The sequence below is a fragment of the Lissotriton vulgaris genome, chromosome 7 (assembly GCF_964263255.1).
Source record: "Lissotriton vulgaris chromosome 7, aLisVul1.2, whole genome shotgun sequence".
NCBI classification, from domain to species: Eukaryota; Metazoa; Chordata; class Amphibia; order Caudata; family Salamandridae; genus Lissotriton; species Lissotriton vulgaris.
Window position 1 is genome coordinate 1,150,415,061 of NC_141695.1, and position 72,089 is coordinate 1,150,487,149.

Below are 72,089 nucleotides of genomic sequence, written 5' to 3' on the forward strand. Positions count from 1 at the left end.
GCATATCAGAGCAAAAAAGTGGGGGTGACCATAGGAAGCAGACCCTACTCTCCTACAGGCGGTGCAGGACCGCTGCACCCCTTTTAGCACTGAAGTAGGCCCGCCATCCTAATTGGGTCTTACACTTTTTAAAAAGGATTAAAATATCAATGAAAGCACATTTTAAGAAAGGGCCAGCCCAGAAACAAATTGCCATTGCCAGGCTCAACAAAATAAAAGTTTAAAAGGACGCTATTATGAAGAGCAGGAAAAGAAGGATAGAGCAAGTAGGGAGAATGTAAGCGCTATCGAACAGCAAGAGCAAAGGGGAGGAGCAACAGAGAAACTGAGTGGGTAGGGACAGGGCACAAGTCCTAAAAAACTAAGTGGGGGGACGCTGACGTCACAACGGAAAGGGACGTCATGAAAGTTGGCTTGCACCATCAGACTACTTGGCTCCCCTCACTCACCCCTTAGATGTCATTTTATTCTGATTCTTTTAGAGTAAGAAACAGGTGTTTACTCCTGCTTTACATGCTGTGCGTTTTAAAAGTAGTGCCATTTTTTCTTTTTTGCTCCAGTTATCGAGCTCCCAGTAAAATAAGTGGGGGGACGCCATCCACTCGCGTGGTACCCCGACTCAAGCCCTGGGTAGGGAAGGTGGTTAGAGAAAGAACGCAAAAATTGGGCTTGGAGAAGTGTGGGAAGCAAATGACAAGAGTGCGTGGGGGGCTGGGCAAAATGGTGAGCGCTGGGGTGGAGATTTGAGGCGGAAATGTAACAAACCATGGAGGAAGAAAACACATGCACTCCTAACCCATGGTGTGCTGTCAGATAACGACAAAATTCGTTTTCTGAATCCTAGCTGTGGAAGGATACAAGTCATCCATTCAAAAAGATGGTAAAGTAGATATGCTTCAAGTGAGGGACAAATACATGAAAATGAAGAAATTGCATCTAATGAGAAGTATGAATTTAAGATCGGCAAGAACGCAGCCTATGTTAAGCATTGGTCTGGCCGAAAGTCCACTGTAAGTATTGATACTGTCCACAGTAAGCTGAAATCTGCCAGCATGCAAGATCACAAAATGTTAACAATTCCCATGCTATCCCTTTCATGGAACAAAGAAGTGTGTGGTCTTGGTGATAATAGGTAGACTTGGGCACTGTGAATTCTTCTGCAAAAACGAAAATTGGTTTCAACAATGAAGCACATTTCACTTCAATGGCCACAAAAGGGGAGTGTAGTGCTTTAGCCCTGCTTTAAGCCTGCCAAAAAATATCACAGTTGTGTTTCCTGCTTCCTGTCCCATTGTGTTAGTCGCATTTAATTCCGGTGCCGATTTCCTGCTCCTGATGCGTGCGAACAGCTGCTGCTTTAATTTAGAAGTTATCGCCATGGATAACAGAGATGCCCTCCCACATCAAGGGCTGCCTCACAGACGGGTAGTGAGTGGTTGGTGCTCTGAGAGCACAAAGGAGTGTGTGTCTGTGACTGCGGAGGTAACATAAGGATATATGTATTTACTTCAAGAGTGGTATACATTGTAACAAACACTGCGAATCGAATACTGGCAGAATAGCAGAAGTCTTTCTAGCACATGTATGTGGGGATCTATGAAAATATGTTGTACAACACCAGTGAGCTCTGATTTTAATATTGATTGAAAAATAGAAACAAAACACTACATTTTGGCAAAATCAAGGAACACTTCTGACAACTTTTAACCATCTGCAGAGTTAGAGTCTTCCTCATTTTAAGTTAAAAAGAGACCAATGGCGGTGGCGTAAAATCCCACCGCATGAAATGGACGTCAACTAGGGTACCAGGGGTTAGTGAATGTTACTCCTACCTTGCACTTTGGTACCCCATGCACTGTTAGTGATAGCCCTGGTCTCAAGGATCATGAAGGATGTAAAATAAAACAAGACTGCAAGAGTCCAGTTTGCGTCTGTAGCTGAAAGTTCTTGCCCTTCTGAAACCCCGAAGAAGGAAATAGGAGGATGCTCAGGACATAAAAGTGGGACCAGGGGGTCTGCACTGTGATGTCATCACTGATCAAAGGGCTTAATGAAACGTCTACTGTCCCTGGCTCTTTTGTGAATGAGCGTCGAGGCCCTCTGGCGGCTGCTCATTTCTTGAGCTATGTGTCTCTAGAGCAGTTGGGGATGGCAGATTCATAAGGCACTCAGCATCATCGTTGGTGGCCTTGTTGGCAAGGTCAGGAGAGAGGTCAAACCTTTATGGCCATTAATTTTTCACCCATTTGTTGACCTCTAGAGAGGTTTGAAGTACTCTAGAAGAGAATCTTAGGAGGGCACAGATAAATGTGCTAGGGCCACTAACAAAGGATATATGCACACACAAATACAACATAACATACCTATTATTATGAGAACCGCCATTGACTGTAATGAAGTGTGTAATTACTATTCAAACTCCACGTGTGCTTCGATAGTGGGGTAGGTTATAAAGTGGACCAAAGCAAATCTAACTGTGCTTTTAGTTTTTGTATACACTTGCTCAAAAGTACTGAAACACACTTCGGAGAAAGGTCCTAACAATGCACCGATGCTCACAAAGATGGTGTTTGGTTCAGACAAGGTTAACCCAAGCTATGAGGACCGAGCGGTCCCCGCAGCATAGGTTATGCACACTCCCACATATGTGTATGTGTGTACATGTGCATATCTAAATATATGTATGCGTGTGTGTGTGTATGCATACACAAACATGCACATAAACAACTTATCAAGGAACTTCACCAAAAAGCATGACAGAAGAATAGGGACAGAATTTTATTCTGTGGAATTGTGAGTCAAGAGAGCAAAAACAAGCAAAATTCAAAATAATAAAAAATATTCACTAACATTTAATAAAAATATAAACAAGTTAGATACAAGGAGGAAAATATTTACAATGCAATGCTTGCCCTTACAATTCTAATTGCAACCAAATAAACCTTAAATAATACATATAAAACTTAGCGTTAATACTCCATTCAAACAAACATTTAAAAAAACACAAGCCTGAAAGAAAATCAAATGTATTATCCCCACTCCCACCTGAGCAAAAGAAGGGAATGTGTCGGACTTTCTATGGGTCATATTTACTATTCTCAGTCCAACCTGAGCAGCAGTAGGGATGGTGTTAAACATTGGAGGGGTCAGATCTGCTATTCCCACTTCAAACCAAGCAACAGTAGGGAAAGCATTTACTAATGTAAAAAAGTATATCAATAAAAAGTTTTTAAAACATATAAATGATTGTGCAAAACATACAAATATAAATACATTAAATCTGTAACCGAATTAACAAAACTATATGACTGCAATAAAATATATTCAAGCACATAATTCAATTTCAATTTCAAAGATCTTTATTTGGTTATTCGAGCAAACAATCATAAAAGCACAATTCAATAGACAGAATTTTAAAAATAGATTAATACAGTCTAAAAATCACTTCCAGAATTAAAAGTAACAATTCACATAATTCATTAAATCAATAAAAGTTTCACCAAATTAATAATTAATAAATTTTTTTTTTTATTAATACAAATATATTCATAAAAACTTTGAACCCCTACTTCCATACAAACAAAGCACACCAAAAAAATAATAAGAAATATAAACAGAAATTCATAATTTGCGAGGTCGTCAGTGATATCACTGACCATGTCATGAGCGATGTAATATGTGAGGTCATAAGCAGTGCATTGCAGGGGAGTAAGTTACAGTTATAGCTCAGGTAACTATAACTGCTGAATTTCACTGGTTTTGTACAAGTGAAATCTGAGCCTAACTATAACGTCCGTGCAACCTTTGTTTTTTTCAGTGAATTTCTAAGCTTTTTTTAAATCAGTAATCGTTTTGCAGAGTGGTGAAGAAATGGGGTGGCCCTCCGATCAGTTCTCAGGAATCCTGCTGTGTGGGACTTACTGGAGGAAAGAGAAGAGCTTGTTGGCCCCAAAGGACCCTCTGGAGCCAAGGGGATGACATCCTCCAACCAACACTGTGCCAGGAGGCAGGTTTGTAGAGTGGTGGAGAAAGGGGGTGTGGCCTCTGAAGTCCTTATATCAATTGTGTGCTGTGGGAGTTACTGGAGTTAATGGGAGGGCTTGTTGGCCCCCAATGACCCTCAACATCCAAGGGCACTTCATCCCCCAATCAGCAGTGTGCCAGGTGGCTCATTTGTAGAGTTGTGGAGGAAGGGGCGTTTATTTCGAAGACCACTCAGCATTCCCGTTATGTGTGACTCACAAGAGGTAATAGGAGGGCTTGTTGGTCTCCAAGGACCCTCTGAAGCCAAGGGGACTTCATCCCCCAACCAGCAATGTTCCAGGAGGCCCGTTTACAGAGTGGTGGAGAAAGGGGGCGGTCCACCGGCGACTTGCCAATCCCGCATTTTTTTCAATTTTTAAAGAAATTTATTATGGGAGGGGGGCTGCGTGGTCCCCCTTCCCTTGACAAAGTTGGCCTCTAGAGACCCATCCCCCGGGGTCAGGCCTTTTTTTAATGGGGGAGGAGGCATCCTCGTCCCCCCCCCCAGCTGCTTTTGACCCTGAGAGCCCAACCCCAGGGGTTAGGCCTTTTCCTTTTCTTATAAATAAATAATGGGAGGGGACCACCAGACCCTTTCCTGGGCCAATTTCAGCTCCAAGGACCACCATTGCCAGGGGCCGGCCTCTAGTGTTGGGGCACACTCCTTTCTTGATTTTGCACCGGGAAGGTTGTGGCCCTGGGGCTACCTGTGTGTTATGGCCCGCACTCAAATTAAAGCCCAGGGAGGTGGCGGTCCCTGGGTCTGCGGGAGGTCTATGATGCCCCCCATTTTTTTCAAATTAAAGCCCGGTTATGTGGCAGTCCTCAGCGCTGGTGGGCCAAGTAGCTCACCATTATTAAATAAATAAGCCCCGGGGAGGTGGTTGTCCACGGGGTATAATAAGCCCCAGGAGGGGATGCTTGTGTGCCACCCCTTCTTTATTTATACAATACCCTAGAGACCTGGAGCACATTAACGTGTGAAAGATTAATAATGAAGCGCAGGAGCCCAAACTTTATTTTTTTTTCCTTGTGATTTGAGGATCCTGCACGACTCCCGCCTATTTTTTTTTTATTCTTTCTTGGCCCTGGTAGCTGGGTCCCTGTGGGACCACCCCAAGAGGCCTAGGGGATCAGGGTATTTCTACTGTGCCCTATTTTCTTTTTTTTTTGCCTGCCAACATTTCCCGGTTTGCTGGCAACCAATCAGATCTCAGCGTGAGATCGGGAGTGGTCACGGATCCTGCGCATACCCAGATATATAACTGGAAATTTCTTTAAAGTTCTCCATAGCTACTGAATAGATTTACACCAAATCACAAAAGGTACTTCCCTTAACCAACATCGACCTTCCTGCCCAATTTGGTGTAAATCCTTTCAGCAGTTCGAGCTGTAGCTGTGGAAATTAACATGGGGATCAAGTATTTTGCCCCCCCTCCCTTTTCTCGGCCACCGCTGGAAGGATCACCACAAATCTTTCAAGGCAGCAGGTGAATTGGGCATCAAATTAGTTTTGAACAATTCATGAGGATTTGTCAAACAACGCCATAGTTTTTGTCAAAACAAAAAATGCTCATCCTATGGAAGCTACATCCTAACTATAAATACCTACTGGCAACCACCAGCAGGTAATATGCAAATATATATATATTCACTGAAAAAAACACAGGTTAGAGGAACGTTATAGTTAGGCTGTCATTTCACTTGTACAAAACCAGAGGAATTCAGCTGTTATAGTTAGCTGAGCTAACTATAACTTGCGCCCCCACAATGCACTGCAGTTGATGTCACATTTTACATCACTCATGACATGGTCAGTGACATCTCTGATGAAATCACTGATGACACAGATTTTGTTTAAGGGAGGGATGCCCCGGGCAGCCCAGGGCCCGGGTATTCCTTTTAAAAAAGGTTTTTAAAGGAGGGGGCTAAGCGACCCCCCTCCCGGATCATTTTCGGCCTCGGAGATCCCATCCCCTGGGGCATGCCCAGATGGTCAGGGACGGCAGGGGGAGCCTGAAGGCCCCCTTTGCTTTTTACCCACAGGAAGCTGCTGACATGCAAACTGCAATGTTACAGGGGTGGGCACCCTGGGAAATTACAGGAGCCGGCCCTAGGGGATGGCGGTTCCCAGGGTTATTTAAGGCTCCAGGAGGGGGGCCCACCTCCACTGTCATCAGTGATGTCATTTGAGATGTCATCAGTGATGTCATCAGTGATGTCACTGACCATGTCATGAATGATGTAATATGTGACATCATCACCAGTGGATTGCTGGCGCGCAAGTTACAGTTAGTACAACTAACTATAAATGAGGAATTTCAATGGTTTTGTATGAGTGAAATGTCCAGCTAACTATAAAACCCCTGAAACCTATGGTTTTTTCAATGAATTTCTAAGGTTTTTTAAATGATAATTCCTAACTATAACCTGCCTGAAACCTAAGGTTTTTTCAGTGAATTTCAAAGGTTTTTAAAATGATAACTCTAAATTATAATGTTTATTAACAATATCTGTTTTTCTCTATCTTTTTTAATTATCATCCCAATCTCAACCTAGAAAAAACTGCAAATATCACCACTTTTCAATGTATTCCTTCCACCAACAAATTCGCCACAAACCGCTAAAAAAATAGGCGATAGCTCCACTTACCAGTAATAAATTAACATCAACATTTAACTGGTGTAAAGAGGTCGACTATCTGCTGCGTAAATTACACCCAACTCACACTCATATTTAAAGATGAATATGTGATAGAGGTACTAATCAGGCACCTCCGACACCCAACAAAATCACAACACCCAGTGCCACCACCACCACAAACACCCCCCCGGATCCCTCCCCCCTACTACCTCAGAGGTAGTGCAAAACAGGACAACGGACCTTCCCAAGATACCATATACTCTCAAATGCACAATAGCTGAATGTTTAGAGATGTGGCAACCAACTATGTATAAGGGAGTAAATTCGCACATCAACAATAATTTACAGAATCTCAAGTGTACCAGTGATATGCTATACACAACTCACTATAGAAACAAAAAACTTTTCCATGTGAGCATATGTAGTTGAGCTTATATAGTATTGATACCTGTAGTATACTGCACAGTGGACGCAACCATATTATTTGAGACTCTGGGGAATATCTCGGTCATGTAGCTGTGTTGTTCCCCCCTTGAAGCAGAGCGGAGTGGGCTGGTCCAACATACGCAACTCCAGCGTAAGAGTATAAATAATTAGCCTACGCTTTGAGCCTGGTTCACTTCTGCAAAGAGAAAAGTCTCTGCCACAGCGAAGGTCCTCACCCTGCCACATGGCTGCCGCCATTGCCACGTGCTTCCTCGATAAAGGCCCATTATGAACTCAGCGCCACAGCACCGCAGACTTATGTCTGTATCGACTACTACCTTCGATCTACACTACGGATAGCAGGGGTCACAACTTGAATTCAGCTTTGGATCTACACTACACACAGCATTGAAGTTATCCTTGATTTATGTAAGGCAGAGACAATTCTACTCTATGTCCTCAGACTTTGTTAAAATGAGTAATAAAAATTCTTCGCCGATATCTGTGCTAACTACTGCCTTCGATCTACAGTGCGGTCAGTAGAGTTTACAACTTGATACCAGTGGCGCATCAGCACTACAGACAACATTGAATTCAGTCTGGATTTATTTAAGGCAGAGACAATTGTACTGTGTCCTCAGATTTGGTTAAAGTATGTGACAAAAAAGCATTCCTCGATGTCTGTGTCAGCTACTGCCTTTGATCTACACTGCAGACAGCAGGGTTCACAACTTGAATTCAGCTTTCCATCTACACTACGGACAGCATTGAATCAAGCCTTGTTTTATTTAAGGTAGAGACAATTGTACTCTATGTCTTCCGATTTTGTAAAAGGATGTGACAAAAAGCATTTGTCTATAACTGTGCTGACTACTGTCTTCGATATACACTGCAGACCGAGGGTTCACAAATTGAATTCAGCTTTGCATCTACACTACGGACAGCATTGAAGATAGCCTTCATTTATGTAAGGCAGAGACAGTTTTGTTAAATGAAGCGACAAAAAACATTTCTCAATGTCTGTACTGAGTACTGCCTTCAAATGTACACTGCGATCAACAGAGTTCACCACTTGATACCAGTTCATGCAGTCCCCTATGCAACAGGCAATGTATGGAGTACATTACAGATAATGCAGTGCAGCCTAAGATCTACACTGCGGACAGCAGGGTTCACAACTTGAATTCAGCTTTGCATCTACACTACGGACAGTAGGAAACTCAGCCTTGATTTAGTTAAGGCAGAGACCATTGTACTGTATGTATTTACATTTTGTTAAAATAAGTGACAATAATCATTCGTCGATAACTGTGGTGACCACTGCTTTCCATTTACAGTGCAGACAGCAGGGTTCACAACTTCAATTCAGCTTTGAATCTATACTATAGCCGTATTGACTCAGATGTCTTATTTACAGAAAAACATATCATAGTTTTTGGAGATCTACTGTAACTTAGTCCTGTAAAAGGACAAAAAGTATTTATAAGAAAACTTGATTTTATTAACATTGTTGCTTCAAGTGCCACTAACTCTGAGTACCACTTATCATTGCTGGTTGCACACACTCAAAATTACCAATACTGTGCAGCTCTACTCAACGCCACGTGGTCGTGGGCTCTTGCTAACTGCTGCCTCCTGCCTACACTGCGGTCATCAGAACTCACAATTAAATAGACTATTGATTCATTATTTGCAGAGTACAATACCAAACTAAGTATAACACCTATCAAACCTATACAATATCCCTTTAGTATGCTTCCCTCAAAAACCTCTTTTATATCAGTTATAGAGTTAGTTGAATAATAAAATTCACGCTGCAAGTGCAAAGGCACACTTAATGGCAATCAACACAGCTGACAGCACAGATCACAATTTGAACCTCACTTTTTCTTCATTGGAAACCTGAATTTCTTTTTTGGAGACAAAAACAGCTCAACCACTGGAAGAATCTTCTGATTCTGATCATTTTGTTGCAAAAGAATTGATAACCATCGATGGTGCTTTTTTTGTCCACCTCAAAGTACATGAAGTCCTGTATGCAACAGTCAATTTATTAAGGCAAAATTCAGTAGTCAAAAAACATTACCCCCAGTGCGGCCTGCCCAGACCACGCATCATTGCAGGTTGCGTACACGCTCAGTCCTAAAGGTACTACTAACTCAGTGCACCATATTTCATCGCCACGTGGCCGTATTCAGGCAGAATTCAACTGACTTTTCATTCATTATTTACAGAGTGCAGTACCAAACAAAGTAAAACGTCTATCAAAATCTATACAATATCCCTTTAGTAGCCTTCCTTCAACATCTACTTTTATATCAGTCCAAGGTTTAGTTGAAAAACAAAATTCACGCTGCAAGTGCAAAGACACACTCAATGGTAGTCTACACTGCGGACACCACAGGTCCCAACTTGAACTATAATGTCCCTGAAACATACATATTTCGACAATATTATTTCATATATGTTTCATCTTTTATTTCAATCGTGATTACAAATGATGCAGTCCAGTAGGCAACACGCTGAGCACCATACGTACCACTAACTCAGTGCACCATAAATAATCGCCATGTGGCCTTATTAAGGCAAAATTCTGTTGCCAAAAGACATTCTTACTAGTGCGCTCTGCCTGAACCATGCATCGTCACAGGCTCCACACAAACCGACCCTACCTTATTGCACCGCAACTCATGAAACCCTTATGATAGAATCTTCTGTGTATAATTTCACATATGGTGCTCCTACCTTTGTACAGCAGAAGTCATAAACCGTTTATAATTGAATATCTGTGTATGATATCATGATTACTATTCCACTTGTTACCAATAACGTAAGAAAATGGAGTTGAGCACACGTGCCTGTACCCACTTAAACTATCTATCTGTGTCTGTGTAGTTATTATGTTTGTAAAATGCTGCTCCTGCACCCTACCACATTATATTGAGCCGTAAACAGCGTATGCAACCATCTTACCTCTGCCAATAACAAAAACTTCGATTATATATAACTTTCTCTCGCTCATTCTACAAATACGAACGTACAAAATGGATCATTACAATAATGCAAAGAGACTGTATAGTCAATTTATAAATGTGTACTATTTATTTATTTTTTTTTAGCATATTTATATAGCGCGAAGTCGACCTAAAATTATATCAACAATTTACATGACCACCGTATTTACAGTACATTTTCAGGCACGTGTTGATTACGTCATTACTCTACAATAACAGGATGTGGACGTGACTCCGAGCCTCGAGCACTGATTTCCAGCACCAAGTTTGACAGTATACCTGAATGACCACATAGCATATATATTATCTGTCCTTCATGTTCTAAAAACTGCAACCTAAACCTCTCACAGCCCTGTACTACTATAGCTACAACACTCCACTGAATGTACAACAAACATTCATATTCTCAAAAATACGTCATGTCCACCATCTTTTATGTGTGCATCTATGGATGAATACAGGGTCAGTGATACCCCGTACCTTTCATGTTAGCCATATTGTGAGACTTTACAGAGATAAAGACATATTTGCGTGTAAGACCCAGGTGACGGCAGCACTACAACATGGACACCCAAATCAGTAGATTTTTCATATAACTCACGACGGAACCACGCCCATAGCTCCAGAGTAATCGTTAACAGCTTCGCGCAGCACTGGCATACGTCAGTCCAGCCCACTCCACTTACGCTTCCAGAAAAACACAACAACGCTACATGGCCCAGATTTCCATTGTAGTGAATTCTTACTTCCAGGTCTAGTTGTCAGAACGGCACACACACACTCCCTCAAGGCTGGTACACACCCTCATCACACCCATCCAGCACATGCGTCACTACACATGTGACCCTACCAATAAAAAAGACGGGTACATGTGCTCTACGCCATTTTAGAGTTGCTCCCATCGCAAGCGCTGTGATGGCCCGTCCTAGTGGTTCGAACGCCTCATGTAGGCCGGAACCACCGAACAGGGGGGCCCACTACCACATGCGTGGCCTCTTTGGTCACTGAGTTAGTTGTACCTCAAGGACTGAGGGGGTGAGGAACCTGCGATGAAGATAGGTGCACGAGTATGTCCTTTGCCATAGTGATATCAAGACTCAGCACCAAATCTGAGACTTCATGGTGGCACAGCAGGACTGCATGATGTAGAATGTACCCTGTCCGCGAAAAGGTGAGTAGTGAGGCCTGGGTGCGGAGTGGAGGGAGTAGATTGGGTGCAGCAGACTGGATACAAAAAGGCAACGCAGTGATTTAGGCGTACGCAGTCGTATATACCGTATCTTATTGCATTTGTATTTTTTTTCCAATAGCAGGAAAGTTTTTATAATTGGTCAAATGTCCTTCGTTTGTGATGATCGAAACCACGTGTATCACTGCACACCACTTGCTTTCACAACTGGATAATAAACATTACTACTATAGTAAATGTACAAAAATCAAAGCCGATTAAACAAGTTGGAACTGTACAAATAGTTGTTTTTTAAATGCGGGAGGGAAGATGTGTGAAAGGGCGATGTAATTCTACTACTCATTAGGATAGTAACAATTACCAATCATAACATCTTTCTTTTACTATCTGTTAGATGTAAAGCTTCAGATTGCATTATGTCCCAGCACGTGGTGAAAGACACACCGCTGACAGAAAGGTGAGCTGCGAATATTCTTTTCAGTCACTCTTTCACTTCCTCTCTCCTTTGATAAAAAAATTATGCACAATGTTAACTTCCTTTTTATCTTACAGGTTGTGTTTCACAAATTGGCGTCCACCCCCAAAACCTCCAAAGCTCAACGTTTGAGGATTCTGCAATGATGCATGGCCATCGTAACAACATCTGAGAAGGCTGCATCGACACATGGTGCACCCTCTTTGAATGACGCTAATGGCACAAGGTGAGCAAAGAAGCTTGTTTCCGAAGCAACAAAAACTCACCTGTGGGCAGCGAGAGTGGGTAGTGTGCAGCAGCTTCACTGCTTAGGAATGTACAATTACCTTCGAGCAGTGAGAATAGATAGGTTGCAACAGTCTGAGGGGCAGATGTACAATCCCCTTGCACCACTTTTGCGTCACTTTTAACATGGGATAAGTGACGCAAAAGTGGTGCAAGGAGCTTGTAAATCTGCCCCTGAGTGTGCAAGAAAAGGCATTCACCTCCGGACTCTGGGAGTCAATGGGGTGCATCAGTCTGAGTAAGCAGTAATGAGAACTCACCGCTATGCAATGGGAATGCATAGGGTATAGTACTTTGGAAGAAAAACAGCGCACAGACACCTCCTTGCAGTGGAAGTTGATGAAATACAGTAGTCTGAGTGTGCAAATACATAAAGCAGGATTATACTTGTGCAGTTGCATGTACTCTGCTATTACTAACTCTATACTATCTTTCAGTTCACTAAACTTGAGGGTGCACTATGAACCGGCAAGCGCTTGGACACACAACGGAGGCAAAAAGGTGAGCTACGAAGATGTTCTCCATTATTAGCACTACCTCTCCTGCTCCATCTATTACTTTCTCTCTCTCACACTTTTAATGTTGTTTTTCTCTCTTTCTCTCTCTCACTCTGTCTCACATTGTTTCTCTCTCTCTTTTAAAGTTATGGACGCTGTTGTCCACTCTGCCGATAAAAAAATCAAGGCTGAATTTAATACAGTCTGCAGTGTAGAACCAAAGCAGAGTTCAAGTTGTGAACTCTGTTCACCACAGTATTTACACAAGGTAAGCAGAGCGACCTAGATGTACAATGCCTCTGATTAAATGCGTTTGAAATAAAGAATATTGTCTTATATAATGACGTGATCTCTCACCTAATTCTGTCTCATCTCTGAATCATTTTAAAGACCTGTTGGTCCATACTGTAAATCTGACGCAGTAGGCACTTCTGTATAGACACCTCTTCAACGCGGGCCTATAAGAGAGGTGGAATGTTTCCGGCACACTGCAGACGTGCAAATTAACAAATATTGCCAAGTGTTACCTTAATTTGTGATCTTTGACCTCCTTCAGTCACATCAATCTAATTTTAAACACTTATTTTCATTTTTGTTTTGCAGGTTACCTACCCTCCTTCTATTGGAGTCCATTTCACGTTGTATTTATTACATTTTTAAGTTAAAGTTATTTTTCTAGTTATTTATTATATTGTTATCTTAAAGTTAGGTTACTAGGTATTTATTGTTGTTTTAATAAAAGTTAATTTTAAAAAGTATATACGTCTTCTTTTTCTGACAACATTTCACAATTATTTAGTGTGATAATCATATGCTTAGAAAACATTAAACAGTAAAAAGTACAAATGATGTTTAAAACTAGAAGTATAATACTGAGGCAAATTCTTTACTAGCTCCTTACCAGAGTCTGTAGCTGCGAATAACGGTTACTATGGAAAATGTTAAAAACCCCAGCACTGTAACTGTTTGGATTAGTAACATTGTGTGGGGAACTTGTAACCTGTGTGCTCACTTAAGTGTTCCATGAACTGTTACTATGGTAACAGGCAGTAAGCAGTTTGGGTTTTGGGTTGAAGGGTACTGGCTGTACAGAAACCGTTATATTTACGCAGGATCCTCTACATGACAGAAAGGAAAGCAAAGTAAGACAGAACACTGTGTAGCAGATTTACAAGCCCCTTGCTCCACTTTCGCTGTACTTTTCCCATGTTAAAAGTGATGCAATAGTGGCGCAAGGAACTTGTAAATCTGCCCCTATGCACATTATGAGCAAAAGAAGTACACAGCTCTTCTTCTTTTTTATTGATCACAATTTGACAGTGTTGGTTTACAATTCACAATGCACTTCACTAAATACTTTGTGCCTATTTAAATGGGAGACGGGATTGTCGGCATTACAAAACTTGGGGGAATATTTACAAGGACAGCGTTAAAATTGTGGCCGCTTTAATGGAAGCAAACTACAACTAAAACTGCTATAATGGACTCGAAAATCCTTTGTTATCTTACCGGAAGATTTTTCTCAACATTGCTCTTTGCTATGCAAGAGTGAGAGCCGAGGATCTCACCCTGCCATAGCAAACTTGGGGGTATATTATCAAGAACAGCGTTAACATGTTCTGGTGTAAACCTGAGCATCTATTGGAATTCTCACGAATTCTCAAAAGCCTATTATTAAGCCATTATGGCCGCTTTAACGACACTTTCCTAACGCTAAAGCGACGATAATTTAAACGCTGTCCTTGTAAATATGCCCCCAATATCGCGAGAAATACAGCGATAATTTATGTTCTCAAGTGAAAAGCTTATTAATATAAGATTGTGGACTCAACATATTAATCCACCTCGCATATTAAACATGCTTAAGTATACTTCAGAACAGATGTTAGAATCCGACATAAACCGCAATTAGCAAGAGTTTTCCTATTGGTTCTCAAATCCAGGGCCACCTTGTAAATACAAAGCTATTGTCATACCTCCCGCTTCCTTTTTATATTCTCATTGAAACACCTACCTTGCCACTAACAACACGTACATAGCAACTCATTGGAGATACGAGGCGAGCCCTTAGCAAACCGGCTGCTAACATGCATTAACACATCTTAGCGTCACCTAATAATTAGGGCAATATAATTTTCACCGCATTTTTGGCTTTTTAAAAAAAATTGCGGCGAAATGACACTTGTTAATATGCCCTCAAGTTTGCTATGACAGAGCGGGAACCTCGACTCCCGCCATGCCATAGCAAATAGCAGTGTCCCGGGGGTAGACACCCTGAGACCCAGCAAGAGCCACTCCTGGGGGGGTGGTGTTCCCCAAGGCTTTTGACTGCTCCAGAATAGAGACCATGCAACCACCCTCCTAAAATATAAAAAGCCCAGGAGGGTGGTAATCCCCGGGGCTTAGTCGGACTTTTGAGCTCCCTCACCCATTTATTTTGTATTACCGAGGAATGATGGTCCCCAGGCTACAGGGCCGCTCTGGACCCCCATCAAATGTAATATTTTAGACCCCGGGATTTGCCCTCCAAGGTAGCTAATTTTTATACAAGCACAGGAGCTCCCGCTTCGTTTTAATTTTTATTACGGGGGATTCATGAACCCAACGCACATTTCTCAGTTTCCCCCCAAAAAAATCTTTTGGGGGGGAACCTAGGGGTCCTTGTGGAACCCCCTAAGCAGGTCTAGATGATCAAAATATTTCTTACATGCCCCCTTGATACGTGTTGAACTCTTGTCCCACTATTTTCTAGATCCTTGCTTCTACCGAGGCACAAAATGGCTGCCAACAATTCCTGGTTTCGAATATTAACAACCACTTGACAGCCAATTAGCATTCAGCACGTGATCGGGATGGTGCGCTTAGAGTGCACTCAAGATGCGCGGATCCACCGAGGCCGTAGATATATATGAACTTTTAATTGTAATTTTCTCAGGAACTACTGAACGGATTTACACCATTTAAGCAAAAGGCACGAGTCTGAACCAAGGACTAAGACTTTGCCAAATTTGGTGTAATATCATTCAGCCGTTCAGGCTGTAGCCGTGATGAACGGTTCCTATGGAAAATTACATGGGGAAAACACGTTTTGGGACCCCCTTTTTTTCTCAGCCACCACTTCAAATGCAATATTTATTCACCCTGGGATTTCTCCTTCCCAGGTAGATAATTTTTAAACAAGCACAGGATCCTGCGCTTCGTTTTTATTTTTTTACGGCAGATCCATGCACCCACCGCACATTTCTTCGTTTAAAAAAAAAAAGCCAATCAGCATTCAGCGTGTGATCGGGACGGTGCGCTTATAATCCGCGCAAGATGCGCGGATCCACCGAGGCCATAGATATATGTCCTTTTAATTATAATTTTCTCAGTAACTACTGAACAGATTTACACCATAAAAGCAAAAGGCACGAGTCTGAACCAAGGACTACAACTTTCCCAAATTTGGTGTAATTCCGTTCAGTCGTTCGGGCTGTAGCCTCGATAAAAGGTACCTATGAAAAATTGCATGGGTAAAACACGTTTTGGGACCCCCTTTTTTCTTAGCCACCGCTTCACGAATCACCCCAAGACTTTCAGGATAGGAGTGGACTGGAGCGCCTCACTAGTTTCGAAAATTTCACGAAGATTCGTCAACCAGCGCCAAAGTTATTTCAAATAGCATTTTGCAGATTTCCTATGGAAAATAGGTCCTAATTATAACTACCTACTGGCGACCGCCAGTAGGTTATATATACTCCACGCTTGATTAGGATGACCCACTGCCTCCAGATCAAAGGGCGCGTTGACGTTGCAGACCTACCAAACATGGTCCGAATTACTTAGCCACACTTCCAAAACAGAAAAGTCGACACCGTGTCTGTTCGCAAAGTAATTTAATGTCAGCTGGTAATGCTAGACACGTTTCGCCTGTCCTGCAGGCTTGTTCACTAGCGAATATATATATATGATGTAGCATATCACTGATATGGAGAACGGGTTCATTGCAATTCTGTTTCACGATCCAGCCGGCACACGTGTATCGAGGCTAGAACGTCAAGGGGGACCGGAGGAGAATCAGTGATTAATCCCCTGTAAAGTCTCCAGATTTGAAAACCCTGCACCTTACCAGCATATTACCCTACATTAACGGGGACTATTCTACTCAGCGCTGCCGAGCAACACTCACCCAAGCCCACAGCGTTCTGGGAACTGTAGTTGTGGCAGAACTACAGCAAGGTAGTACATACTTGATCATTGGTCAGCAATTTGCCGCCAATGGCAGTGACTCTGGAGATTTAAAGGTGGAGGAGGAGTGATTCTTGGCAATACAGCAGCATCTGAGGAAGGCTGTAAAGGCAGAAATGCATTATGCACACGCTCTTCGATTTTAATTAAAGATTCTTCAGCGTTTTCTGTATATTATATGTACAGAAAAAAGGCTTTTCCTCTGATCCAAGTAAGTCTTGGCACTCTAAGGAAGGTTGTGTATTGCGAACTGAATTCATAGTTTAAAAACACTGACATCAAATCGTTTTGGCATTTACGCGCCTTTGTCACAACGTTATGTCAGCATTACAGTACATTATAAGCAAATCCCACTGCATGCATAATTAACAACAAGGAAAAAGGACAACGCCAAATCAGACACATACTGGTAACATCTTGGATTGGTTAATTTCAGTGCAATATACATGAAAATGTCCTTATGCCAAATCACAAAACAACAGAATCAATGCCAGTACCGTGACTTCTACTAGAGAGAATTAAATTGGACTACACAAAGAATTAAACTGAGTGCAGGTTTGGACAATTTATCAGAATAGATCACTGTTTATTTGTCATATGTTTTTTTAGAATTTTTGTTGGTTATTATTCACCAAAGATACACAAAAATAGATAAAGAACAAACAATACATAGCACCGTCCTCATGCTGAGAAGTTTCCCATGGTAAGTGGTGGTGAATCGTATGCTTTGCTAAGCGTGGGGGCTATTTTTTCGCTTGCCCCCCTCCTAAAAAGGGAATTTCCCCTTTTGTATTTAGATATTCTGTGTTTTGCTGAATTGAGAGTAACCTCTGAGTACCCTTGTACCTGAAACCTACCCACCATGACTTGTTTTGTGGCCTCAAAGTGATCTTGGTTACTACATATATGTCTGGCCCGCATCAACTTCCCAAATGGGATGCTGTTCTGAAGGGCTTTTGTGTAAAAGCTCCTCACGTGTAGTGTACTGTTGAATGTGGTAGGCATCCTATACACAGTGGTAGTGGTTGTGAGTCTTGTTTCTTTAACTATAATTCTAACATCCAGAAAGTCTATCTGGGTGTTACTGATCTGACTAGTAAAGTTTAAGTTTAAAGTGTTATCATTGATGACATCCACAAACTGTTCTTGCCTCATCGACCTTCCACAATACGAAAACACAATCAATACACCTGACCCATAGTAGTATCCTGTCAGTCCATTCACTCATCTCTGGTCCATTAAGTTCCTGCTCCTCCCACCAGCCCAAATGCAAATTTGAATAGCTAGGGCCGAATCAGGGACCCATCGCAGTATCCCTTTGTTGCTGGAACAGTTCCCCATTGAATAGAAAAATATTTCAACTCAGGCACCATTCAATCATCTGTAACAGCATGCTATTATGTTTGTAAAATTTGAGTGGTCTCGACCTAAGAAAATACTGTGCTGCCAGCAGGCCATATTGGTGTTGTATACAGGTGTACAGTGAGGAGATATGTAAGCTAATCATCAGACTCTCCTTCTCCCTTGTCACATTAAGGATTCTCTTAAGGAATTCTGTAGTGTCCCTAATATATGAGGGGAGGTTGTGCACTAGTGATTACCAGAAGTGATCAAAGCATGTGGAAGTATTCTTCAAATAGCAGCTTTTAAGGGGTTCCCTGTTGGTTTTACTAAGTGTTTGTGAACTTTGGGAATTAGGTAGAAAACTGTCAATCTAGGGTCAGTAGTTTTCATAAAGTTGCATTCATCCCAGTTTAATAGTTCTGCCTCCCACCACTCACTCAACTGGTTATGGAATTTGTCTTTCACTTTCACAACACTCACCACTGGGTAGTTATAGTTAGGTCAAAGTTTCCATGGGAAAAGCGCTTTTTGTGTTGCCAATAACTTTGGTATTGTTTCCAAAAAAGTGCTCGTTTTTACCTAGTTTGTGCATGGAATGTTTTGGGGTGAAGCATCAAGTAGGAGCCCAGAAAAAAGGGGACCCAAAAACTCAAAATCCCCACCCATTTGCCATAGACTTTTTCAGACAGAGCTACAGCAAAAACTAGCAAAAAAAATTACACCAAATTAGGCAGGAAACTAGATCTTGGTCCAGAAAGTGTGCTTGGTGTGATTTGGTGTAAATCTGCTCAGTAGTTTTTGAGAAATTAACGTACAAAAATAATTGTATCTCTGGACGGTTGGGTACTCAAGAGGGTCACACGGGAGTGCCAATTTAAAAATAGAGTATACTCATTGGCCTAGGGAGATTGTTTTCCCTTGGGCCATCTCACTCCTGCCAGATTCAGACACCAGCGGGCAATCGCTCTGATTGGCTGCCAGCAACATGAAAAAAATGTGCTGGAAGCCATTACAGGACTTGGGTACTTAGTCCCTGTCCTGAACTTTTAAAAATAAAGCATCTTAGGGGGAAGGGTAGTATTACCCTGATCCCCTATGCCTCATGGTGGGAATCCTGATGGACCCACCCTGGGCCAAAAGAAAAGAAAATCTGTAATTTTTGCTGTGATTCTGCAGGACTCCCACAGGATTGCGGCCAAAAAAAATGGGGTCCAGTTTCTGCATTGTTTAATTAAGGGGACAGGTGCATGAGCCCCTACCTCCCTGAGCCCTATTCAGCCCAGGGGTTCCACCCCCAGGGCCAAATTTAATAAATATGGGGTGAGGTATGCAGCTCCCCTCCTGGTGTTGTATTTGGCCCCGGGTCGCCTTCCCTTGGACCTGATGTATTTTTTAAGGGGAGGGGGTTTGTACCTACTTGTCTCCCTCTCTTTTGTCCTTGATCTTCTGTAAAGAGCTCTGATGCCCTATTGGGTCATGTTCGCGCTATATAAAACTTTATAAATAAATAAGTAAATCTCCCTGAGCCTTTAATAGTTTGGAGACCCCATCCCCAACAGCTAGCTCACTTGCTGTGTCCTGGGGAGACCACCCCCTGGATACAGTAGTTTCCCTGCTTAAACCGGCGCAGGCAGGGAAACTTGTGTTTGTTGACGCCTAGAGGGAGCATTTCTAAAACTCCTGCTAAAAGTGGGCAAACACAAAGTTTGCTCCTAGCCAGCAGGATTTTAAAAAATGCTCCCACTGGCGGGAGCAGAGTTAAAATCTGTTTCCTTGACCACACTGATGCCTCACACTCCCGTCCAACCAAAATAAAGTTGCGACTCCAATGAATAGGGTCCCCTGGACTCTTACATGGCCCAGGATGGGGGGCCTAATCACCCCCTAACCACAAACAGAAAATAGCCCTGGGTTTGGGCTCCCCAGTTCCCTTTGGAGGCTCGGAAGGGGACCCATGCTCTCCTCTTCAAAATAGAAAAATCAGCCCCAAGGGATGAGGTAGGCAGGGCCCTTATGTGGCCCAGGTAGAGTGGTGCACCCCCTCCCCTTAAAGAAAAAACTTGTCCCAGTGATGGGGTCCCTGCGGCTTATAGAAGGCTCAATGAATGAATCTGCACGCCCGCCCTCCATAAAAAAAAGGAATCGGACCTGGGGAATGGGGTCCCTGGGGCCTTGAGGTGGGTCGATAAGGGGGGCCCAATGACCCTCCCCTTTAAAAAAGAAATCGCCACAAGGATGGAATCCCGAGGACCTATAGAAGGATCGGGAGCTGGCTGCATGTCTGCTCCCCATTAAAAAAGCTATTGCTCTGAGGGATGGTGTCCCAGAGTCAAGAATTGGCTTAGGAAGGGGGCAGCACACTACCCTTACCATGCTGAAAAAGAATGATATATAAACCAGTGAATGTTAAATGAGCGGTGTAGCCTCACAGTTCATATTTATCCCATAATGCCCTGCAATACCTTTTTTTAAAATACTTTTTAATGCTCTACGGATATGGCAGGGGCATCATCAAACAGTTTTTAAAGGTGTGGAGGGCTGCAGGGAGTCCCACTGCAACGTAAAAAAATACAGTAAGTCTCCTGCGTCATTAAATTCATGACCCCAGGAGAGCTTGTCATTTTTTGTTTTAAGAAAAACCAAAGGGGGTGATGGACGGAGCGTTGACAATACAAGCACTCACCCCCAGTCAACTGATCTGGGTTTAATCCATCACCGTTCTTTAGCTCACTCCGCCACCCCATTGACATTGTTCTGTATTCTGTCCATCAACTGTGGTTTTTGCATTTGTCACCCCGAGTGGGATGGGTATGCTCAGACGTGAGTCCCATGCTCTCCACACCACTGGATTCAAGCAAGCCGGGCTGAAGACGGCTGGAATGCCAGAAACCGGTCCTCGGAAGCTTGTTTCCGGTCCAGGGAAGGCATGGCTTGGCAGTTCGGGCTGGACTGTTCCCATGAGGCACAGGGTCAGACTGCTTTGCATATGGCCATGTCTGAACTGGGGTGGTGTGGAGTGCAAAAAAAATGATGGATTTGGGCCCAGATCTCTGTACTGGGGTGAATGTATGACATTGTTCTGCATTCTGTCCATCAACTGTGGTTTTTGCATTTTGTTTTAAAGCAATCCAAGATAGAGCTGTATGTTATTCTATTGGACTACACAGACCACTTGTGGTTGTTTCTTTGGCTGCATTTTGTGGCCTGAAAAAGTTAAAAGAAGGATTGAATACATGTTAATTTTTTTTTAAAGGCTTTATTGAAAATATTTTGAAACAATCACTTTTACTTAACATTGCTGTGTGTGAATTTATGAGTATGCATTTGATTATTGGTGACTATTTGACAAAGTCATGAGGTTTGCTTTATGTATGTTGGTGTTCTAACCCCTTGCTAAAGCCAACAGGCCAACATTTTATATTTTGTTATTCTGACCCTTTGACAAAGTCAGTAGGTCTGCGTACTTAAAAACACACACATTATACTGTTACATCATACAGTAAGTCATGCTCACCCGACAGGGGTTGGCCAGGTCCTGAGCCCAACACCATGCTGCTCATTGCCAAAGGACATGCACTGTGGGAGGTTGGGCGCCCAACCCCACACAGCTCATGGACAAAGATCAAAGGCTGCGCACTGTGTGGGATTGGGCACCTATGGGAGGTTGTGCACAAAGCCTGGCCACAGGTCAGCCCTGCACCTAACCATATGCTTCATGGCCTTCAGCCATGGCCAGTGGGTGGTGGAATACCTGCAGGTAGTTCAGCACAGAGCCTGTAACTGACGCCCTCACCATGCGCTACTTATACTAATGATAGTATTAATAACATCACTGATTACATCTAAAATGACACCATTTACGACAGCACTATGAATGGCAAGGGTACCCAACGCATGGACTGGGGGTCGAGATGGGGGTGGGGGCAGCTGAGGGGCACGATTTGGGGGAATGTTCAAGTCAGAGGAGGCCGCAGACCCACCTTTAGCGCGGAGGTGGTGCCTCCACATCGGCTGCAGTAGTCTCCCAGCTACCAGTTGGCTGGGCGTAGCGGGACCCTGGCAGCGACCCGTGCCACTAGGCAGAAGACCAGTGGCACTCTCCCGGACACCAAACAGCTGTGCAAAGCTGAGCAGCACCCCCGGGACCACAAGACTGGCGTGCCTAAGCTGGTCCACAAAGCACACCACCCTCACGCTGGAGTAGGCCCCACCTCTAAAATGGTGATCTCATGCGTATCCCCTCCCTGTCGTTGCTGTGTGGTTTCCACTGTGTTTTCCTGTTCCATGATCCTGGGTTCCACAGTCCACCATGGGGGGGTTGAGCGATTGCTTCCCTCGAATCCCAACATGTGGTGGCTAGATGAAAGGACACAAAGCACACTATATAAAAGAGGGTCTAAGGGCTAGTTTTACGACTCTGAACTGGACACATGCCCCTACTATCTGACTTACTACAACAAGAGGTATCCAGGAGTCGCAACAGAGTGTTTTTGCTCTAGACTGACCACCATATGACTTACAGGTTAGATTGTGTATTATTCATATGTGAAAACCATTCAACTACTCACATGCATAACATGCAACTAGGGTAGGAATTTTTCCCATCAGTTGCCGTTCTGTACCACCACTATCACATCATTTGGGACCTCCTTACCCAGGAGTTAGTGCACATAATCAATCACACTATGTCGAGTGCGAAGAATGTGTGAGTGAGGAGACCAATGTCTTATGTCTTAATGGTGGTATCGATATGGTGTTGAAATGATAATTACAACTGAAAGAAAGCAGTGCAGTGAAAAAGAGTGGAAGTGAGTAAAATTAGGTGGAACTGAGTAGAATGAGTGCTTTATTAGTTTCCCTCAGACCCCTAAGTTTAAAAACAAGTGAAAAGTAGATTGAACAAAATATCTACTGGCAAGTGGTCGACATGTTTCTGCATATAAACGGAGGTTTCCTATGCATTCCTCAGGACCTTGATGTTGCTACTGCTTGCATAATTGAGTGATAAAGAACAAAAAGATAAAAGGGAAAAATTTCACCTGAATGTCAGGTGTTGATTCTCCACCACAATCTAGAAAAGTCATATGGATAAGGAAAAAGAAAAGAGAAAAACAACATGTATCAAAGAATGCACTCCCAAAATTGCGCTATTCCTGTGGTCACGTATATACATTTTTAGTGAACATGATAACACTCACCCAGTAGTTGTGGGGATGGCGCCTCACCTCACCTGGCTGCAGCTCAGGTAAATAAGGAGCACCGCTCTGTTAGCAAAATACAATCACAGAGACACTCAACCGATTCAGTGAAACAAGGCAAGAAAGGCTGATTCTCTATTCAAAATGAAACAAGGAAATCTATTTTTCAAAGTTCTTTGCTAATGGTTCAGGAATACGCGGTTACAAGTATGTAATGGTGTAGACGCTGTATTCCGTGTATCTCGAAACTCGGTAAGGGTGTATTCTAATGATATGCTCGGGCGTTTAAGCTTAGAAAGCCACGAGATCGTAGCGGGATGTTATCGTTTGTGTGGCCGGCATCGCTGCTAGTAAAGGCCTCCCATGCACTCACCTCTCCGGCGGTGTCTCCCAACGTCCCTCTGGGCTATTCTGGGGAGGCACCGAACGAGAGAAAAGGACGGGTATATCAGTGGAGCTTGACGAGAAGGTATGGTGTGTGCTGGGAATTGTAGTTTCCTTTCGAAAAGCAAGAGAAAATCAGTAGTTCTAGATTTGTTGTATAAGAGAGGATATCTCTTTAAGAAAAGAGATATAATTCCACCAATTTGTTTGCGGACATAGTCAGTCCCAATTACAATGACATCCATGGTATCGGTTCATTCAGACCCTCCTTGTCACTGTTTAGTTTATAAACCCATTTCTGTTCGATTCTGAACAGAAACCTTCCTACATCAGGACAGTGATCCGGTATGGTAGGCTGTTCCAAAATGGTCCATTTGAAGTCACTAGGTCCGTGTCCCTTTTCTAGGAAGTGGGCTGTTAAGCGTGTCGCCTGCTTGCGGCATCGGACAGTGCTCTTGTGTTCACCAATTCTTATTTTTGTTTTTCGGGTTGTCATGCCCACGTACCTCTTAGGGCACGGGCAAGTGATCATATAGATGGTGTTCTCACTGTTGCAATTGGTGAACTTGCGCTGTTGCCATGGGCGCATGGTTCCGATGTCAACACTGGTGGACTTAGTTGTTTGGGGACATGCCGTACAATTTCCGCAAGGATGGTGTCCCTGTACCGGAGGCAGATCCCACAGGGTGCCGATTTGTCTGGATGATTTATTTTTTGGTCTAGTGTGGACCAGGTGGTCTTTTATGTTGGGTCCTCTCTTAAAGGCAAATAAGGGTGGAGGAATGGTGTCTCCACTGGTATTCAAAATAGGCCAATGTTTGGTTATAATTTTCCGAACCTCGTTTGATTTCGTGTGAAAAGTATTCACAAATGTCATCCTTTTAGTTTTTCTTTTGGGATGGCAATGTCCAGTAGGGCGTCTCTGTTGTTGTTTGACGCCCTTTTCTTGGATTGGCGAATGATCTTAGCAGGATACTTTTTTTTCTCGTAGATATTCAGAAAGTGTCTCTGAGTGTTTCTCAAAGGTTTCTTTAGCCGAGCAGTTCCGCTTGAGTCTCAGGAACTGTCCGAAGGGCAGGTTTTCCCTAAGGGCTCTCGAATGACAGCTTTCGAAATTGAGGAGCGCATTGCGTGCCATAGGCTTCCTATACAGCTCTGTTGTTAACCCATCGTCTGTTGCCACTATAAGGAGATCCAGGAAGGGCAGTTCTTTTCTGCTGGATTCAACTGTGAATTTCAAGAATTCATTACAATTGTTAAGCCAACTGTGAAATTCCAAAAGGGTGGCCTCAGAGCCTCTCCATACGACGAAGATATCATCTATGTATCGCTTCCAAACCCGAAGCGATACATAGTAAGGATTATCTTGATTCAATATCTTGGTCTGTTCTAGCACATGGACATATAAATTCGCCAGACTGGGCGCGAAAACGCTGCCCATGCTGGTTCCAGAGGTCTGGAGGTAGATGGTATCCTCAAATTTAAAATAATTTTCTTTCATTGCCAGCTCGGCTAGGTCCATGATGAAGGCAACTGGAGTTATCGATTGTAAATCCCTTTCTTGGAGTATGTTGCCCACCACTTCCAACGTCTCTGTTTGAGGGATGGATGTATATAAGGACTCTACATCGAAGGACACGAGTAGGTCCATAGAGGTGTCAAAGTTTATGTTTGGAAGAAGTCGCAACATATCTTTTGTGTCCTTGAGGTATGTTGGCATCTCTTTGACAATAGTGTTGAGAAAGTGGTCCACAAATGTGGATAAAGGCTCCAAAACCGATCCAATGCCAGAGATGATTGGTCTCCCGGGTGGCGGTCTCTGCGGTTTATGCACCTTTGGCAGGCAATAGAAATAGGGGATCGATGGATGGGAGGTACACAGATATTGACCCTCTTGGGGAGTGATCCATCCTTCAGATGTAGCCTCTTCCACTAATTGGCTGATTTTGGTCTTCAGTCTCTCAGTGGGATCGTCTTTTAGAGGTAGATAGGACTTACGATCTTGTAGTTGTCTGAGACATTCCTGTCTGTAAGTATCTCTGTCTAAGATAACAATTGCACCGCCTTTGTCTGCAGGCTTTATTACGATTGCTTCATTATTTGTTAAAGCCTGCAGGGCTAGTCTTTCCTTGTTAGGTAAATTGACAAAAGGTCTTGATTTCTTTGTTTTGAAGAGTAGATCAATGTCTGTTTCCACTGCTTCTTCAAAAGTTTGGACTCTGGTAGGTAATCCAATAGTAGTGGGATTGAAGGTCGACGGTTTTTTAAGACCATTGTTGACGACAGGTTCTGTATTTTCTCCAGGGTTCTGTTTCGCAAAGAAGTAGTGGAGTCTAACCTTCCTGAATAGTTTAGAGATTTCAACTTGAGTGTTGAATTGATCACCCTCGTGGGTTGCCACAAAGCCCAACCCACGGTTGAGAAGGTTTTCTTCTTCATTAGACAGTGAATGGGAGCTCAGATTAATCACGAGACTGGTTGGTCGGTTGTTCCGCTCGTCCCCGCTCCGTCCTGTGGGATCTTTTTGCCACTCCTCAAGTCCATTGTCGGTTGTTGTACCGGCGTTGTCCATCGGACTTGGGGTCCTTGTCCCTGTCTTCTTCTTCCTCTGTTGGTCCTCTGGCCAAACCCTAAAAAAAGCTGCTGTCCTTGGGTTTGTTGCATCTGGGGAGGGAAGAAAGGTGGTCCCATTTGAGGAAAATTTGGGCCATACATCCATGGGCCTGGTTGCCAAAATGGTTGGAACTGACTCTGGCCAAAGTTATTGAAATTACCTCTGCGTCCTCTTCTATTGCCACGTCCCTTAGAGGGGCGTCCATTGCCACGTTGGGATGTTTCGGAATCACTGGAGTTGTCGTCGGAGCTTGAGGTTGCATAATTGGAACCTCTTCGACCTCCACTTTGATTGAATGTCGGGGCTACATAAGAATCACTCGTGTATGGATACACTTTTTCACTAGAGAATTTAGCTAGATCTTTTTTGAATTTCTCCATTTTTGTGAAGAGAATAGATTCTTTAAATTCAGTGTTCTTCTTGTTGGTATCATCTTGCCCGGATTTAAAGGCAGGAGTTTTTGAAGTAGCCTTGATTTTACCTTCTAAGAGTTGTATCTCTACTAGGATCTTATCAGCTACACGTTTGGCCGTTTTTATAATAAGGACCAGCCAGTCCCTAGTACACCGCCAGGCAATCAATGACCAATCTTTTAAAAAATCTTTATCATCCAAGAAAATTCTTGGTGTATTGGTCACGATTAGTCCTGACGGTGCACAATTCCCATGTAGATATTGTGCCATGGTTATACCGTGTACTGTAGTTCTTGAGTGAGATTTTTTCAAAATCAAGATCTTATTCCAACCCTCATCTGTGGTGCTTATTGCAAGGGTGATATTATCCAATAAACTGGGGTTCTCATCTAAAATGTTCTGAATCTCTGCTTCTTCAAAAGCCAGACCACTATTTGAAGCCATTGTGAATGTTTCACGCACAAGTACTTGCCAAGTTTGCAACAGGAAAGGGAGTGTTCTATAATCGAGACAAAGTCAAAACAGAGCTGCAGAACAGACAAAAAGAGATATATGTCTGTTATTTTCAAAAAAGAGACCCACAGCCGAGGCTGTACTCAATCACAAAACACACTATATAAAAGAGGGTCTAAGGGCTAGTTTTACGACTCTGAACTGGACACATGCCCCTACTATCTGACTTACTACAACAAGAGGTATCCAGGAGTCGCAACAGAGTGGTTTTGCTCTAGACTGACCACCATATGACTTACAGGTTAGATTGTGTATTATTCATATGTGAAAACCATTCAACTACTCACATGCATAACATGCAACTAGGGTAGGAATTTTTCCCATCAGTTGCCGTTCTGTACCACCACTATCACATCATTTGGGACCTCCTTACCCAGGAGTTAGTGCACATAATCAATCACACTATGTCGAGTGCGAAGAATGTGTGAGTGAGGAGACCGATGTCTTATGTCTTACGGGTGGTATCGATATGGTGTTGAAATGATAATTACAACTGAAAGAAAGCAGTGCAGTGAAAAAGAGTGGAAGTGAGTAAAATTAGGTGGAACTGAGTAGAATGAGTGCTTTATTAGTTTCCCTCAGACCCCTAAGTTTAAAAACAAGTGAAAAGTAGATTTAACAAAATATCTACTGGCAAGTGGTCGACATGTTTCTGCATATAAACGGAGGTTTCCTATGCATTCCTCAGGACCTTGATGTTGCTACTGCTTGCATAATTGAGTGATAAAGAACAAAAAGATAAAAGGGAAAAATTTCACCTGAATGTCAGGTGTTGATTCTCCACCACAATCTAGAAAAGTCATATGGATAAGGAAAAAGAAAAGAGAAAAACAACATGTATCAAAGAATGCACTCCCAAAATTGCGCTATTCCTGTGGTCACGTATATACATTTTTAGTGAACATGATAACACTCACCCAGTAGTTGTGGGGATGGCGCCTCACCTCACCTGGCTGCAGCTCAGGTAAATAAGGAGCACCGCTCTGTTAGCAAAATACAATCACAGAGACACTCAACCGATTCAGTGAAACAAGGCAAGAAAGGCTGATTCTCTATTCAAAATGAAACAAGGAAATCTATTTTTCAAAGTTCTTTGCTAATGGTTCAGGAATACGCGGTTACAAGTATGTAATGGTGTAGACGCTGTATTCCGTGTATCTCAAAACTCGGTAAGGGTGTATTCTAATGATATGCTCGGGCGTTTAAGCTTAGAAAGCCACGAGATCGTAGCGGGATGTTATCGTTTGTGTGGCCGGCATCGCTGCTAGTAAAGGCCTCCCATGCACTCACCTCTCCGTCGGTGTCTCCCAACGTCCCTCTGGGCTATTCTGGGGAGGCACCGAACGAGAGAAAAGGGCGGGTATATCAGTGGAGCTTGACGAGCAGGTATGGTGTGTGCTGGGAATTGTAGTTTCCTTTCGAAAAGCAAGAGAAAATCAGTAGTTCTAGATTTGTTGTATAAGAGAGGATATCTCTTTAAGAAAAGAGATATAATTCCACCAATTTGTTTGCGGACATAGTCAGTCCCAATTACAATGACATCCATGGTATCGGTTCATTCAGACCCTCCTTGTCACTGTTTAGTTTATAAACCCATTTCTGTTCGATTCTGAACAGAAACTTTCCTACATCAGGACAGTGATCCGGTATGGTAGGCTGTTCCAAAATGGTCCATTTGAAGTCACTAGGTCTGTGTCCCTTTTCTAGGAAGTGGGCTGTTAAGCGTGTCGCCTGCTTGCGGCATCGGACAGTGCTCTTGTGTTCACCAATTCTTATTTTTGTTTTTCGGGTTGTCATGCCCACGTACCTCTTAGGGCACGGGCAAGTGATCATATAGATGGTGTTCTCACTGTTGCAATTGGTGAACTTGCGCTGTTGCCATGGGCGCATGGTTCCGATGTCAACACTGGTGGACTTAGTTGTTTGGGGACATGCCGTACAATTTCCGCAAGGATGGTGTCCCTGTACCGGAGGCAGATCCCACAGGGTGCCGATTTGTCTGGATGATTTATTTTTTGGTCTAGTGTGGACCAGGTGGTCTTTTATGTTGGGTCCTCTCTTAAAGGCAAATAAGGGTGGAGGTATGGTGTCTCCACTGGTATTCAAAATAGACCAATGTTTGGTTATAATTTTCCGAACCTCGTTTGATTTCGTGTGAAAAGTATTCACAAATGTCATCCTTTTAGTTTTTTCTTTTGGGATGGCAATGTCCAGTAGGGCGTCTCTGTTGTTGTTTGACGCCCTTTTCTTGGATTGGCGAATGATCTTAGCAGGATACTTTTTTTCTCGTAGATATTCAGAAAGTGTCTCTGAGTGTTTCTCAAAGGTTTCTTTAGTCGAGCAGTTCCGCTTGAGTCTCAGGAACTGTCCGAAGGGCAGGTTTTCCCTAAGGGCTCTCGGATGACAGCTTTCAAAATTGAGGAGCGCATTGCGTGCCATAGGCTTTCTATACAGCTCTGTTGTTAACCCATCGTCTGTTGCCACTATAAGGAGATCCAGGAAGGGCAGTTCTTTTCTGCTGGATTCAACTGTGAATTTCAAGAATTCATTACAATTGTTAAGCCAACTGTGAAATTCCAAAAGGGTGGCCTCAGAGCCTCTCCATACGACGAAGATATCGTCTATGTATCGCTTCCAAACCCGAAGCGATACATAGTGAGGATTATCTTGATTCAATATCTTGGTCTGTTCTAGCACATGGACATATAAATTCGCCAGACGGGGCGCGAAAACGCTGCCCATGCTGGTTCCAGAGGTCTGGAGGTAGATGGTATCCTCAATTTTAAAATAATTTTCTTTCATTGCCAGCTCGGCTAGGTCCATGATGAAGGCAACTGGAGTTATCGATTCTAAATCCCTTTCTTGGAGTATGTTGCCCACCACTTCCAACGTCTCTGTTTGAGGGATGGATGTATATAAGGACTCTACATCGAAGGACACGAGTAGGTCCATAGAGGTGTCAAAGTTTATGTTTGGAAGAAGTCGCAACATATCTTTTGTGTCCTTGAGGTATGTTGGCATCTCTTTGACAATAGGGTTGAGAAAGTGGTCCACAAATGTGGATAAAGGCTCCAAAACCGATTCAATGCCAGAGATGATTGGTCTCCCGGGTGGCGGTCTCTGCGGTTTATGCACCTTTGGCAGGCAATAGAAATAGGGGATCGATGGATGGGAGGTACACAGATATTGACCCTCTTGGGGAGTGATCCATCCTTCAGATGTAGCCTCTTCCACTAATTGGCTGATTTTGGTCTTCAGTCTCTCAGTGGGATCGTCTTTTAGAGGTAGATAGGACTTACGATCTTGTAGTTGTCTGAGACATTCCTGTCTGTAAGTATCTCTGTCTAAGATAACAATTGCACCGCCTTTGTCTGCAGGCTTTATTACGATTGCTTCATTATTTGTTAAAGCCTGCAGGGCTAGTCTTTCCTTGTTAGGTAAATTGACAAAAGGTCTTGATTTCTTTGTTTTGAAGAGTAGATCAATGTCTGTTTCCACTGCTTCTTCAAAAGTTTGGACTCTGGTAGGTAATCCAATAGTAGTGGGATTGAAGGTCGACGGTTTTTTAAGACCAGTGTTGACGACAGGTTCTGTATTTTCTCCAGGGTTCTGTTTCGCAAAGAAGTAGTGGAGTCTAACCTTCCTGAATAGTTTAGAGATTTCAACTTGAGTGTTGAATTGATCACCCTCGTGGGTTGCCACAAAGCCCAACCCACGGTTGAGAAGGTTTTCTTCTTCATTAGACAGTGAATGGGAGCTCAGATTAATTACGAGACTGGTTGGTCGGTTGTTCCGCTCGTCCCCGCTCCGTCCTGTGGGATCTTTTTGCCACTCCTCAAGTCCATTGTCGGTTGTTGTACCGGCGTTGTCCATCGGACTTGGGGTCCGATGGACAACGCCAGAATCCACGCTAAAACGGCAATCCGAAGCCTGGGAGCTCCCGATGAGACCGCCATAGCAGTCGGCCATCTTGGACCGTAATAGACCCACAAAGAAAAAGGGAGATCCAAACCAATTTGAGAAAAAGAACCTTTGTTTGTACTTTATTTTAAGACCAAGGGGGTGATTAGGATAGCGGGCGGACTTAAGTCTGCCCGCCACCCTAGCGGTAACGGGACCACCCGCCTGCCATGCGTCGGTCCCGACACCCCAATTATGATGCAACCCCTGCTGCTGCAGCACCTGCTGTAATGGTGAAATGCCATGTTGTGCATTACCATGCACAACGTGGCAGGCACCGCGCCGTGCCTGCCACTTTTCTCATGGCAATGTAAGGGAGTACCATAGGTACCCCCAAGTGCAGCCCCCCGCAGGGGCCCTCAATGGGCCCCCAAAGCAAATCTCCGCCAGCCTTTCCATGGCGGGATCGCCAACATGGAAAAGCCTTTAGAACCCAGCATCATAATATGGATGGCGGTGCAGTCCCTTGTTCTATCCAAACTCGATTGCACAATTGCCTCTACCACGGATCACCTTTAACGACAATGAAAAGACTACAACGGATTCAGAACTCGGCTGCCAGACTACTCTTGCATATCAAACCACGAGACCACATCTCCCCTGCCTTGAAAGGCCTGCATTGGTTACCGGTTGCCAGAAGATCCACGTTCAAGCTGCTTTGTATTACCCACAAAGCAATACATGGAATAGGACCACTCTTCATCAGGAATAAAATCGCCAAACACATTCAACAAAGGAACCTCCGCTCTAAAGGAGCATCTCGCCTCAAAATCCCACCATACTGGAAAAAAAACATGGGTGGCACATCCTTCTCTGTTCAAGCAGCCAAACTATGGAACTCTTTACCACCCAACATAAGATCCACTGACAACCACCTTATCTTCAGAAAACTACTCAAGATTTGGCTCTTCCCCACATAAGCACCATACGGAAACAGAAATTTATAGCATATCCTTCTGTATATAAGCATTTGTTTTCACTGTAGATATGTCCCTATCTTTGTGTATTATGTTATCAAACATGTAAAATAATTATGTTGTTAAGAGAAAAGAAAAATAAATAATAAATAAATAAATAAATAATAATATTAATCAATCAATAAAAATCATCTTTGGTCTACATGTACATACTTCCATTGTGCATCTATGTACCTTCCATGTACTTGGATCTGTGTGTCTGTTACTTTTCGGTGAACAACCTTTACAACGCAACTATTACCACGCAGTGCCATTATGACGCAACTTTTACCACGCAAACCATTACAACGCATTGCGCTGGGGGGGGCTCTAGTATAGGGAATAGGTTTAATTTACTATCCAACACCTTCCCTACTATCCACGGGGACTGGAGTTGGAATGGTAAATTAAACTATTCACTATCCAGCGCCCCAAAGCACTATGCGTTGTAAAGGCATGCGTTGTAAAAACCGCATTGTAAAGGCATGCGTGGTAAAAGCATGCGTTGTAACGTCATACATCCTTACTTTTCTCCTGAAAAAGCATATCCAATGCACTACCCTATTTCTCATCTTCTGCCTCTATCAATATATTTAATCTAAATATACTTACTTCCTTTATGTATCTATATACTTTTAATGTACTTATGGATCTATATATTTATCCCTTTCTTCTAATTTAGCATTTCCAATGCACTAGCCTATTTATCAGTCTATACTTCGCTCAATATATCTTCTAGCCCAACCTTCTGACTCATCTCAAACTTCTTTCTACTACTCCTTCCAATGCACTGCCCTAACTCTCATCCTATACATCTATCAATAAATCCTCTAAATCCACTCTCTCATTTATCTAAAACCCCATACCACTACTATGACTGCCAAAATAACCCTTTCTAGACTCTCTCCTGCGCTACCCCTCTTTGCATCATCTGACACTCTTTTACTACACCGATCCCCTAAAACAAACCTTTCTAAACTCTCCCCTCTGACTCCTCCCCTCCAAAACTCCTTTTTACACATCCAAAAGCCTCTTCCTACTGCTAAGACCTAAAAAAAATCCTTCACTCTTTTATCCCTCCACTATCTTTTCAATCAAAATTAACAGACTAACATGTTCACTTCTCAAATTCCTTATTCAACTATACTAATATACTGCCCAAATAATTGAATAACATATCTACTACTCAAATTACTTCATATTTATACTATACTAATTTTCAACACTAATCCTTTATGGGTTCCGGAGTGGCGTGCTACTCGCCAGAAAAGCGCTTCAACATCCATCAGGGGTAACACGTGCTATATGAATGCAAATGTTTCTTCCCCTTTTATCCCTCCGCTATCCTTCTCACTCCAAGTAACAGACCAATATCCACCACTGAAATTACCTCATATTTCACCTTATTAATTCACCACTAATCCTTTATAGGCTTCCTGAATGTGTCAACAAGTGATAAATAAATACAAACTTTTGTCCTCCTCTATCCTTCTGCTATCATTCCAAATCCAAATAACTGACTAACCTATCCACCACTTAAAATGTACTTGCATGTTTCACTATACTAATTCAACACTAATCCTCTATGGGTCCCAGAGTAGCGTGCTACCTGCCGAAAAAGCACTTTGACACCTCGTCAGGGGTAGTAAGCACTATATAAATGCAATTACAATACAATACAATAACTGATTAATTTCAGTGGTTTTGTTAGTTTAAAACTAATCTACCAACAAAATAGTATTAGTTTGTAACATATAATCACACAAATTTTACTCTAAAACTAATATGTAATAAAAAAATCATACAATTAATACATCAAATAACAACAATATACATATAAAATCAATTAATTAATTTGGATATTTAATAAACTAATTAACCAACAAAAGTGTAATAAATTTACAACGTATTGAGTATTATAACATATATATTGTAATATACTTCCCACCTTATTCCTCTAAAAATCTAACATCAAAACAAATCGGAGATATTACAAGCAAATAAAATGTAATTCTTTTACTATATTCCCAATGCAAAAAAAATAAACTATAAGAAAACAAATTACTAATCATTAGCAATAAATATGAAAATAACTTGTAACACTCAAAACGATAAACCTTTTTCTACAAACTGATATTTTATCCAAAAATATTAAATATAATGATATTACATACTTCGATATTAGTGATAAAATATACTGGATTGTTTTCTGCAATATTATGTCTTATGCTATTTTGGACGTCACAGTGTGTTTGCAATGATACTAAAGACCAACAGTTTTTTTTAAAATTATATTAAGTATGAACAGCCTCTAAGCTCCTACATTCAGCTCCAGTGCGCCCCCTGAGTGAGCAGTGCATGATCAGGGAATGTCAGGAATGCCTTCCACAGGAGACCTTCCAAAGTTAGCATCAAGTAGTTCCTGACTTTTTGTTTATTCCAAGCAGAATGAGCCATCCACAATTTGATGAAGCAGGAAGAGGAAATGGATCTGGGAGTGCCCCTGCAGAAAATCGGAGGCTGCACTTCAAAGGGAAATATGTACCCTCCCCACTCACAAGCAACTGAAACCTGACTACGATGACAATCCCAGGGAAAGAGGCAAACTGTTCTAGGGCCTGCTTTTAGGTCAATCAAATGCCATGGACAGTCTCACTTCAGCCAGGGCCGACATCAGACATTTCATGTCACCCCTTTCAACGCAGAAAGGGGTCCCGGCTCTCTGGTGTGGATTTGACCAATAATGTCAAGAACTTGAAACCAGCAGTTCCAGACACACGTTGTCTGTCAGCTCTAAGAGTATGCTTTGCCCTCCACTCAAGTGCTCAAAAATGTTTTGAATTATGTGTTTAGCTCTTTTCTGTTTGTATTAATAGCATGTTATAATATGGCATTGGCATTCGTAAAATGCTTATTTGCCATTGGAACTCATCAGGTATAGGCGGGGAGCGCCAAAGCATCTACTTAAAATGGGTCACTCTCAGTGGCGGCTCCTCCGCTGTGGCGTCTCCTCTTCTAAGGCGGAGGAGCTTCGTCCACTGCTTTTCAGGAGTGTAAAAAAGTAAACATAAAATGATAATAACCCAATGTTGTTATCATTTTATTTTAATCTGCTGAGGTACTTTTGTGGGGCGGGCCTGCACTGCTCTGCGCGCAGAGGAGGGGGAGGAGTGGTGAGCACTCTATAAGTGCCCATGATGGTTTGGCCGTGGCTGGCCATCTTGGGCCGGCAAAACAGTCATACGCACTTAGCATGTTCGCCACCAGGCGTTATTGCTCAGCCTGGGAGGAGAACATGCGCGGCTCCCAGTCCCTGTCTGAGCGACAAACCACGCCGCTCAGGCCAATAACGACACTGCTGACAGCAGCATCGTGGTTCGCTTAGGCGAGCATGCGTGCTTCCTGCTTCCATTCCAGCCGGACTCGTTGGAAAGAGATGACAGAGCAGACAGAATGGAGAGGTAAGCGTATTTTATTTTTATTTACACCCCCACCCCACCACCCCCGATCCGTGCCAGCCCCCACTGGTCACTTTGCCCTGAACCCAGTCCTCTAGTTTGAGTAGTTACCACACAAAAGAATTCTCTCCCATACAGACACACACACAGACTTCACACACTCACCAGCCCAAACCATAATTAAAGAAGCTAAAACATCATTGTGATTATTTAAATGAAATACAGAGAAGTACCTTAAAGAAATTGCTAATTGAACAATAACCTCTTTCTAGGCTGCTGACCCACGTCTGCCTAATCTGGCAGATGAAATCATTCAAACTATAGCACTTCGGGCCTGATTACTGGTGGTCCAATTCACTCTGATCCTTACCCAAATACCTGTTGTACAGAGAACGCAATTACAAGTAGTGCGATCTTTATCGCAGCTGGTACCTGCTAAAGGCAAGTCTTTCTGAAGTTACCAAGAGGAAAGGGCGCTGTATTTAGCAGGACACGCAGATTTTAATGCTGTGAGCACATAAATCAGCATGGTATTACCCCAAAACACATAATATGCGATAAGTATTGCGCCTGATTAATTCGGAGCACCTCCGTGTAAGATTTTTTTCTAATGTGATAATTACTACATCCAACAGGGCCTACTTGTAATCAAGCCCTAAGCTGAGAAGAAATTATCAATGTGTCCGTACAGCATGGCTCCAACTTTAATCAGCACATGTTCGATCACTGGTTGGCAAGCCTGCAGCTCACCCCAACTTTCTTGAGAATTTTCGGCCCATCATAGGTTTTCTATTTCTTATGAAAATAGCTGGAAACTGTTTATGTACTAAGTCAAGAACTACCTGAAAATCAGCTGCGGCTCGCACAGGTAAATGCGGTGAGGCGGGTCAGGGGTCTGGCAGGGTGGGGGGTAGTGGAATCGGACATACGACTGCAATGTAAAAACTAACAAAATAAATAATTAAAAGCATCGCAGACTTCAGCCTGTGGCGAGGACAAGGTAAGTGTTTCTATTTATTTATTTTGTTCGTTTTTACATCGAAGTCGTATATCCAATTCCCCTACCCCCCACCTAGCCCCGTCACGCATCACCGCCCCACAGCCATTACCTGTGCGAGCCGCGGCTGCTTGAAAAATAAACATTTATTAGCACTTTGAATTAGATTTTTAATGGGGACACAGCACTGAAACCTCATTGGTCGATGTGGTTGATGATGCACTAAGCATTTTGAAGATAATGACAGTTGCTTAGTAATTCTTCTCGACTGATCCTCGACATATGATACAAAGAACCATAATATCCTCCTAAACACCCTTAGGGAGAGGCCATGATCAATGGCTGGATGCTAAATTAGTTTGAATTTGAATTTTCCAACGGGTACCAATGTGTCAAAATTGGAGAGTATTCCTTTAAACGAACCTCCGTTACCTGCTTTGTACCTCAGGGGTGATAATTGGCACCCCTAGTCTTCAATATTTATGTTGGACCACCTGGGTCATTTCTGACTCAATTAGGGCTTTGAATATCGTCTCTACCGTGACGATACTTAGTAAATATTAGAGTCTCTGCCAGTTCCTATCACACATTTACATCCTAACCAACATTAAAAAAAATGATAAAAAATCGACACATAAAACTAAACGGGTTAAAATCAGAATGTACATCCTCTCACTCAGCCTTAATTTCCATCTCAAAGAAAATACAGTAAATGAAATTCAATCTGCAGGTTTTCATCCTCAAGTTGTGGATTGTGCAAAATTCTTAGGAATTGGACAGAAAATGTAATACTGGAGCCTACATCAATAGCCTAGCCAAAGGTTTCGTTTTCCAACTCAAACTTCTCATTAACTGCAAACATCTCCTACCGCCAAATGACATGAAAATATTGCGCAGTCCCGTCTTCTCAATAGATTCTCAAAAAAGAGTCTAGTTTCGTTAAAGGCTGCCCTGCTGCCAGACATGTTTCAAACTCATGGATATATGAGTAGGTCACACCAATCCGATCCTCCTTAAAATGGCGCCCAACTGAGTCAATACGGATTTCTAAAACTGCCTGCTCAACTCATATATTACTAGATATCTCTATTAGAAACAGCAAGGGCTCCTGTATGGTAAGAATCAAAACTATATATGGCAACAAGGCAAATGCTTTGGAAAAAATTGTCTTCACTGCCAGTGGTGTAAAACAAAATGATGGTGCCACCCTGCAGAATGTGGTGAGGGGCTGCTGAGACTGACATATGTCACAGATATTCATTGATCTGGGGCTCAGTAGGGGCCGCTGAGACGTTGGTGGCCCTTTGTACCACAGGGGCTGTAGGGGCCTACGTTATGACTCTGTTCACTGGAGCTTTATTTGTGCTGGTGCTTTCCGGTGCTTAGCACCAGCACTTATTTATCAGGGCCGGATCTAGACCTGAGTGAGGATACCAATTTACTACACAACGCGTGTCAAAAAATGTATACAATTGACTGTTCACAAGTTCCACGCTCACACTCTGTCTCCCCATGAAGAGCTGAGCCAATAATGAATCCATGCCTTCAGTCAGTGTTGCCGATGGGCCAGCCACTGATTAGGCTGGATTTAGTCGTATATGGTTGCGGCAGGTGCCAGGGCCGGACTGGCAGTAGCTGGCAGCCTGGCACCAGGTGTTTCCGCTGGGGGGCCAATTTTAGGTCTCGGCCTACGTAAGCTGCGCTTGCGCAGTCTTGCTGGCGAGATTTTATGTTTTCCAGAGTGGGGCTTGAACCCGCCCCTCTTCTCCATTGGCTGGCTTCCTAAACGGAGGCCAGCCATTGGAGAAGAGGGGCGTCTGTCCATTTAAGCACTGTCTTTTTTGGATTCGGGGGTGTGTTTTTTAGGTCCTTTCTCTCTCTGACGTCCTCATTCCGAAACACGTCCCCATCACGCTGCCTGCACGCCCAAGTCGGCTCTCTGATTGGTTGACAACTACCAAATAAACACTACCATTGGTGTTTCTTATTAACTAATCAGAGGGCCGACTGGCGTGTGCAGGCAGCGTGAGCAGACAACAGGCGATATGGATACGGGCACCACCCCGCTCCTTTAATTATTTAATTTGCGCTAGTGCCTACCCTGCGACTTTTACCAGTTTTTTATTTAACCGGAAGTCCCGCGCACGCCCTGGCAGCCGAGGAAGTCTTCGTGGGAGGAGGTCGGGAGCCCACCGCGCCTCCTCGAGTGCTGCTAGGAAAAGTCCCGGGTCCCAGGAGGGGGCCAGGGTGAAGGCAGGGAAGCAGCGCAAGTGTTCCGGGGGCTCCCATGCGCTGGAGGGAGCCCGGAAGAAGAGAGAGCCCCGCCGCCTATTGCTGCGGAGGGGCGCGAGACACACTGCCGGTGCCTGCCCTGCCGCTTAGAGAGCCCGCTGCCTATTGCTGCGGAGGGGGCGCGAGGCACACTGTCGGTGCCTGCCCCCGCCACTTCTGAGCAGTGCGAGCATTCCGGGGGCTCCCATGCGCTCGAAGGAGCCCCAGAAGAAGAGAGAGCCCCGCCGCCTATTGCTGCGGAGGGGGCCCGAGGCACACTGCCGGTGCCTGCCCCTGCTGCTTCTAAAGAGGGAGCCGACCAACGAGTAAGGGAGACCGGCCGTGCAACAGAGAGAGACAACCCCCGATCCGGTATAATCCTTTCTACAAGACAGGAGGTAAAGATTGCTGATGTATGCGTTCGAAAAAACATGTCATATGTAACTTCTGAGTTGTGCAGCCAGTATACAATTTTTAGGCAATACACTTCATGCTGGGATTCAAGTGTGTGAAATCTTACTTTTGAGTAGAGCCAGTTCACGCTTCCCTTAATATGTGAATATTTGTACCTAATAAATGCAGAGTATATTCAGTTCAATATACGTTATGTTTGGCAAATAACATACAATAGGCATATCGTTGTTTATTCAGCTGTACTACTGTGTGACGTAGCGTTCCCTGAGCTGCGGCGTCTTCCATGTCGGCGGCATCAGGTATTTCATGTTACCAGCAAGCAGGGCCCAATCACTGCTGCGACTGCTCCTGGTGTCAGCCGGGGGCATATGTGATTCAAGTCCCCCCCTGTTGAAATTGTCGCCCACCGGTTGTGTGTTAACTTCTCCTTTGTTCGCCGTTTGTAATCATGTCAGATTATTTTTACACTCATGTACAGCTCTGTGTGTTAGTGCCTCTACAATTATCTTGTCACAGGTGCCTTTCTTTACTGGAGGAAGCTTGGGGGTGGCGAAAAGTTAATTTTCATGCCTTGTAACTTTCTGAAATTAATAGCTCCACCTGTCCCGCGTAAACATTGCCTTCTTTTTTTCTACTCGCCCCTAGGGTTCGATTCTGAGCTTCCCGCTGATTTCCCTGTTGAGTTCACTCAAGGGGTTCCTGCAGAGTTCCCCGGAGAGCTCCCTGCTGGTTCCAGGTTCCTCACACAACTTGCCAATGTCCCCCTCCTCTCCTCAATGGATGGTTTTGCACCTGTTTGCATGTGTTCATGAGTGGCGTATTAAACTAGTCAGCAGCAATATAATTAACACAGATGGTACTCTCTGATAACGTTTATGTAGGTACCCAAAGTGACTTATTGTGTTTTTATTGTAAAATTGTACTCCTACTTGAATGTTTGTGGATATACCAGTTGTTGGTTGTCTGGGATCAATCTAGGTTTACAGTGCACGGAGGGAGCCCTAGAATGAGTAAGTGTGAACAGAGAAGCTGGAGATCTATTATAGATGTTTGTGGAAAGCTCCTGCAAATCCAATGCACCTCTGGTGTTTTACTGCTCAGGGTGGGAGTCGGTGACGTTTAGAAGCGTCCTGAGCAGAAATTCAGTGATTGATGCAGGGGAATTCACTTGCTCAAACACCTTTCACAATTATTGATTTCTAGAAAATGCATGAAAGAATTAGCAGAGCCTGGATACCATTACTGTAAACTTACTTTGAGGGTTAGTGCTCGATTTTCTTGCCTCTGTTCCCTGCTTGTGATTGTTTTTTTCTTGATTCTGTTCCCTGCTTGTGATCGTTTTTTCTTGCCTCTGTTCCCTGTTTGTGATCAGCTTTTCTTACCTCTGTTCCCTGCTTGTGCTAGTTTTTTCTTGCCTCTGCTCCCTGGGGCGTTACTGGGCAGCGATGGGCGTGTGGCTGACCTAAACTGAGGGAAGCAACTGGTGAGCTCTGGGAGTTGGTGGGGGCCTCGAATAACCCATTTGTAAATAAGAAGACTCCCCGGGGTGAGGGTGTGTGTGTGTTTCTGTGGCTTTGTGTGTCTCTGTGGCTTTGTGTGTGTGTGTGTGGCTCTGTGTGTGTGTGTGGCTCTGTCTGTGTGTGTGTGTGGCTCTGTGTGTATGGGTGCATGTTGCTCTGTGTGTGGCTCTGTGTGTGGGTGCGTGTGGCTCTGTGTGTGTGGGTGCGTGTGGCTCTGTGTGTGGCTCTATGTGTGTGTGTGGGTGCAAATGCAATAGGTCTCGCATTTGCGAAAGATGAAGCTATTGGCATTGTAAATGTTAATGCCATTTATTTATATGTTTTAAAAACAAAAATAATGTCATGAGCAATGCCAATAGCTCTAACTTTAACAAAGACGAGACCATTGCATTGTAAATGCTTGGCGTTACCGGGGTCGGAAATATTGGCCCTCTGTAAGAAACCCAACTAAAACTGGCCCTAGCAAAGAGCTCGGCCGCACCCCCTTCCCCCACCCAAGGGCCGGCCAGGCAGTTGCCAGGGCCGATTTCGGGTCCCAGTCCGCCCCTGGAAGGTGCGGCGAAAGCATTCATGCTTCACTTTTTTAAAATTCCATGCCACTGGCCAACCTTATCATCATGAGACATACACGCACCGGCAGTCGGTGTACTATTATCTGATGCAGCAGCGTGTCATGCAGTGGTGCAGCAGCAGGCTTCAGGTAGGTATTTCTGCAATGTCTAATTTTACTGTCAGTTCGACACAGCTTTTCAGAAAAAGAAAGCAGACACATTGGGTGTAACAGGGATGCTTTATGGGTAGCAATGTTTACTTTCCTCAGTTCACTTAATGATTTAGACACGTTTAAATGTAGTCCATGTGAGTGCTCTCTCCTCTCTCTCTCTCTTACAAGCAGGTACGGTGCAGCAATCAATTAATCAATCAATCAATCAATTTGTAAAGCGCGCTACTCACCCGTGAAGGTCTCAAGGCGCTGGGGGGGAGCTGCTACTGCTCGAAGAGCCAGGTTTTGAGGAGCCTTCTGAAGGTGAGCAGGTCTTGGGTCTGCCGTAGATGGGTGGGGAGGGTGTTCCAGGTCTTGGCGTCGAGGAAGGAGAAGGATCTGCCGCCGGATGTTGTTTGTTTGATGCACGGGACGGTGGCAAGTGCGAGGCTGGAGGAGCGGAGCTGGCGGGTGGGGGTGTCGAAGTTGAGTCTGTTGTTCAGGTAGGCTGGTCCGGTGTTGTGGAGTGCTTTGTGTGCGTGGGTGAGGAGCTTGAAGGTGATCCTCATGTCGACAGGGAGCCAGTGCAGGTCTCTTAGGTGGGAGGTGATGTGGCTGCGGCGGGGGACGTTGAGGATCAGTCGTGCAGTGGTGTTTTGGATGCGTTGTAGTTGTCGCAGATGTTTTGCCGGGATTCCTGCGTAGAGTGCGTTGCCGTAGTCCAGTCTGCTGCTGACGAGGGCTTGGGTCACTGTTCTTCCTGTTTCTGTCAGAATCCACTTGTAGATCCTGCGGAGCATGCGGAGGGTGATGTAGCAGGAGGAGGCAATGGAGTTGACATGCTTTGACATGGAGAGGGAGGAGTCAAGGCTGAATCCTGGGTTGCGTGCATGGTCAGTGGGTGTGGGAGTTGCTCCCAGTGTGGTCGGCCACCAGGAGTCGTTCCACGCAGATGGGGTGGGACCTAGGATGAGGACCTCCGTCTTGTCCGAGTTCAGTTTCAGGCGGCTGTTCCTCATCCACTCAGCGACGGCCTTCATTCCCTCGTGTAGGTTGGTTTTGGCAGTGTGCGGGTCATTGGTGAGGGAGAGGATGAGCTGGGTGTCGTCGGCATAGGAGATGATGTTCAGGTCGTGCTGTCAGGCCACTTGTGCGAGGAGGGCCATGTAGACGTTGAACAGGGTCAGGCTGAGGGATGAGCTCTGGGGTACACAGCATATGATGTCGGTGGCTTCGGATCTGAAGGGCGGGAGGCGGACTCTCTGGGTTCTGCAGGAGAGGAAGGTAGTGGTCCAGTCCAGGGCCTTTTCTTGGATTCCGGCTTCTTGGAGGCGTGTCCTTAGTGTGCGGTGGCAGACCATGTTGAAGGCAGCTGACAGGTCCAGGAGGATGAGGGCTGATGTTTTGCCGTTATCTAGTTGGCGCCTGATGTCATCTGTGGCGGCGATGAGGGCAGTCTCGGTGCTGTGGTTGTGCCTGAATCCGGACTGGGATGGGTCTAGGATGTTGTTGTCCTCGAGGTGGCGGGTCAGCTGCATGTTGGCGATTTTCTCAACGACCTTCTTTGGGAAGGGGAGCAGGGAGATGGGTCGGAAGTTCTTGAGTTCTTTGGGGTACGCCTTGGGTTTCTTGAGGAGGGTGTTGATTCGGCATTCTTCAAGCTTTCTGGGAATCTCGCTGTGTCGAAGGAAATGTTGATGACCTTCCGCAGTTGGGGTGCGATGGTTGCATCAGCTTTGTTAAAAACGTGGTGTGGGCAGGGGTCTGATGGAGATCCTGAGTGGATGGAGTTCATGACTTTGCGTGTCTCTTTGTCATTGATGTGGGACCAGGAGGTCAGCTGGCTGGTGCAAGTGTTGTTCTGCGTGGGGTCTGTTGTGGTCAGGGCGGATGAAGAGTTGAAGCTGTAGTGGATGTCGGCGATCTTGCAATGGAAGAAGATGGCCAGTGAGTCACATAGATCTTGCGAGGGCGGGATTTCGTTGGTGTTGGCGCTGGGGTTGGAGAGTTCCTTCACTATGTTGAAAAGTTCTTTGCTGTCGTGTGCGTTGTTGTCCAGTCGGGCTTTGAAGGACGATTTCCTGGTTGTTCTGATGAGGTGGTGATGTCTGCGGATGGCGTCCTTGTGGGCCGTGTGGCTGTCTGGTGTGCAGTCGTGGAGCCATTTCTTCTCCAATTTTCAGCATGTTCGTTTGTAGGTCTGGAGTTCTTCGGTGAACCAGGCGGCTTTTTTGCTGTTGTTGTTGATGGAGCGTTTCTTGATCGGGGCGATGGTTTTGGTGCAGTGTTCGATCCACTGTCTGAAGTTTCCGGCGGCGGTGTCTGTGTCGGTGGGGTCGGTGGGTGGGTTCTGGGCGAGGGTGGAGGCCAGCTGGTCTTCGGTGACTTTGGTCCAGCAACGGCGAGGCAGCTGTTGGGTGCGGGGGTGTGTGATCGGTTTCTTGAAGGTTAAGTGGATGCATCGGTAGTCGGTCCAGTGGAGTTCGGTGGTGTGGTTGAAGGCGACGTGGGTGCTTGTGGAGAAGACGGGGTCGAGCGTGTGGCCGGCAGCGTGGGTGGGTTCGGTGACGAGTTGTCGGAGGCCGAGGTTGGCGATCAGGGCGGTGGAGTTGGCATTGTTGTAATGGCTCATTCAAGTGTACTATATGTAGCCTCCTCTTGGAAGCCATCAATCCAGTCTTGTCAGAGAGAGAAATTGGGCTCTGTTTTTAAAAATCTTACTAAAATATTTCCATTTATAGGATTTTTCATGCTGCAGCAGTTCACACTTGTTACAGTAGTTAATGTGCGTTTTTACTATCCATACTTTATAATTGGAAATGTTCTTTCCTTAGTTTACTAACGCTTGATTCAGTCTTGTGGACTCAGAGCTATAAGCATTAACTATAGTGTTATGGCAACACATTTCTGTGCTAGTTGGAGGTTACTTGTGGTTTCTGTCAATCCTGAATCTGCTTCTATGATGTAGGTGGTGGTGGGCTCAGGCACTCAATTTCACCGACCAGGACCAGTAATATATTACCGGGTAAACGGCGCTGTGGTGCACCTTTGGGTAACATAGGTGACATTGTGGAAAAAATAATCTCCCAAGGGAAATAAGCGTACCTTAAGCATTTCCTAGATTTGGTGAAACAGTATGTTTGTAAACATTCATTACTTTATGATGCTGTGATAGATTTCATGACTATCAGGGCAGAGGAATATGCCCAGAGAAACATATTTTGATGTGTTTGCCTATCTGACTCAGTTATTTAAGAGGAACCAACAGTTTGGTAAGGCTATAGATTTGTGTGTGACAGTGTTTAGTGCTTAGCAGTTAACACATTTACCACTGCCTGCATTTGATAATTATACTTTGAAACATACAAAGGATGGGATTGGTGTATTATGCAGTATAAAAAGATGTCATATTGCCGGTTAATATGCATGAATTTGCCGCTCCATGAAATAGGTGCTCTTTCAAAGAGCATACATTACCAGAGAGAACAGGTTGTGAAGATATTTGCTTTATCTAAATAAGCCTTCAATGTTGCATGATCTGAAATGTTCAGTTGGGAAGACAATTTGCATGCCCTGTGGCATGTTGGACTATTTTGAATAAGTGTCCAAGAGTGGTAGCATGTGTTCAGATTTAAATCCTATGTGTGAGGAATTAGCAAAAGAGCAGTTTGATAATTGGTGCTGCTAATGCTTTGTTGAGAGGAACCTTATGCTGAAGTGATGAATTCTGAAATGCATCTTGATTTCAGATTCAGGATTGAATCACCATTAATTTAGGGAAAATATTCAAAGAGGAGCTGGATAATCTAGAAATTAAACCCCCATATGTCTAACATTGGGAACATCCAGTTTCAAAAATGTTTCTTCCAATATTTTGATGACCAAGTGAATTTTAAGAAACACAGTGCAAAATAGGTGCCTCTTTTGTAACCTTTGTTTTATCTGTGATACAGAACTACATTTAGAAACGCCAGTTAAGTTCAATGTTTTTTACTATTTTGAATTTTAATAAATGCACATATATTGTGCTAGTGATTGAGTAATAGTAACAGGCTCAATTGGTAAATTAATCAACTATTTATGAACCAAAACCTTTTGACCACTGGAAGTGACAAATAGCTCATTCAAGTGTACTATATGATTTTATTAAATGTATCTCTTTAGAGTGTTTTCAGAACATTTTAGTTTGTTTGGTCACATAAGATATGTAAAAGGGATATCTTTGAACTCATGATACAATTAGACTCTGCTAAAAATGACAACACTCCAGGCTCCAGGTCTTGATGAATGATGCTGCCCGCTTGATCTTTAGACTTCCTAGGAGGTCTAGAGCCACTCCCCTACTACAAAGCCTACATTGGCTTCCAATTAAAGAGAGAGTGGAATTTAAGAGTTTGTGTACAGCTCATAAGGCAATTTACGGTAAGGCCCCAGCCTATATCAAGGAGCGCCTGCAGCTGTACTGTCCGACGAGATCACTTCGGTCCTCGGACTCGCAGCTGCTGACCTGCTCTCGCTATAGGCTGGCGACGAAGGGAGGGAGAGCTTTTTCAGTACTGGTTCCCCAGTTGTGGAACAGTCTGCCTGGAGGGTTGCGCGAGGAGGGAAACCTCCTAAGATTCCGAAAGAGTTTAAAAACGCTATTGTTTAGGAGAAGCCTGAGCATAGCATAACCGGAATGCTGCTCTTTGCTCTGACTTCGTTATGTTGTTGTCCTGTACCATCTTTTCCTGGCGCTTAGAGGCCTGCAGGTGATTAGGCGCGGTATAAAATTAAAATAACAATAACAATAACAATAACAATAACAACACAAAGTTTAAGGTATTGCCCTATCCCCAAATCGGCACTAGAGTACTGGAATATTTCACATGTCCCTTTTCAATGCATTAGTCATTTTAACTAATTTATTCCAAAATTGTGCTTTAAATGCACTTTTGATTTCATCGTTTTATTAATTTTCTCAGGGCAGGGGAAGTTCTGATCAAAACCTTACTTGAGCAAGGATCCATTGCTGAAATTCAGATTGGGTATTACATGTAGCGTTCAGCAGTGCCAGTTGGGTATGTGGGTTGAGCCAATGGAATAAGTGGGTGGAGGCAGTGGAGGAAGTGGGGGTGTCAAGAAAAGTGGGTGTGGCCTCCGACAAACATTTTAGCACCTAGACTTCGTATTTTACAAATTAAGCACTGATGCCCATTACTCCTCCAGGTATGCACCTCACTCATGGCATTCCCAGCATTAGCACTTGGACTGTTCAACTCTTTGGGCCTTTTAGGCGCTCCTGCGAATCTCACCTTGTTGAGACTCACCCTGATCATTGATATCCTCTTTCTTTGCCTTTGATAGTTTGGTTGTTCCTCTCAATTGTAAACCAAGGAACATCTCTCTTTTGAAGGATGCAAATCTACTGTGTGTTTTAACCTTTATGGTTATGATGAAAATGTCTTATAATTGTTGATGCAGTTAACACTGCTACCTCACACTTTATTCCACATACAGATTTTTTTCTCAAAATGTGTGTATTATTTTGTATGTATTTTATGCATATAAAATGTAACACTTAATGCTTAGTATGAAGTGCTCTGAAGACCAGGGCCATGTTTGCACTTTATAAATCTTCCAAGAATAAAAAAACAACATGCAAAGTGTCAACACACTTTCCATCCAAGCCTCAGGTAGATGGAGCAAATCAATCAATCAATCAAACAATTTGTAAAGCGCTCTACTCACCCGGTAGGGTCTCAAGGCGCTGGAGGGAGGGTCGGTTACTGCTCGAAAAGCCAGGTCTTGAGTTGCTTCCTGAAGGAGAGGTGGTCCTGGGTCAGCCGTAGGTGGGTGGGGAGGGAGTTCCATGTCTTGGCCGCCAGGTGGGAGAAGGATCTTCCTCCAGCGGTGGCTCTGCGAACGCGTGGTACGGCGGCGAGGGCGAGGCTGGCCGATCGTAGCTGGCGGGTGGGTGTGTAGAAGGTGAGGCGGCTGTTGAGGTACTTCGGGCCCATGTCGTGGAGAGCCTTGTGTGCGTGGGTGAGGAGTCTGAACGTGATCCTCTTGTTGACGGGGAGCCAGTGCAGGTCTCTCAGGTGGGTCGAGATGTGGCTGTGGCGAGGAATGTTCAGGATGAGTCGCGCGAAGGCGTTCTGTATGCGCTGGAGTCTTTTCTGTAGTTTGGCCGTGGTTCCCGCGTAGAGGGTTTTCCCGTAGTCCAGTCGGCTGGTGACGAGTGCCTGGGTGACTGTCTTCCTGATTTCGGTGGAGATCCAGCAGAAGATCTTACGGAGCAGGCGCAGGGTGTTGAAGCACAATGATGATACGGCGTTGACTTGTCTGGTCATCGAGATGGAGGAGTCCAGGATGAAGCCCAGGTTTCGTGCGTGGTCCGTTGGTTTGGGGGTGATGCCCAGGGCAGGGGGCCACCAGGAGTCGTCCCAGGCAGAGGGCGATGTTCCCAGGATGAGGACTTCAGTCTTGTCTGAGTTCAGTTTCAGGAGGCTGTTCTTCATCTACTCGGCGACGTCTTTCATCCCTTCGTGAAGGCTGGTTCTGGCGGTGGCGGGGTCGTTGGTGAGGGAGAGGATCAGCTGGGTGTCATCGGCGTAGGAGATGATGTTGAGGTTGTGTTGGCGTGCGATGGCTGCGAGGGGGCTCATGTAGACGTTGAAAAGGGTGGGGCTGAGTGAGGAACCTTGTGGTACGCCGCAGATGACCTTGGTGGCCTCGGATCTGTATGGGGGGAGGCGGACTCTCTGGGTTCTTCCGGCGAGGAACGAGATGATCCACTCCAGAGCCTTCCCTTGGATCCCAATGTTGCTGAGGCGCTGTACTAGGGTGCGGTGGCAGACAGTGTCGAACGCCGCAGATAGGTCCAGGAGGATGAGGGCCGCTGTTTCCCCGTTGTCGAGCAGGGATCTGATGTCGTCGGTGGCTGCGATGAGGGCGGTCTCGGTGCTGTGGTTGGCTCGGAAGCCGGACTGCGAAGGGTCGAGGGCTCCGTTTGTCTCGAGGAAGGCTATCTGTTGACGATCTTCTTGATGACTTTGGCAGGAAAAGGGAGGAGTGAGATGGGGCGGAAGTTTTTGAGGTCGGTGGGGTCCGCTGTTGGTTTCTTCAGGAGGGCGCTGAGCTCGGCGTGCTTCCAGCTCTCCGGGAAGGTGGCGGTGTTGAAGGAGATGTTGATGATGTCCCAGAGTTGGGGTACGATGATGGAGTCGGCCTTGTTGAAGACGTGGTGGGGGCAGGGGTCGGTTGGAGATCAGGAGTGGATGGTGTTCATCGTGCGGGTGGTGTCTTCGGTGCTGACCGGGGTCCAGTTTCAGAGGGTGGTGGTGGGGGGCGTTGGTTCGGTGGTTGGGTGCGTGGTCTGTGCGCCGAAGCTGTTGTGTATATTGTCGATCTTGCGGTGGAAGAAGGTGGCGAGTGAGTCGCAGAGGTCTTGCGAGGGTGTGATGTTGTTGTTTCCGGCGTTGGGGTTGGAGAACTCTTTGATGATGCTGAAGAGTTCCTTGCTGTTGTGGGTGTTGTTGTCCAGTCGTTCTTTGAATGTTTAATGAGCAAAGGGTCTGAGAGAAATCAGCAAACTTTTAAACACCAGAGGCCAGTCTGTATCTCTCCCCTGAAAGTGCCAGATGAAAAGGGCCCGCCCCTTCAACTAGAAATCACTGATGCCACCGCTTCCAGTCTCTGTAAAACAGATAGTAGACACTCTCTCTGTGAGGTGTGCACCTCCTGCCCTAAGAGCCAATGTCTGCGTCTCAACTCATATCCACAGGAAGACCTCAGACAACATGCATTATTATTGCTTTCACTGAGGCAAAAATCAAACTACCTGCATATTTAGGGGCATATTTATTATGACTTAGTGACGCAGCGCAGCAAATCACCTTTTTGCGATCTGCCGCGCCACAGGCAAAGGTTAGAAGTGTACCTTATTTATCCCAATATAGCGGATTCCTGTCCTTTCCCCAGCACTGGCTCACAATGGGCAGCCTAGCACCAATGCAGGCCGCCTTGGACCATGGTGAAAGAGTGCCTCTGTTGCATGACAAAAACAATTCTGAGAGGAATAGTCCTCTTTCTATGTGTTCTGCATAATGCAGCACACATAGAAAGAGGAAGTTACGAGGAGAAATAAAGATATTTCTCCTTGTTACACCTACCTTGAGAAGACATATCTTTTTAGAGCATTCACAGGTCTTCCAGTTCAGAGAACTCTGGGAAATGCATCAACGCTGTAGAGAGCCGAGAGGACTCTACTATACATTACAACACTGGCATGCACTCGTCGGGCGGGCTCGTCCCGCGGAGATAAATAAATGCCGGAAGACCCCTTGGGGTCTTCCTGCCACCAGCAATAAACGGAATGGTCTGCATTTAATTAAGCGCTGCACAAGCCCTGAGCATTCAGGGCTGTGCGGCACCACATTGGCAACAAGGCCGGTTGGACTTTGGTGCCTCGGTCGCCCTACCTGCGGTGCTGGCGGCTTCTCCCTATGCCGCTCTGTCGCCTGAAGGGCTGTGTCGCCCGTTTCTGCCAAGGCTGCGGCCGTTATCCTCGGGCTGCCCTCCATCGCCCCCATGCCGATCTCGCTGCTGTGTCTCCCGCTGGTGCTGGGAACGTGCGTGACTGCCTTGGTCATCGCCGGGAAGGAGCGGAAGGCAGCACGGTGCAGAATGCTGCTGACGGGCCACACCCTGATTGGCTGTGACGCCGAGCGCACCTCCAGCGCTCCGATAGACAGGCCAATGTGCTCCCTGTGGCCACGGGGGAGCACACTGAAGACATTGACCAGCAGCTGCCACTGTGTGCGGCTGAAGAAGAGGGTGAGTCAACACCGAGCCGGTGAGAAGCTCAGGGATAGTCAACCCTGCTGCCCACACATCTGGTGGGCCCCAGTAGAAGAAGGCTAGACTGGGACAGCCTCAGTCAGGACTGAACTGTATCCCCCCCTTCTGCTCCAAATCTATGGAAGACTGTGGACCATGTGGAGGGCCCAATCATTCACTAATACCCCAGGACCAGTAACAAGTATGTGCAGTAGGCGTGACTGCATTGGATCCCAGGCCCAGAGGGTGTGAATGATGATTGGGCTACATAATCTACGCGCAGTCGGAGCAGTGCGTCTGCATCAACGCGAAGTGGGGCCATGAGCACGCTGCCCCCTGCAGATGCTGCAGGCCAGCAGGCTGATGTGGGTGGACCATAGAGAGATGCTCACTCCCCGCCTCAGGTGTACAGCCATGCTGCTGTCTCCCCACTGCCTCCCTTCAGTGAAACTGCAGACCCCGTGACGGCGGCCCCATGTTGGAAGGCATGGATAGGACGCCTGCACCACTATTTCAATGGTACAAGGGAAACTGTTGAGACGGTGAAGAGGTCACTGCACATATATTATTGCGATGCAGAGATTTACGACCTCTTCGAAACGTTGCCCGACACGGGAGACGAGGACGACTACAAAGCAGCTGCCAAAGCGCTCAACAAACATTTCGACCTCCAGCTCAACCCCGATTTTAGGCAATTCAAAACTACGGCTGGTGAAACAGTCAGACACTGAATCCGTGGACATGTTTTACGCATGGCTGCGCTGGCTGGCGAGTACATGCACCTTTGCCGATCAGAGGGAGATACGAGCGCAAGTGATCCAAGGATGTCGCTCCGTGCTGCTGCAAAACTGATCCTTCAATAACCCGGGATATCCCTAGGTGAGATTTTTATCTTCACCAGATCGACTGAGCTCTCAGATGCTCGGGGGAAATAAATGGAGGCGGCCCTACACGGAAGCAACACCGCATCTCACGCTCCCCGGTATGCACCCATCAAAGAACAGCGGTTGGATTGCCATACAACGCCGCCCAAATACTTCCTGCCCCACGTCAAGGCCACCACCCGGTAGAATGTGTGGCAACTGTGGCATGGATCAGCCGCCGACAGGAGTCTGATGAGCAAAGGGGAAGACCTGCTCCTGATGTGGTAAGCCTAACCACTTTGCCAAGGTGTGAAGAAGCAACAGATCTTGACAAGCCTATGCCAGACCTCTGGGAGCAACGCAACAGTTGCGACAGATATGTCACTCGAAGACCCTCAGGCTCCAGAGGACAGCCTGCCACAAGGGCTTAATTTCACCCTGGACGATGATGACGTGTTCGTCATATCTTTTGTCAGCCAGTCAGACAGGCACCGACGGCCCCCGCCGATGTGCTCTGTCAAGGTAGAAGGATCCACGGTCAAAGAGCTATTCGACACGGGGCATCTGTGAATGTTATGGATTCGTACCAATATAAGCGATTGTCTCCCCGACTCCCGCTCGCAACCACCAAAGCCAGGATATACACATATGGAGGGACTCATCCACTCTCCCTTAGAGGGGTGATCCAAACGACGGTCAAGAGTGACCAAAACACTATGACAATCCGTTTTCACATCATGGAAGGAAAGAAAGGGACCATCCTCAGCTACCACAAGGCAGAGGACCTAGGCCTGGTTTTCTTTGCGAATCAGATCATGACTCTCACGCCAAGGCCATCATGCAAGAATTGCCCAAGCTATTCAAGGGTCTGGGTAAGCTGAGGGAGATCGTGTTGAGGAAAAGTATTCTTCTGATCGGCATCATTTGTACCGAGACTCCATTGCTTTTTCATTGCCATCTTGTGTCTAACACTTCCACACGACCCACCTGGTCGTTTCTGCCGATGCCTGAGGAAAATCTAACTAACATGACAACAGCCATCTAGCAGCCTGCATTTCTGCCCAGGAACTGTCGCACACCCAACCCTCCCTGTTCTTGCAGTTCAACAGAAAGCCAGGAGACACTCACACCCTGTGTTAATGATTTGTTTTCCATCTCCTGCTCCCAGCCTGGTAAACATCCTTGACACCGTGATCCGGTTATCTGGACAATGGTCTGACTGCTGGGCCTTGATCAGGGTGATTAAACAATGACCTGAAAGACCGGGCTTTGATCAAGGTGATTAAACAATGACCTGAAAGACCAGGCTTTGATCAAGGTGATTAAACAATGACCTGAAAGACTGAGCCTTGATCAAGCAGAGTGAACAATGATTTGCGTACCAAGCCTTGACCAGGTCACCATCTACAAACGTCGTCTGGATCTGGTTATCACCTACAAACACTGCCCTGATTGAACAATGAACTAACAGCCAAAAGACTGAGATGAAAAAGTATAAAAGGCTTGTAAGCTGCGGAGTAAAGCAACAGCCTCCTCTGTCTTGATTCTGACAAGCCTGGGACTCTGTTCCATAGCCTGGGCTATTTGAATAAATCTGTGTACCTCCTGCAGAGAAGGGCTCCTGTGTCTCCTTTTACTACGTATGAAGGGTATGGAAGGCTTGGGCGGTTCCCCCGCCGCCGAGACCCAGTAAGTGGGTTAATCCGGTTATTCAGTGTGGTGGTCAAGGACAGGTACCCTGGCTGGACATTCCGGACTCCCTACGAGCCGGAGGTGTGAACTGCATTCAAGGAACAATGTTCTCTGCCCAAAGATGCAATCAGGTGGTTACCCAGAAGGTTGCCCGTTTCAAGAAAGCTCAAGGGTCACCTTCCAACGCTGAAGAGCTCGAAGAGTCCGGTGAGGCTGTAAGTCATGATGATCTCCGCAAACCAAGCACTATTGTTTCCCCACGCGAGTCACCGGGAGCTGGAGGTGATGTGACTGCTCCTAACGCAGAGAGGTCCAACCAGGATCTCGTAAGTGTGCGATCGCTGAATGTTCCCGCTCGAGCAGAGGCTAGTTCCAACTCCCGGAGCCAGAAGTATGGTCTCTGGCCAAACCCTGCGCCCAGCCAGAAGTTCAAGGACTTTGTGTGCACGTCTTCTTGAGTATACTGGCTGTAATGTACAAGCACTAAAGAAAAGGAGGGATGTAGAGAGCCATACTACTATACATTGTAACACCGGCATGCACTACTCAGGGTGGGTTCGTGCCAAGGAGATAAATAAACGCTGGAAGACCGCTCGGGGTCTTCCTGCCACCAGCAATAAATGGAGTGGTGTGCATTTAATTAAACGCTGCACAAGGCCTAAGCATTCAGGGCTGTGCAGTGTCACAAACGCCTTGAGAGTTGAATGGGAAGGCCTCCACCCGGTTCCAGCGGCGATGGGTAGGTGCTTATAACGCAGCTCAGGAAATCACCAACATTGTGGTGAAAGATCTCCCTGAAGCTTTACCTGCTGGACACTGTCATTGTCTGATTGTTTTTAACTTTAGGTATTGACAATCACAACCTGAAGAAGGGTAATATAATATTGTTCTTCCCTTCACCCACTAGTGTGGTACACCATACTCCGTGGTAACAGTGTAGACAGTTGCTCACATTTTTAGATACTTGCTAAATAGTCCCCCTGGTCCTGAAGAATCGCTCAACAAACTTTAGAGTAGCGAGAAACATGTTGACCGGACTGCAATAAATTCCAGATGAGAGCGGGAAACATCACTTTCCACTACTCTCCTCTAGGAAATCGCTTTTAATTAAAGCAGTGGCCTTTCTGAATAAAGTATTCCCGGTACCACTAGCTTTATTTTAACCTACAAAATCACGTCTACCCTGAGTTCTGGCCCCATACCCGCACTTCATCCATACGGCAGTTGGAAAAAGATCTCCCCAAAGAGCCCCTCTATGAGGTGTTGCCCGTTGGGTATTGCACCGCCGACCCAACGAGGAGCAGGCCCAAATGATGAAGCATGACACCTGAAAGGGTGTGTGAGGGCATTAAATCCAACACAATGGATTCCCAGGGTCACCATCAGGCTACCCTGTTCTAATCCACCTGCATCACAGACTGTATCTATTTCTTTCTTCCATGAGGAACAACACGACAACCTTTGTATAAACGTCTAATTTGGGCACGTCGTGCTTGGACCTTCTGCTCCGTTAAGAGCAGTAATAGCCCTTTACTCCTCCTTTTTGATACCAAGGCCCAGAGAACGCCTTCCCAGGGCAGAGAAACGCAACGCTGCGATTTGTGTTGCATTGCGCTACTCCTGATTTATATTATGTTATGTTAATAAATTTGTTAAGCGTGCGAATACCTGGAGGTGTCTTGTCTTTTTGAAGCCACTCAGGGCAACACTAACTGGACCTGCGTGACTTCATTAGTCGCATTTATGAGTTGTGTCGCACATGTACCAGGTTGCATGGTGCAAGCACGGCCAGACTGGGCTCATGGATAAGGCCCTTAGTGACCTCATCAGCAATCCAGCATGGGGCAGAGGAGTATGTTCTCCAGAGCCATGCAGGGAACATTTCACCCCCCGCATATTTAATAGTGGTATTGCCTTGAAATGATGAAAGTCTGAGTCGGGCCAGCAAGGGTTAAACCCCCGCATTGGCACGTCCCAATCTGCTTCGGTTCCAGATTCCATCACCAAACGTTTCTCCTCTCCACCTGCAGCACAATGTATAACGTCACGTCGGGCTCCCTGCCCCTCTGCAGCTGGCCAATGACCATCACTCTCCTATTACGATTGTGCATTTCGAGCGTGAAGACACGCGTGATTAAATGCATACATTAAAAATTCAAGTTTGGATGAAGGCTGCTAGGATTCGAATCTGTTAAACGCAGGCTACATGCAATCACAGCAGCAGCCACTGAACCTGCTAAGCTATCGTACTGCTTACAAGAAAGAATGTTTAAGTTTAGGTGACTCCGAGGGCAGGAGGGGGCTTGCCCTGGTTAGGTATTAATAACTGGAAGGAGTGCCCGGGGTGAATGAGCGTACAGTATCAAGCGTACAGTATCAAGCGCTTAAAATAAACGCGGGCGCTGTTGGGGCACGTGAAGCCGCTGACAGCTATGAATGGTGGGAGGTGGGAGCGGGGGGTGTGCTTCAAGGAGTGGTGCTCGGGCTGGGGAGGGCCGGCCGCAAGGCGGATGGGCGCGGATCTCCGAGGCCTCTCCCTGGGAAAGCTCGACAGCAATGCTCAGCATCCTGTCCCGGGGGCGCTAAGACCCAGCACCGGACACCGGACAAGTGTGCAGGAAGCCGGGCCCGGGAGGGAGCCTGTCAGTCTGAGGCACAGCCGGGGATGCTGCAGCGGCCAGTGGCGCGCTCTCTGCTGAGACTGGACGCCTGGTGGACGGTGGACAGTGGCCGAGTGTGGACGGAGAACCAGGAGCTTTCTTGAGGGTCAGGTGTCTGCGCGTCGAGAGGAAGCAGGTGCTCGTGAGTCCGGAGTCATCAAGAAAAGATCTGGGACCACTTTTCTCCACGGTGCCCAAGCTCACAGTTGAATCAGAGGTCTGACTTTAATACTTCATTGAATGACCAAGTTGGGGAGGGACAGCAATGCGTCCTCCTCCAGTCCGCCTCCTCAATAGCTCCTGATATTGCCCTGGCACAGATGCCAGCCATGCCAAGCTGACCCGGGTGCGAGGTGACGAGGACTGGCCTTCGCCACCCCCTGACCATTGGCTCGCTCTGAGGGGACGCACGTCCATGGCCGTGAGAGTTCAGTGTCCATTAATCAGAGTTTGACCTCGGGGGTCGCCCCTGGGCTGCTGTGCTGAGGGTACTCCTCGGCCACTGCTCCTTTCACAGACCCCCTGCGCTGGACCACGCCGGGGAGATAGTGACCATTGCTGACCGGTGATCACTGGACTCTTCAAAGCTCTTCCGGATCAGGTGCAAACTCTCCACGCGCCCCACCGAGGCTGTGCAGCCGCCATGGAGCGAATACACGGTAACGTTATGGCGTGTGATACTTGTAACTACACCGTCAGGGGGCGGTGTGTCCCAATAGATGCAGGAATTATTAAACAGTGCGCATGTCTGCACTTACAGTGCCTTGACACCGAACAGTCTAGGCGTTGTTGGAGTTCTTCAGCTGTGAGTGACAGGAGTCGCTCAGAAGTGTCAGACGAGCACGTCACGCTGCAGCGACGCCCTTACGTCTATGTGGTCTGTGCGCGTGCCTATGCTACCGTTGAGCTGAGGGGTGACTCGAGTAGGGGTGATGGCAGTATATAGGGCAAGGATGCGTTTTTCTCTAAGCGCTTTCAATGTGTCTTTCCTGTTGACAGCATGAGTAATTTAGTGATATATAGGCCTGCGCACTGAAGGTAAGGCGCTCAAACTCATATTCTGTGGATGTGTCTGTCATGCAGATGGCACGGGTGTTTTATTAATGTGCACGCCTACATTTTATGGAGCTGTGTGCCCTGCAGCACATCAGCTGTGTGAGTACTTGCACTACAGGGAATATGAGATTGGTAATGCTGTGTAGTGTGAGCATTACAGGACCTTAAGGCCATGCAGACGTGTCATGCACCTTTGCCATTTCCGTACAAGTGGATAGTTGTGCGGTTTTGATGTGTATGTTGCTAAGGGGCGCTCTGGATGTGGCTGCCCTCCATGTGACAGAAGGGTTCAGTCTTGCACAGGACAGCATGTTGGCACAACACAAAATGACCCCCCCCCCCCCCCCCCCCCCATGCAGAACGTGAAGAGAGGCCCCTAAGTCTCCCATATCTCACAAGTATTCACTGGCATCCGAGTGATTGGGGCCCTCTGAACCCGGCTTCTCCAACGAGTGCCTCGTGAGATACGGGTTACTCCCCAGGCACCTGTAAGTAGCTGGGCTATGTAGCGGCCAGCCTATAAATTAGATGCTTTTGGCTGATAGCATTAGAACATGTCTACCATAGTTGAGAGTATTTATTTGCGACAAAAATGTGTTTATTTCAGAACTGTTTGAAGAAAAATGGCTGAGTTTCCAAAACATATTTAAAAGTGATCTTTGAGTGATAAATCATCTGGCACTGGGGAGACATATTACACATGTTATTACCTCAGCAAGAGGCATTGCAGCTATGGCTGTTATGTATTATACATGTAGAGCCCTTCCATGTTCACAAGGTCTACAGGGGCTTGGAGCCCTCCGATTGAATACCATTCATTGGCTTTCCTTGCCACTCTCATTTGCATGCTTCTTATTGGTGCACCAGCTTGTCAGTCTTGAATTGGTCCCTCCCAAGGAGCATTGCATTTTTACAGTATCTTTGATTGGGTGCCATTGCTGCTCCCACTGCTTGCTTTTGAAGCACTTTTTTCTTGCGTGAGATGGATGCCAATAGAGTGCTTGCATTTTGGAGCTGTCTCCCTTGTGCATATCACCCCTACACTTCATGTTACTCTCTGTTGCCCGACTGCTTCTTTTTCTGGTCAGCCCTGTGCTTCTTCCCATTGCGTCCCCCCACCCACTCCCTCTGTATTGCTTAACCCCTCCCCTTCCCCCCCGCCGCCCACCTGCTTTAAAAAAAAAGCTTTTGCATGTTTTATTTTTATTTTTCTGCTGTGGATCAGAAACTAAAAAGAAGAAAAATAGAGCCAGTCTCAAAGGCTTTTTTAAACTCTAGCCATGAGGATGGGGTGCAGAGCACATCTAAGAACAATTGACAAAACCAATGGACACATTACTGCTGGCAACCATGCATGATGTACTGGGGTGATCACTGGTAGAAACATGGCATTATATGGTACCAATGTAATCTTGTCTAATGTGGTCCATATTACAACATTCTTAATATTAGGAGATCTCAATGAGATTCATTGAACAGAAGTAGCTCTCGTTACAGAAAAGGCTGGAGACCCCGCTGAAGGGTTTGGGGGCCCTGAAGAGTCACAAGCGCCGCAGAGGCTGTATGGGGCCTGTGTTCGTGTGTGACAGGGCAGTGCAGGCCTGCAGTCTGGTGTTCAATTTAGAAACAGGAAGCTAGAACAGCTAGAACAACCCGCTACTGTCCCACAATATGATTATGCTCTGACACGTACATTTAAGCCCTGCTTTGGAAAGTGCTTCCGGGTCAGACTAAGTAGTTTGACCTCTGAGTCTAAGCTTTATTGGACCCCTATGACATAAGTGATGCTCTGTAAAACGAGCCACATTTCTGCTTTACTCATTTTAGCGCATGCATAGTTGTTTATAGTGCCCTCTTGTGGTTGTGAATCGTAAGTGAGATTCCAATGGGGCATGATCATTCAGATTTGTGTTTAAATGCCTTTGGTTTGATACCAGAACGTTGAACACCGGAAGTGGCGCAGTAGGCGAACAGGCAATTTCATATATTGCAGAGTTTAATGTATTTTACAAGTGTGAATTGTAGGTACGACTAGAAGCCTGGATTCATCTGGCCTGTACAAAACAATTCACTCACTCCACTAGCACGCACTGAATTCACTCACTAAAGGGTGTTGCTCACTTTTTAGAGTGAATAGAATTTGAGGTTTCCGGATGCATTTTGGCATCTGTCTTTTCATAAGAAACTCACAGTCATACAACAGTGTCCCAAAACGAGCTCACCCCGATGACGTCTGTCCCCTTTGAAGCACTAACCTGCCTTTTTACCGAACCTCTTGAGCTCCAGCTCCCGGCTCGGATGCCTCCAGTCGGTGCGCTCTAAAGCAAACCCCTTTCGTCCTCTGCTCAGCGTTGCTCCTGGCCTGGTGTAGCAGCAGGGGCGTGGCTGTCAGTGGTGCAGCCGGTGCAGTGGCAACGGGTCCAAGTGGTGAGAGGGTGCCCAGGCTGCAGTGCCGTCTGTAGTTCGAGCCCCCAGAGGGTGGGTGAGGTGGGGTGGCGGGGTGGAGGCAACAGTGACATAAAGGGAGAAGTGGATAATGATGATAAAGAAAGCAGCAAATGCAGAAGAGCAAAGGGAGCAATGGAAAAGAAAGAGGCCGGACATATGGATCTCAAGGAGGGCGGAGAGGAAGGAGGTGAGGACTGATGGGAGACTTAAAATGAAACAAAGAGACAGGAATGGGATAGAGATGAGAACGTCAAAAGGAGAGAGGGGCGAGGAATGAAGATAAGGAGGAGAGTAGGAAAAACAGATTAGGGAGACGTGTAAGTAGGGACGCACCAACCATGACTGTAGCAGGTGCAGTGACACTGGGGTCTATAGGGATGAAAGGCTCACGGCGCCCAAATGAGGCCTATATTTTAATAGACGTAGAAAGGGCGCAGGGTAATTTGTTAATCTTGCTTTACAGCTCATGACACACAGGCTAGGCAAACGCCATAAAGCGCCAAGTGTGCAATCCTCTAGCCCAATCCTTAGTTTTGGTGACTCTCCAGTAAACCACAGTTCAGGGGGGTGGCTGTCACCGGGGCTTTACCTAATTAATGTTTTTTTTTTATTTACTACAAATCCTGGAGTTGTGGGCCCAATTGCCATGCTTGCATTATCGCCCCAAGGCGCAATTGGTACGCCACTGTCCAGCACCAGCATGGCGATGGTTAAACTGACAAAGGTATCTGCTGGGTCCCCGTTGCACACAGTGGCAGGCTGCAAAGCGCACTGAAACCCATGGAGGGTGAATGACGCTATAATAGCCAAATGCGTGTTCTCATTCTGGCTTATTATGTATCGGGTCGAAGGGCACACTCCTACCGAGGCATGACCTGGAGCCGTGCATTTCCCTTCCATCCTCTTGAGGTCCCCGCCTTATAACTTCAGCCTGTGACGTGGGCGGAACCATAGTCTGTAATCAGGCGGACCTCCACGCATCACCACTCCGGCGGGCCGAGCTGTTCCCATTTGTTTTCCAAATAGATTCCTTCTCTGTATCTTTGCGGCCTGTGATCAGAGCGGCGTCTAATCAAACGGGGTCCTCATACAACCGCAGATGGATGGGTTAATTATAATCCAAATACTGCCCACCACCAGCCCCTCACTCCTCTAATCCTCACGCCCACCTGCTGTCTGCTCTCTTCCTGTGCCAGGATGGGCAGCAGCTGTATCCGCCCCCCCGCTTTTCCAGAGGGGTGGGCGGTGGAGAACTATTTCAAGCCTTCAGCTTTGACCTTGGTCTGCTGCTAGACACTGAAGATATGGTATATGGCGACCCACACTTGTACTTTAGCATCAAATTCACAACAAAATTAAAAACAATTGTCTTTACGAGAAGGGGGAGGGGGGGAGTGGCCTAGCACATCCCAACACGTAGCCAAGGCTTGTGTCTGGCGCCATTTTCTACTGGAGGTGTTCAGCAGCGTTTTGGTCCTGGAAAAGTCATTTCACAAGTGGTGTCGTGTGAAGGTGCTGAAATCAACCCGCCCCACTCTTCATTCACGTTTAAAGTGGTGCCGAGCACCTGTCCCCCAGTAACGTCGGATTGGTTGTTTCACTCTTCAGGTCATATTGTCATACCAAATCTTGCAGTGGACTTTTGGAGTTCATATTAATTAATTTCCTAAACCAGGTATCAAGTAATGAGCACCTATCAGTCATGTTTTGCCAGATTATTTATTGTACCCTTTGTAAATCACACTGCCAAAAGGTTTCAAGGCGCTAAAAATGAATGAACTAGGAAGAGTCGCTGAAGGTTACACTGATGAGAACAGCAGTGCGTTGAGTTTCTCTCAGATTCCACAAGCACAGCAAGAGTGTCAATCCCATAAAACCTGAGCAGGGATGCAAAAAGCTTTCCCGCTTGTCCTTTCAGGGCCTATCGAGTTACCATTAGTTCCTCCCTAGTGCCTCAGAATGCTGTGCTCTGCTAGGGGAACAAGGCCTAAGGGCTTCAAACAGAAGTACCATCCTTGCTCCATAGAGAGCCGGATGGCTTTTGCAGCGAATCCTGGCATCCAACCCTAACCAATGGAGAGACTTCATAAAAGATGAGACATGAACCTATCTTCTTGTGCAAGAACCAAGAGAGCATAGTCTGAACTCTGAGCAACTGGCCATTAGGCAGGCCCAAGGGAGGTGCGTTGGCCTAGCCCAGTCTAGACCCGACGTGGTTACTGCAGTGCATGCTGAGAACTACACATTCAATTGTTGGGCAAGGACTCCTTCGTTTCTTCCTGTCGCTGCGGATAGAACTGAGCTTGAAAGTAGGGCTAAGCTCTGTAAGAGGGAGGTGGTAGGAGGGTTGACATCAGAAGCAGCGTGGCACAGATATAAGCATTGTCAAAAAGCATGACTGTCCAGTCTGAATTATTTAATCTAAGAAGTAATATTTCAGTTAAATAAAATCTAGTCAATATGAGCCTGTCCCAAAGTTCTGATCATGAAAGGTTTATTATCAATGAGGATGCCTCTGTGTCCAGTTGTTTGATATAATACTGGTTGTTGATGGCTTTTTATTTCAAATCCATATGGGATAGGAGTGATTGAAATGGTTTGGGCTAATACGTTCAGACTTCGTTGTAAAAGACTAATTTCGACCCTATATTCTTACTTAGTAAATTAGTAGGGCAAATATTATTTTATTATATATTTTGCCTAGTGGATTGATGAACTGAATAGTTAATATAGTGCCCACTTCATGATTTAATGTCTGTGGGCGCTACTGCCCATTCACAGATTGAGCACCTTAAATATCAGGGTTGAGGGCGAGCTTTACATGCTCTCTGAGTTATTAATATATTTTTCAGTTATATTTTGGTGGTATTATGTTACCGCTGAGCACAAGTATCAGAGGTCAGAGGTGCTGAGGCATTGACCTGTCTCATGATAGGCTCTACCTAGTTCAAGTTCAAGTTCAGGAATTTGTATAGCGCGCTACTCACCCAGAGGGTGTCAAGGCGCTTGAGGGAGGGTGGGTGCATTACTTATCGAAAAGCCAGGTTTTTAGCTGCTTTCTGAAGGAGAGGTGGTTCTGTGTAAGGCGGAGGTGAGTGGGGAGAGAATTCCAGGTTTTGGCCGCTAAGTAGGAGAAGGATCTTCCTCCCATGGTGGATCTATGGATGCGCGGAATTGCGGCGAGGGCTTGATTGGGTGATCGTAGTTGGCGGGTGGGTGTGTAGAAGGACAGTCGTGTGTTGAGGCATTCGGGTCTTAGGTCGTAGAGGGCCCTGTGTGCGTAGGTGAGGAGACGGAACGTTATTCTCTTGTTGACCGGGAGCCAGTGGAGGTCTTTTAGGTGACCGGAAATGTGAGCTTGACGGGGGATGTCCAGAATGAGTCTGGCTGAGGCGTTTTGGATGCGTTGGAGTTTTTTCTGTAGTTTGGCTGTGGTTCCAGCGTAAAGTGTATTTCCATAATCCAGTCGGCTAGTGACCAGTGCGTGGGTGACTGTCTTTCTTGTTTCGGTGGGGATCCAACGGAAGATTTTTTTGAGCATGCGTAGGATGTTGAAGCATGAGGATGAGACGGCGTTGACTTGTCTGGTCATCGAGAGGGAGGAGTCTAGGATGAAGCCCAGGTTACGTGCGTGATCTGTAGGTATGGGTGCTGTACCCAGGGCCGGTGGCCACCATGAGTCGTCCCAGGCAGAGGGGGATGATCCTAGGATGAGGACTTCCGTTTTGTCCGAGTTTAGTTCCCAAGTTGACTGAGCGCGGGAAGACAATGAAAGCGATATGTTTTTTCAAGTGCTCTGAAACCACAAGGAACTTTGCAGCTAATGTGAACAACCTGCAGATGATACACAGAGTTTGCTCCTCGAATAACAGCTCTTCAATGAGCTGTATATGAGGAGAAGGATGACGTCAAGTAGATTGTGTCTGCCCCTGTGATCCCCAGTGTCTGTGTTAATCTCCAAAGCAGAAAAGCACACTTTTAAATCTTATGACTATACTCCGCCCTCCTGCATTTTATAAGTTTGTGTCCTATACAGCCACATTATAGGCCCAGAGGGCCAATGACTGGTTTGCTTTGCTCGGCTCTGTTTGGGCTCTCCAGACCCTGTGAGACAAGGGCCGAGCCAGAGCCTGACATTGGCCTTAAGCAATCCTCGATATTTGCTCGGCTCGACCATCTCTACCGGTAATTATCACAGGAGTAATACAATCCGGCAGTCGGATTTTCTCCCAATAAAGAGGGGCATAGCTAGTTAAAAGTTAATGGAGGAAATTGATTGGCAAATGCCAGGACATGAAGATTTTGTACAAAAACACTAAAATCTGCAGGTTATTCCTCATTTTAAAGGGCATAAATTATATTAGGTGCTATTTATCAATCTCATAAAATTTCGAACCGTGTGGTATCTCAGTTCAACAGGTGCTGTATATAGCGCATACCCATCTAAGGCACTCCTAATAAAGGCCTTGGACACAGACAGCCAAACACAGTTTGCCTGAATTTGTAGCTGGTATTTATTTGCAGACACCCAGAGTTTAAACAAATGAAATGAAAGCAGATAGATTATGAAAAATGTCCCTGCAGATTGGAAAAAGTTCCACATTGGCTTGGTTTCCTTATAGGAAGTTACACTAATGTGTACCCTCCTGCTGGAAAGCTCACACAGTTGCAGAGTTGAATTGTAAGTTACAAGCCTGCCATTTAAGTCAGGTCAGTGATATTGTGAGGCAACGAGGACCAAATTGTGCGGCAAGGACTAATTATAAGGCAAGAAATGGTAATTATGCAGCATACTGGGGTACAATCTGATTCTGTGGCAGTATTATTTCACTATTTTGTCACTCATTAGTACTGTCAGGGCAAAGTTTCACCTCATGAGCACCAGTTTATCACCTGACTACAGCACTCAATAGCTAAAAGACTGGACCTGGCCCCTTGCTAGTGTCCAAATCCCGTCATTTGATTGGAAGGGAGTTTAGGAAAAAGAAAACTCCCAACCCAGTACCTTTGTAAACTCCAACAGGAGTATTTTGCCAGTTGCTAAGTGGGCGCGTCCATTACTGTCTTAGGTACTGCAGTGGTGTCCACCCGCCTGTGTGCAGATCAAGAGTCCACATGTGGATGCTGTGCCGGTGGAGGCGGCAAGGGCAAGCCAGGAACAAAGAAGTGCACCCAGGCTGGGCTTGTAAAACTTTTCCGACCTAGGATGCCTCCTTCTCAGGAGGCCCTGATTCCTCTTCCAAGCGAATATTCGTAAGCCTTCTCCAGAGCCCCTCACCCGGAAGTGATGGTCATCCCCCTACCCGGAAGTAATGGCCATTCTAGGCAACACCAGTGCAACCCAAACCCTCTTCTAGGATCACTGCCCCAAGTGAGGGTCAGTTCTTTTGAGTCCATGCAGCACTTTCTACTGTATTAGACTCAAACAGAAATCCCATTCCCGTATCACAGACTCATTACAGATTCAATTTCTTACAGATTTTCCCAGAGGAAGACCCAGGCCATGCCTCCATTTAACTCAAACTGATTGCTGAGGTTTCATTGGCCACTGAGTATTTTATATCTACATTTGGACTTCTGTCTGCTGGCCCACATATGAAGCCCCAAAATCGAGACGCAATTAATGTCACACAATTACATCCATGTAAATCAGAACCACCATCTCTGTTTGGTAAAACTTTAATATGTGTAAACTATAACTAAAAATAAACAAGCACTTTTGGGACCTGCTAAATTTGTCAATGGTTTTAGCTATGCTGAACAGCAACCCTAGTGATGTGCAGCATGGATAAATAAAGAAAATAACACAGACGCTTTCTTTTCTTTTGAATTGTGATCCAACTCGGTAATGGGGGGACAGCATCAACATAGGGGAAAAAGTGAGAAGTGAGGCAACATGGGTGTCCAGAGCAACACAGATTGTGGAAAGAGCAAGGGAAGATGAAAACAGGAGAGAGGGTAGCACCGTGGATCAATGGGCGCCAGAGAAAAAGCAAACGGGTGAGCGAGGGAGCGAGGGAGCGGTCATTTGGTGCTGGAAAGAAGTAGAAGCACACGTGCAGCAAAGCAACACACAGGGGTACGCGAGGGCAGGCACGTCACAACAAGAGATTGGGGAGAATCACAGGGGCAAAAGAGAGCAGCACAGAGATGGGAAGAGAAGCGCGCGGTGCAGACAGCTGGAAAACACATGCACTCTCATGGAGTGCATAAACAAAAAGAAAGGGTAGCACTGAAAAATCGAGCATTATAAGGGCAGAGTAATGTGTTCATGCTCCAGCAGATGGACAAACACAAGGGGAGAAAGGAAAGCCCACACATGTTAACTAATAAGAAGTAAGCCAATGATAGTGACAATGAAGTCAACCAATGGTAAGCAATGGTCTGGCCACGGGCCTAGCTCTGGGAGGGTGTTTGCGGCGAATTCTGCTGTTTGTAGTTGGGTCCAGGAGCCTGCGGTCGGGTTAGAAGTGTCTGTGGTCGGGTTTCCACTTGGATTCGCAGCCCATATAGCACAGACAAATGTCGCCATGAAACTTTGCAGAACTTACACACCCACCCCTCCTGTTTCCTGTCACACAAAACAGGCCAAGAATGAACAAAGGACTGGACGGTTTTAGGTGGTGTTTAAATTTAATACTATTTTCATCCATTTTGCCATTTCAGTGACAGTGATGGTTGAGCAATCAATGTTCCCCACACCCCCTCTCCCCTCGGATCTAACCGACTAGTCTACGCCCCTGTAGTGGACTCTAAGCCCACTGTAAGCTAACAATACCTCTTGCATGTCTAGCAGGAGAGACCTCAAAAGGACTGCTCTGATTGATTCAAAAGCCCAGCACTCATGGATGTCACATCATTTTCTCTACTCCCTGGCTCTGTCTGTCACTGTTCCTCTTCCTTCTCTCTCTGCCAAATCTCCCTTCTCTGCCGATCACTTCCTGATAACGGCTTATTCCTTCAATACATATATATTCCTAATATGTTAAGTTTTCCCTCTTCAACCGCCAGCTCGCACTGTTCCTCGCGCCTCCACACACACTCACTCTCACAATCTCCCCCATGGATCCGACTCTTGGACTGCTCCAGGGCGCTGCAGCTGAACAGGCCCTGTTTACACTGGGCCGCCTGTGACTGTATAAGGAGAAGGACCATGTCTGCAGGGGGGGCCTCTAATCACGCTTGAGTGCCACAGGCAGGCCCTCGACCCCCTCGAAAGGTATTGTGTGTGCCGACCTCCTGGCGTGTAACTGAGAGACATTACAGCTCTGGAGGCGCCGCGTCGGATCCTAGGTGGATGAAAACAGACCAAAACAAGCATTTGCAATGCAATAGGTCTCGCATTAGGAAAGTTTGAGCTATTGGTCATGTAAATAACACATTTTTTATTTATGTGTTGGTTTTGAAAATAGCGAAATTAATAGCTTTGTCATTTACAATGCCAATACTTTTAACTCTTGCAAATGTGACACCTATAGCATTTGTAATGCAACATGTTTTGTATTTACGTGACTTAGATGTATTGATATTACAAATAACAATGGCTTTTAATTTTTTTAAATATTTAATACTTAAATAAAAGTTATTCTAATTTATAATGGCAATAGCTTAAACTTTAGTAAATAACTTTTCTGAAGATTATGTTCAGTGTATTTTATTGTGACAAAAATCCAAGAACAGAAGTGAAATATTAACATCTTTTTGTGACATTTGTAAAAGCTTAAAACATTGAGAGAACATATTTGAACCAGTTGTTGTTGAATAGTTGCACAGATTGATGCTGTGGTGGCACTGAGTGATGTGGCGACGAGTTATACTGTTTGTTCAGTGATGCTGTAGTAGCGGATAGTGATGTTGTGGTGCCCCTGAGTGATGCTGTGGTGTCCCTGAGTGATGCTGTGGTGGTGCGATAGATAGCTAGAGAGAGGGCGATAGATAGCTAGAGAGAGGGCGAAAGATAGATAGAGTGAGGGCGAAAGATAGATAGAGTGATAGGGTAACGGCGATAGATAGATAGAGTGAGGGCGATCAATAGATAGAATGATGGCGATAGATAGAGTGAGGGCGATAGATAGACAGATAGATAGAGTGAGGGTGATAGATAGACAGATAGTTAGTGAGGGCGATAGATAGAGTGAGGGAGATAGAAAGATAGAGTGAGGGCAATAGATAGAGTGAGGGCGATAGATAGATAAGAGTGAGGGCGATAGATAGATAAGAGTGAGGGCGATAGATAAAGTGAGGGCGATAGATAAAGTGAGGGCGATAGATAGAGTGAGGGCGATCGATAGAGTGAGGGCGATCGATAGATAGAGTGAGGGCGATCAATAGATAGAGTGAGGGCGATCGATAGATAGAGTGAGGGCGATAGATAGAGTGAGGGCGATAGATAGAGTGAGGGCGATAGATAGATAGATAGAGTGAGGGCGATAGATAGATAGATAGAGTGAGGGCGATAGATAGATAGATAGAGTGAGGGAGATAGATAGAGTGAGGGCAATGGAGTGAGGGCGATAGATAGAGTGAGGGCGATAGACAGATAGAGTGAGGGCGATAGATAGAGTGAGGGCGATAGATAGATAGAGTGAGGGCGAAAGATAGAGTGAGGGCGATAGATAGATAGAGTGAGGGCGAAAGATAGAGTGAGGGCGATAGATAGATAGATAGATAGATAGCTAGATAGATAGATAGATAGATAGATAGATAGATAGATAGATAGATAGATAGATAGATAGATAGATAGATAGATAGATAGATAGATAGATAGATAGATAGATAGATAGATAGATAGAGTTAGGGCGATAGATAGAGTGAGGGTGATAGATAGATAGATAGATAGATAGATAGATAGATAGATAGATAGATAGATAGATAGATAGATAGATAGATAGATAGATAGATAGATAGATAGAGTGAGGGCGATAGATAGATAGATAGATAGATAGAGTGAGGGCGATAGATAGATAGATAGATAGATAGAGTGAGGGCGATAGATAGATAGATAGAGTGAGGGAGATAGATAGAGTGGGGGCAATGGAGTGAGGGCGATAGATAGAGTGAGGGCGATAGACAGATAGAGTGAGGGCGATAGATAGAGTGAGGGCGAAAGATAGAGTGAGGGCGATAGATAGATAGATAGATAGATAGATAGATAGATAGATAGATAGATAGATAGAGTTAGGGCGATAGATAGAGTGAGGGTGATAGATAGATAGATAGATAGATAGATAGATAGATAGATAGATAGATAGATAGATAGATAGATAGATAGATAGATAGATAGATAGATAGATAGATAGATAGATAGATAGATAGATAGATAGAGTTAGGGCGATAGATAGAGTGAGGGTGATAGATAGATAGATAGATAGATAGATAGATAGATAGATAGATAGATAGATAGATAGATAGATAGATAGATAGATAGATAGATAGATAGATAGATAGATAGATAGATAGATAGATAGATAGATAGAGTGAGGGCGATAGATAGATAGATAGATAGATAGATAGAGTGAGGGCGATAGATAGATAGATAGAGTGAGGGAGATAGATAGAGTGGGGGCAATGGAGTGAGGGCGATAGATAGAGTGAGGGCGATAGACAGATAGAGTGAGGGCGATAGATAGAGTGAGGGCGAAAGATAGAGTGAGGGCGATAGATAGATAGATAGATAGATAGATAGATAGATAGATAGATAGATAGATAGATAGATAGATAGATAGATAGAGTTAGGGCGATAGATAGAGTGAGGGTGATAGATAGATAGATAGATAGATAGATAGATAGATAGATAGATAGATAGATAGATAGATAGATAGATAGATAGATAGATAGATAGATAGATAGATAGATAGATAGATAGATAGATAGATAGATAGATAGATAGATAGATAGATAGATAGATAGAGTTAGGGCGATAGATAGAGTGAGGGTGATAGATAGATAGATAGATAGATAGATAGATAGATAGATAGATAGATAGATAGATAGATAGATAGATAGATAGATAGATAGATAGATAGATAGATAGATAGATAGATAGATAGAGTGAGGGCGATAGATAGATAGATAGATAGATAGATAGATAGATAGAGTGAGGGCGATAGATAGATAGATAGATAGATAGAGTGAGGGCGATAGATAGATAGATAGAGTGAGGGAGATAGATAGAGTGGGGGCAATGGAGTGAGGGCGATAGATAGAGTGAGGGCGATAGACAGATAGAGTGAGGGCGATAGATAGAGTGAGGGCGAAAGATAGAGTGAGGGCGATAGATAGATAGATAGATAGATAGATAGAGTTAGGGCGATAGATAGAGTGAGGGTGATAGATAGATAGATAGATAGATAGATAGATAGATAGATAGATAGATAGATAGATAGATAGATAGATAGATAGATAGATAGATAGATAGATAGATAGATAGATAGATAGATAGATAGATAGATAGATAGAGTTAGGGCGATAGATAGAGTGAGGGTGATAGATAGATAGATAGATAGATAGATAGATAGATAGATAGATAGATAGATAGATAGATAGATAGAGTGAGGGCGATAGATAGATAGATAGATAGATAGAGTGAGGGCGATAGATAGATAGATAGAGTGAGGGAGATAGATAGAGTGGGGGCAATGGAGTGAGGGCGATAGATAGAGTGAGGGCGATAGACAGATAGAGTGAGGGCGATAGATAGAGTGAGGGCGAAAGATAGAGTGAGGGCGATAGATAGATAGATAGATAGATAGATAGATAGATAGATAGATAGATAGATAGATAGATAGATAGATAGATAGATAGATAGAGTTAGGGCGATAGATAGAGTGAGGGTGATAGATAGATAGATAGATAGATAGATAGATAGATAGATAGATAGATAGATAGATAGATAGATAGATAGATAGATAGATAGATAGATAGATAGATAGATAGATAGATAGATAGATAGATAGATAGATAGATAGATAGATAGATAGATAGATAGATAGATAGATAGATAGATAGATAGAGTTAGGGCGATAGATAGAGTGAGGGTGATAGATAGATAGATAGATAGATAGATAGATAGATAGATAGATAGATAGATAGATAGATAGATAGATAGATAGATAGATAGATAGATAGATAGATAGATAGATAGATAGATGATAGATAGATAGATAGATAGATAGATAGATAGATAGAGTGAGGGCGACAGATAGATAAGAGTGAGGCGACAGAAAGATAAGAGTGAGGGCCATAGATAGATAGAGTAAAGGCGATAGATAGATGTGTGTGGTTGTGTGTGTGTGGTTGTGTGTGTGTGGTTGTGTGGTTGTGTGTGTGTGGTTGTGTGTGTGTGTGTGTGGTTGTGTGTGTGTGGTTGTGTGTGTGTGGTTGTGTGTGGTTGTGTGTGTGTGGTTGTGTGTGTGTGGTTGTGTGTGTTTGGTTGTGTGTGTGTGTGTGGTTGGGTGTGTGTGTGGTTGTGTGTGTGTGTGGTTGGGTGTGTGTGTGTGGTTGGGTGTGGTTGTATGTGTGTGTGGTTGTGTGTGGTTGTCTGTGGTTGTGTGTATGGTTGTGTCTGTGGTTGTGTCTGTGGTTGGGTGTGATTGTGTGTGTGTGTGTGGTTGTGTGTGCGATTGTGTGTGCGATTGTGTGTGTGGTGTGGTTGTGTGTGGTTGTGTGTGCGTGGTTGTATGTGTGTTTGTGCGTGGTTGTATGTATGTGTGTGCGGTTAGAGAAGGATGTATGTGGAAGAGAGCAGCAGATCAGCACAGCAGAAGAGAACAGGGAGTTAAAGAAGGAGGTGGGTGGAAGAGAGCAGCACATCAGCACGGGAGAAGAAAACAGGGAGTTAGGGAAGAAGGCGGTGGAAGGGAACAGCAGATCAGCACGGGAGCAGAGAACAGGGAGTTAAAGAAGGAGGTGGGGTGGAAGAGAGCAGCAGATCAGCACAGGGGAAGAGAACATGGATTTAAAGAAGGAGGCAGGGTGGAAGAGAGCAGCAGATCAGCACAGGAGAAGAGAACAGGGAGCTAGAGAAGGAGGCGGTGGAAGAGAGCAGCAGATCAGAACAGGAGAAGAGAACAGGGAGTTAAAGAAGGAGGCTGGGTGGAAGAGAGCAGCAGATCAGCAGAGGTTAACAGGGAGTTAAAGAATGAGGTGGGGTGGAAGAGAGCAGCAGATCAGCAGAAGTTAACAGGGAGTTAAAGAAGGAGGTGGGGTGGAAGAGAGCAGCAGATCAGCACAGGAGAAGAGAACAGGGAGCTAGAGAAGGAGGCGGTGGAAGAGAGCAGCAGATCAGAACAGGAGAAGAGAACAGGGAGTTAAAGAAGGAGGCTGGGTGGAAGAGAGCAGCAGATCAGCAGAAGAGAACAGGGAGTTTAAGAAGGAGGTGGGGTGGAAGAGAGAAGCAGATCAGCAGAAGTTAACATGGAGTTAAAGAATGAGGTGGGGTGGAGGAGAGCAACAGATCAGCATAGGAGAAGAGAACAGGGAGTTAGAGAAGGAGGCATGTGGAAGAGAGCAGCAGATCAGCACAAGAGAAGAGAAGAGAACAGGGAGTTAGAGAAGGAGGTGAGGTGGAAGAGAGCAGCAGATTAGCACAGCAGAAGAGAACAGGGAGTTAAAGAAGGAGGTGAGGTGTAAGAGAGAAGCAGAACAGCACAGGAGAAGAGAACAGGGAGGTAGAGAAGGAGGTGGGATGGAAGAGAACAGCAGATCAGCACGAGAGAAGAGAACACATGAGAAGAGAACAGGGAGTTAAAGAAGGAGGGGGGGGGGTGGAAGAGAACAGCATATTAGCAAAGGAGAAGAAAATAGGGAGTTAGAGAAGGAGGCGGGGTGAAAGAGAACAGCAGATCAGCACAGGAGAAGAGAAAAGGGAGGTAGAGAAGGAGGCAGGGTGAAAGAGAATAGCAGATCAGCCCAGGAGAAGAGAAAAGGGAGTTAGAGAAGGAGGCGGATGGAAGATAGCAGAAAGATCATCACATTAGAAGAGAACAGGGAGTTAGAGAATGAGGCGGGAGGAAGAGAACAGCAGAT